The following is a 72,089-nucleotide window of genomic DNA, read 5'->3' on the forward strand; positions in this document are numbered from 1 at the left end:
TTTTATAACTCAATGAATACATTCAGTAACGGTAATATTGTCGTACTTCGATGTAACCCGTGTAAATAAACAAGAGTCAATTCATTTGCCCTCTTTACTTGCCGCTAATTTAAGATTACAACGCATATTCTTTTATCATTGTGTGGCCTTTAAAACAATTTCTCAATTATTGATACATATATGCCCGATTTGACAATCACAATCAATTATAGGCGAATGGGTCTTTATAAAATATTTTGATAATAACTAATTATTGTTATGGCGATGAAGACTTATTTTCTTTATTTAATTAATCTAATTGAGGAGTAAAGAACAGTTCTACAGTGAGATCAAAACTTATAAACTTGCATACAAATATTTTGTTATTAGTGGCTTTCAGGATTTAGTTCCTCCCAAAGTTATGTCACTGGCACATTAATTTTAAATTTCGAACATGATTTTATAAAAAAAATATTGCATTCTATTTTTTAATGTTTGACTATTATTTTAAAACAAAAAACAATCACTTTCCGTAATTTTTCACGATGGAGTGGACATTGAAAGAAAACCGAATAGTTGTTATTCCTTTGCGTGGGCACTCGCCGAGTACCATTTTCAAGATGCTTAAAAATTTTAATATTACGGTTTGTGTACTGTACTATTGATAGGTGCAATGAAGTCTTCAGTGTTGAGAACAAGAAAATCACTGGCCGGCCACGCTCCGCAAGAACACCAGCAGTATTCAAAGCTAACAAGGCGCGGTTAGCAAGAAATCCTGTCCGAAAACAGAAGTTGATGGCTTTGCAGATGGGTGTCAGTAGGAAAACAGTAAAAAGGTGTTAAATGAAGATCTTGGTCTACGAGCATACAAAAAAAGAGTGGGCACTTACTTAATGTTGTAATTTTTATAAATCAAATTGAAGCTAATTTTTTTCTAGTAACTACCATATATGGGTTGCTGGCTGGCTAAAGATGATAATATGTAAGGTAGAGGGAAAAAGAGTAAACGCGTAACATTATTTGCTTGACAATGATAGCGATTGCCGGCTGTGCAACGCTTTTAAGCAATTTCACATGCGTCGAATACTAGTGTTCTCAACGAATTTTAACATAAAAACCACTCTGTTTACCACATACATAAAAATTTGGTTTTTAGCAAATAACAGATGAATGCACCAATCCTGCAGCCGGATCTTAGACTACAAAAGCAATAATGCTTAAGAGATCGCGGTGTTGTTAAAGCGGTACGCGAAAAACTGACACGGTGATATCCTACGGACGATATTAAAGAGAAGTACAATAGAGAGTACGCTAGGAGTTCTGAAGAAGCGGGAAATAAAGTTCCGAGGGTGCAACATGGATAACATGGGAGCGTCCTATTACGAAAGGAGGTCAAAACTAGTGCAAAAGTGTACTAAGAGACGGTTTTGGAGTGGCTTGTCAAAGACCTGCTGAGCACGCTATTTGCGGGACACAAAGCCAAGACCAGTCAAGTCTGGTTTGAACGTCAAAATATCGACTTAATTTATCCTTTGGACTATAAAATTTGGCTGATCTTAGTGAGGAAGGTCTGTGATAAACCCTATAAAAATTTGGAAAGTCTGAAGTCATCTTCAAAAACAGCAGTCACTGAAATCGAGATGAATATGGTGCGTGCTGTATTAAAAATAAGGGACGTCATATCGAATAATTTAATTAATTAACGTACTATTAATTGATATATCACTCATTAAAAACTGATCAGTACTTTTGTTTTTATAATTATTTGAATTTATGACAGAACTTTGAGACCGACTACGTAATATTATTATCATTACATGAAAAGAAAACTTTTGTAACAGCATCATCTAGTGGCAGTATATCAAAGCTTTGCTTTGGCACTTCGCTTAGCTAAAGAATAGTTAGTCTATGACGACTACAGATGGCAGTAATATTCATTTGATATCATTATTAGTCTATTCTTTTTTCGGTAGATGTCGCTATAATTGGTAATAAAAAATAAAGCTTTTATTATTGAGAATTTTTTAATTACAAATAGACTTAATCATACCTTAAATGTAATATGTACATTATTGAGATTGCCCTAAGGATACATAAATCGTGTAATATTTCGTACTTTAAATGTCACGAAATCTATAAATAATAGATATTATTAGACAACAGTAGTCTAATCATACACATACAGATATATGTATATAAGTACGATTATTGTTTTAATTAGTGTACTAATTATTTAGTACTCTAATTAAATCATTTTAATTTTGAATTCAATTAATTATATAATAAGATATCTGCGGTGATGTACTTATTTTTCGCTAACATTAGGTAAGGCGAGGTCATGTAAGAAAGATGAGGTACGATTCCAGCTCGGAATAGAAGAATTACTTCGAATGAATTCAAATCGTATCAGGAATTAAATTATAAAAATGAATTGAATGGGAAACAATAAACTAATCTATTTGATTGAATTATATTCTCGTGTTGCCGTTCTCGGGTTGTTCTTCGACGGTCGCTTTGACTTCCGGTGGAGGTCGTCGAGGTCGTTTTTGTCCTGAATATTAAACCATTATTATAATTGTTTCCATTTACAGTTTAAATAATGTACAGTTTAAATAATGTCAGAAAGACACCTTACACTTGTGGTTCAACAACAAAAGACCTCTCGATAAACCGGAAACAGGGCAAAGTGTTTTTACCAATATTCGCGTTTATCGTTAATCGGTAATCGTTTGCTCATCGCAGGATATCATATACTCACCTCCGCCTAAAAGCAGTTTGGTCAAAGTGGAGAACGGCGAGTCGATCAGCACCGTCACCACGAACGCCGTCAGAGTGGTCAAAAACAAGTGGCCTAGGAAATCGAAGAGCTAAAAGGAGAAGAATGGAGAAACTCTAAATATGTATTTATAAAGTTTAAATGAAGTTGAAATGTGATAACCGATCGTGTCCTTACCGACTGAGCTACGGTGAAGTACAGAGGCCTAATCTGCACGCTGGCCGCAATAAACATGAAGGAGTAGTGGAAAAGGTACATGGCGTAGGAGATCCGGGCCGGGATCTTCCACATAGGCAGGCACAGCATCCAGTTGATGGGACCTTCGATATGAAGAATTATTTAATTTTATGAAGCTATTATCTTTTTCTCATCGAGTCGGCCGACGATGAGCACGGATGGTGCAATCTGCCCAAGAAGTTAATAATTTTGTGCCACAACGTTAACGAATCATACAAACTATCGATTTGACATCTCAATGATCTTATTGTGTTGTGTGGTTTGTTAACGTCATGTGCCAATTCCGTTATCAATTATTGTAAAGTTCATTATCACTTGCTGAAGGTCACACAAGCACATACCTCCGTAGCCGTGAATGCAAGCGAAGACGAGCCAGCACAGAGCTATAGCCCAAATCGGCCTGGCGAAGGAGTTGTACAAGTTGTCGGCGAGCTGGTTCCTCCATTCCAACTGCATCACCTCGTATGTCATATAGAAGACGGTAGAGAACATCGAGAGCGCGATTATCCAAGCCGCGAGCACGAAGCCCTGATATCAATATTCAAATCAGATTATTATATTTAGGAAACTTATTTCGATAACTATTTTAAAGACAGAAAAAGGAAAACTCCGTTTAAACTTTTTTAATTTCTTGCTTTTGTAAAGCCGCATATAAAGCTTTAAAATAGATAAAGTCTCACCAATGGCAATTTTATCTTCTTTCCCTTCGTGAGGACGAGCAGGTAACCCACAGCCATTCCGAAGAAAAATGGCGAACCTCTCGTCACCGTATTTTGATAGAATTTCTCCATGTAGTCCGCCTGCTCTCCTAAACGGCTAAAATAAAAACACGTTCCAATATTTATTACACTCTATCCTGTACGACGTCGGCACATTGAAACGCCACGAAGAATCCACTCACACGATACTCGCGTTGCTGGAGGGCAAGTCGAAGATGAAGTTGAAGACCGTGGAGGCCCCCAGAACGGCCAGGATGCCTCCCGAAAGTCCCGCCCACGCCAGTCTCCGTCTGCCGGAGTATACCCAGACCAGAATCAGCGGAGAGATGATGTGCAGCTGCATGTCGATCGCTAGGTACCAGGAATGCTGGATGCACTGAAAGTCATTTTGAATTATGACGTCCACAGTTTTAGTCAATTATTGAAACATTTAAAAGTTTAAACAGAAATGTAATAAGAGCGTGAATGAGTGCGACGAGACTAGCGAGTTCAAAAAAACCAACAGTTATGTATCGATGAGGAAAGTCAGCAAATCTCATCGTGTCCGTTTATCACGCATCTATAATCTATAATCACCAAAATAGTCGAGCGCCAGAAGTAAAATAGTAAAAACGATAACGAGTGATGGCCGAGCGCTATCTTAGCCCTATCTCGATTCGAACATATCCGAGATACGATAACGTTATATCGAAATGAACCTTAAAGCCCATTTTAGCCTCACGGAGTAATTCTCATTATTTTCAGGTGATCCTGCGACGAAACCCAATTTCGGTTTAGTTCATTTGTCGTCCTTTAACGGATTATGTCTCAAACACTAGCTACAAAAACTTAATGTTGAAGACGAGATAGCGAATGCGAGAGCATCGGTAGTAAGAGCAGCAATAATGAATTTTTTTTATAAGCATTTATTTTATTTAGTCTGATTCCCATGACAATTATTGCCGCTCGAGGTTCCGTCATCACCACTTGAGCATTTCATACTTTACTTTGGTCGTTGAGGCAATGTAAAGTTCTCAACGGAAGCCAAACAGAAAATTTAAAAACGTAATATATTAAAAGACACTTACGATATCATTAGGATTTACATAGTTTTGTACGTATAGAATGGTGCTCCACCACCAGTTCCTACATCTCTCGACGTTTCTGGCCACCGTCAACCAGTAGGGTCCATCGGCTATTCTATGAAAGACGGAAGCCTCCAGGAGCACAATGGCGCCCAACAGAGGGAACAGACGCATGATACGATTGATGTAGAATAAGTGAAGTGTTTTCAAAAGCGACTCTGAAAAGATTACGACATTATTTCATCACGATTACCGTCAGCGACTTCGGTCTGCCGATGAAAGCCGTTCACAATACTTACTCGTGGTCATCTTTCCGACGGATGTGTAGATCAGAAGAATTCCTGTCATCGTCAAAAAGGTGTCGACGGCGAAGACCCCGGACTGCACGAGAGTGGCCGGAGTCGAGACGAGGAACTGTAAACCGCGTGAGGTGTTTATCACGATCCGTGGACGTGCCACGATTTACGCTTACAGGAATTTATCTTCTATGTGTATGAGGTAATTTAAATAAGCCGTCACTCACGTCGATGACCTCCAGGAGATTCACAAACGTGTTGTACATGGAGAAGGTGTGGCCCAAGATGACCCACATCATCGAGATGGCCCGGATCCCGTCTAAGCAATCCAGGGTGTTGGCGTTCGAGGAGAACGTCGTTAGTCGACGCGTGTTCGTGTACACGGAGAAAGAGCTCAACAGTGGTCTGATTTGCTTCGTGTCTGGAATTACGCGAAATTAAGTGTGAATCATAATTCATTATATTTATTATCGAATCTCTCGCAGGAGTTTAGTTTGTTCTCCTCGGGAACTGGCAAAAAATCAACTACAAACAAACATTGAATGCGGCGAAACGGTAAACTAACTAGGAAATAATAATGTCGGCGCTTTGATAAAACAAAAATAGTCCCAACATCCAGACGTGCGATATCGCTTTGTAAAATTGTATCATCGGACGATTACTTGATACGTCGCCGATTAAAAGCAAATAATTACGATAATATTAAAATCCAAAATTGTCACGTATCAGCGTTGTTTACAAGACTTCAATCTGATCGAAGGAACTAGATTAATAGATTTCGATTTGAATAAACGAGTCGACTCCATATTATCGTTAGTGGATGTCGTAAACGATAAACTCTTGACTCCAAACAATGAGGACGTAGAAAAATTCGTATGAAACATAATTTTTGCACTGGGAAAAGTAACGACACCAAAAATATTATTCGTCCTTTGAGTCCTTTATTGACACGGATGACGTAATCTGGAGGCTTGGGCGTTATCGATTCTAGCTTAAAAAACAAGTACTTTGCGATCAACTTTGAGAACATTTTAAGTGTGTGTAGAAAGAATCCTTGCATTACGTCCTCTCACTATAAAACTGGCTTATTTACGGATGATGATGGGTTTAGACATATAAATCTACCTTTTTTAAGAGTGAAGGTGCAGTGGAGGTCGTAACAGGTACTCGCTACTGTTAAAGCGGCCAATGTTGAAAATATTGCTCTGAAAATGAAAGACCATTATTAGTATTGTGATACAAGTGAGTTGTGGATATACACAGACGGTACATAAAATATATACATTTTATATGTATATAATGATGTGTACATCATTACGAAGTCTGATTCATGATAATTTTAAGAGAGTTACGTATTCGGGAGGCAGAAACATCTTTAGAGAAAGCAGTTTTCAGGCGTTTTCAGACTGGTTATACACCCCTTTGGTGATAAAACTTTCCGATACCGGACTCAACGATCTAGAAACTCCGATGACAAGGACGGAATGATGCGATTCCCCTTCGGGTGAACTTGTAAATGTCAAAGCTTACATTGCCACGTAGTCGGCGGCCACCCAAGGCTTGTCGTCGGGCAGACGGCAAAACTCTTCTTCGTATTTGAAGCCAATGGCGCTGACGTTGGCGTATATTTCTGACACCCATTGATCCGTCGTACACGTCTGCGGCATACAAATGCCAAATCTGAACGTTAAGTCATCGAAAATTCCTCCAGTATTCCTGTTGAGAAGAAAAGCCATTCAAATAATATAATCAATGTGCAAAGGCAAGTAGCAAATGCATGGGGTAAAGCGTGGATTGAAAACTTAAATTTCGATCAGCGCTTAAGATCGATTTTTCAGAAGTTTTAGTGTCACTGCGTGTGTGAGAATATGTCCAGGTTTAAGGACTTTATTTCTCAAAAAAGACAAAAATGTCACTTAAATGAGATGATAATGATGATACTTTAGCTTAACATTACATAGTAGTCGTTCTTAAAATAATCATAATAAAACGATAGCCGTACATGCAATAAACTTAAAAGTAAAAGTAACTAGACTAAGACATATGAATAAAAATTAATTAAAAGAAATTAATTTAAAAGTAATTTTGTCGAACATATTCACTTAGCTTCGATTTAAATGAATGGAAAGGAGTAATATTTTTTATATTTCTGGGTAGTTTATTATACGGTTGTGCGCCTTCGTAGGTAAACATTTTTTTTGCCGTAGTTCGTACGTATTTTAGGTAATGCAATAACTTGCGCACGCATACTTCTATAAGACACACGTTGCGGTTTGGAGAAAGTTAGACTAGTATGGAAAGAACTTTTTATAATTTTTTTGACAAGAATACATGTCTTATAAATATATAATTGTTTTAAATTCATTACCGTCGACTTTTATGAATAGTGGAAATAATCCGTAAAAGAAAAAATAATGATCAATGAACAATATGACATGATTGCCTTGTCTTTTGTGACTTTTAAATTGCATTTTTATTATTTCTTAAATATTTAAGGATGGATTTAAAAACTATAAAGATTTTACTACAGTATGCTTATCTTTCGCCGCTTAGCGACGACGAAGAGATACTTACGAGTCGTCTGAACGTTGTTCTATCGCTTTAAACACCACTTCTGGATCCATTCCCTTCCTTCTTAATTGGTCAGACAAAAGATCTCGTCCGTTGACTTGGCCATCCAGAAACGGCAGTCGAAGGTCTTGATTCAAAGGCACCGTAACGGCGCAGTACTTTCCCTTGATCGGAGGATCTTGTGTATCTGCGTTTAGCTCTAGGCATTTGAAATAATCCCCGAAGTCATTCGTGTTCAAATTGTCCATAATACCCGTCGGCGCTCGAAAACCGACATCGAAAACTGTAAGAAAAGACTAAGCGTTATCGAAAAATCTATAAATTTAAGCCAAAAATACTCGTCAAATCGAAACGCTCCGTTTTTCGATAACGACGGAGGGATTTATAACTTAAGAATGAACACTCACATCTTAACAATAAAACTTGGTTTTCGAGCTTCATATGAGTTATTTGAGATCGACATAAATCGGAGTTTAGCACAGATTCGTACAAATCTTTGTCAAAAACATTGGGGATTCTGTCTGGGGCGGCCATTTGTGCTTTCGCGTTTCTCACTGAGCTTACAATTACTACGGCTGCTATACAATGTATGAAATTCATTTTGACACAATACTTTCTACTTAATTAATATTTTCACATTCGTGACACCACACCGATCTAAGTCGAATGCGGAAAGCCACTGAGATCCAATAAATATGATTAATTTACAATAATAATCTAATCACTAGACTGAACAATTATCGGAATTACTGACTAAATTAAAAAGGTTCTCCGAGCGCAGTCTAAATATTTCAGTATCCATTGATTACGTTGATAAAGGCAATTCCACTAATTTGCTAACACTGAGTCATTGTTAACCAAAAACCGATGTAGCTGTGACATTTAATATTTCATTATATAACAAGTCTCAGGAATGCCGACCTTTCAATAATGCGTGACTGGAATTGAGTTATTGAGATTATATAGGCTAAATATTGAATAAAAAAACAAAATTTGTTAAATATATTCGTAAAACAATTTAGGTTCCACTGATAGTTTAACATATAAACTGTCAGTACGTTTTCTGTGCTGTGCTCGGTTTGTGGACTTTAGGTGAAAAACATTCATAATATAGATAACATAATATATCCCTTAAGTTCGCTACAGCCTAGTTATATCTTATATAGATGTAGAATTTTAATTATATGGAAAACCGTCCAAATATATATTATTTAAATATTATTGAACAAAAGTTAAAATGGTAGGTAATAAGGTCGTAAATATTATACAAAAACTAGCCGAAACTTTAATATTCTTAATTAATTTATAATCTTCTGCATTAATCCAAATACAAGATAGCGCATATGCGTAAAACTGTGTATTACGTATAGTATTATTATCATTATCACACACAGTATTTTCTTTCAAATTTTATCTTCCCTTTTTCTTTTATATACAATTTCTTTATTTAAAAAAAAATTTAACATTTTGATGAACCTTGGATGAGACCAGATACCACCCACGTGACAGAGATGTCCTACTGTCGTTTGTATGATTACAAACTTTTGTACTTACACCTCAAAAGTAACCACTGGTTCTCAAACTTCATATAGTCAATTTCCTTCTGGCATTGTTCCTCGTCTATCACTGATTTGTACAGTCCCTGATCAAACGAGTCCCTCGGTATGGAAGCAGGACCATGTATTTGTGCACCAGTTTTCGTTACAAAACCATAAATAAATAACCACTTCAAATACATTCTCTCAACGTTCACATTAAAACAATTATAAAAATACAAAGCCCGTATATTCGAAGTGACCGTAAGCTACTGGGGCTTTTCATAAAAGTAGAGAAGTTAAACTGTTTTTTTTTATCTTATCGCTATATTTAAATCATCGGTTATAAACTAAAGATTTCCGCTATAATTGAACTTAGTACTTACTATAAAGCTTTATAACAGAGATTATCTTTGCCGTAGATAATAATAATAAAGAAAAATCTAATGCATACCAATGGCGCTACAACCAATAAGCTCTGGGCCTCAGATTTCTGAAATTGTTCCGTGATCATTTCTAATAGGCAAGTAGGTGATACGCCTTCAGTGCTATACACGTCGTCGTAGAGAAGACTCTAATGTGTGCCGGTTTCCCCACCATTTTATTCCTCCGTACGAGCGAGTTTAAAATGCCGGGAATCGAACCTATTAATTGAATATCGTTGAAATGGAAATTTTAATCGCTTAATAAATTGTTTTTGATTATATTTGAAGTAACGTTTACATCACAACCGGAATCAAGGATAACATTTTATCTAAATATTATTTAAGCCAGTATTAACTCTTAACGATAAAAATAATGAAGACATTTGAGAGATAGGAAAATTATTAATAATTTATCAAAATTTTGGTGGATTATGATACAATTTAAAATATAACACATTACAAAATAAAAACTTGGTCTACAGTATATCCTGGGATACTTAGGACTCTTCTAGCTCTGAGCAGTTATTTTTGTCCCGGCCAAATGTAGTTCATACTGTGGTTAGCAGATCACACCTACATCGTCTGACAAAAATATATCTCTTATTTTATATTGATTGTGGGTTGATAATATCAAAAGATAATTCGGCCATTAACAAAGTCAAAAATGACCCTAAACAATATTTATAAATAAAAACCGTGGAGCCGTACAATTTAATTGCAGATAGAACGGTCCAATGGGAACATATTTATTCGTTAGAAACAGAATATTGAAAAATTACTACTAAAATTTAATTTAAGTAATGCAATTGGAAATGTTATTCCTAAAGATCCTCACACTAAACTAAAGAAAATAAATATAGAAGAGAGACAGAGAAGCAGTGGGATCACTCATGTATCTTGCTATTGTGAGTAGACCGGATATTATGTTTTATCTTAGCTCACTGTCTAGTTTGTTTTGATAATACCCACTGGGCTGTTGCAAGGAAGATACTAAAGTAAGTAATTAAAAGAAACCAAAGAGATCGGAATCCTACATTCTTAATTGAAGAACAATATAGTAGAGGTCTATAGTGACTGATTATGCAGCTGACTGTAACACAAGATGTGCTATTGAGTATATTCTTTATACAGAATAGTGCATAGCATTGTCTACACAGACGAAGAACCGAAGCAGAATTCAAGGTCGCATGTTCTAAAAAACTACTACTTGATTAGTGCATGTAATCAGGCACTATCAGCTTAAATGTGGCCATTCAAAGTGCAATATTAATGATTAGAAATATGGATAATCTTATGAGGTAAGTACAAATTATTTCAAATATCAAGATTCAAGCGGAAGAAATGTACGTAATGTACCTATGTACTATACAACTGTGTGTATGCTATGTTAAATGTTTTATAACGAATTGAATAACATATCAGCATAATGTTTGATTTGTCAAAATTTGCATTAATTTGTATGTTAATAATGAGTCTGATTTCGTGAGTGTTGTAAATATAATTAAAATTTCCCGCCATTTTAATAGGATATCATTGTCAATGTTAACATTAGATGGCTCTCTCCGTCTCGGAGGCCTTACTTATTTTATTTATTTATACTTTGTAACCATAATATACATAATTATACAAATAAAAAAACAAAAAGTAAGTAGGTTACATAAGTTATTAGGCAACAGGCGGCCTTATCGCTAATAAGCGATTTCATCCAGGCAACCCTAATAAAATAAAAAAATGTTTATTTCGGAAAACATGGTTCCTTAACAATGTTGGTAATTACAGATTAATAACTTAAATCTAAGGGTTAGTGTTACATATTAGAACACGTAAAAATACAATAATTGGAGAAATTAAAAACATTAATACCGCTTAAATTGTTCAAACCCGAATCATTCCGCTTGAAATGGCGGAACTTTCTGACTTTGTCTGCCATCACGTGAACTTTAAGAGTGACATCCAATACGTTTCTTTCCATTTCTCTTTGACATGACGTACATAAATGACGACGTTTTTGTAAAGTGTTTGTTTTTAAACATTTCTTTCAGCGACCAAAATCTCCTAAATGAATCACATCTTAAATCAGTTGCCATCTAAAATTCGCAATATTAGCGTGTTTGACAGATTCAAGGGGGCATTAAAAATGTATGTCAGAGTGAATCTAGTGGACTAAAATTGGGACGTGTATCTCGCTCGTATATACATAATATTAAGTAATTTCTCATGTAAATAAAATATAATTTTGTTATGAGAAATAAAGTTCTTTAAACATTACTCTACTGGCAATCTCTATATCTATTTGATGTCAGAAAGATATTGATTATTTCATTCAATTCATTCTGTCAGATTACGGGACCATTTCTCCTTATTGCTTTGCTACATATTTACCAACATTCACATTCGTGCCATCGCACCCAATGGCAATTAAATGATCGATTGATATATTGGATATTGAAAAAAAGTGGAATATTTCTTGTTCCACACATTTTCCAGTGCCAGAAGCAGGTGAAATATAACCTATAAACTTCGACTCAGGTTTTTTTATCATAGAAATATGCCCTTCAAGTATACGCCGCCTATATTTTTTCCCATCTTTTTCATGTTGTACATGGTTTTTTTTCTAAGTTTGGTCTTTTCTTCCATCGAAGGATAAAAAAAGTATAGTAAAACATTTTGTTGAGAAGTGATACCGCCTCTTGTTTTTTTTCATTCTCGGTGCAGTTTGTTCTTGTTTATTACTTGAGAAGCTGATGCATGTAGAATTGCAGATATAGCAGCACCTGCACCAGCACCTATCGCACGTTTTTGATAACAGACCGTAATCAACTGCTATTGTAACTTTGCTCTTCGTTTCAGTATTTGGAGTTTTCATTTGAATTTGGGTGGGTTCTTCATTATCCGATTGGACGTATTTATATTCAGAGGTGCTGCGCAAGCCTTCCGTACAAGCATTGACATCTTTTATTGGTACCAATCACCATTTTTCTCGCAGATCTTTGATCTACTATGAAGCTGTGTTTTATTGCAGGTATCTATTTGTTTTTGGGACAAGTACATTTCAGGAAATCTCGACGCTTGCAAGCCAAAACCTTAGACAACACTTTACTTCTATGACGAAAATCTATCAATTTACTTCCACAGGGAGGATGACTCACTGGCCCATACCGCAAAAGAGAAGGCTGATTCTCTAGGCTGTCTCTGCGTCGAACTCGACCTTGGATGATCAAGGGAAGGAACCACTGACATAATGGTACTGTCCCGAAGTGCTAGAAGATCGCTTTGATACGTCCGATCCCTAAAAAAGGCGATCTCTCTGAACCGTCCAACTAACGCGAAATAGCTTTAACCTCTTTGTTCTCCAAAATAATGGAATCTATTATTAACGACCAGCTCCTGATGTATCTAGAGGGCCACCAGCTGATTAGCGATTCTCAACTTCATCGTGGTCGCCCAGCTGGTGACCTGCTCTCGAAGCTTCCAAGGCCTGTATGTTACCTATTGATATTAAATCGCATTGCCTTCTTTGCATTGAAATTACCACCTAGTATGAATTTGTATCCTAAGTTATGAAACAATTGAATGTATTGATTTCTTTTTATGGAAAGTCTTGCAAGACTATACATATGTATATGGCCGACCAAAGGATGTCGTTTGGTGTTTATTACATACATCTACTTCTTGGATTTCCAATTCTTCGTTGTTAAACCCTCTTCCTAGTGGATGTGCCACGCTGACACGCATACCTTCGGACTTTAGCCTAATGAGCAGGCACAACCGGGCAAGTACAGAGCCTTTTGTTCTCGAAAATCCAGTGGAAGAACTTCCGAGAGTTCTAGGGCCGTATTGTCTGATTTTAAAATTTTGGGCAATTATTTTATGATTTATTATTAGCTTTATCTTGGTCATATTTATCTTCAATGCGGGGTGGGCCCCGCTGCTACTGCAGCGTAGGGTATCGATGGCTCAATAGTATGTGGTACAGGCGATTTCGGGGTGAAGAACCTAATGGACCTTCACTACCTTATCCAACCTTTTGAAGATGTTAACTGCCCTCTTGGCTATCGCATTCACATGAAAATTATATATGAGCCTTTTGTCGAATTGTTTTTATTTAAAAAGAATAAAGTGCAGGTTCTTGTACGTAAATTATTCAAATTGTATTTATTATGAATATGTGGCCATAATGTTCAGATTAAATATACCAATTAGAATACTAAGACAAGTCACCATTATTCAAGACGGACAGCAAAACGACGAAGGTTTTGAAAACAGGGTTGAACTTTAAGATTAATTATTTATTGTATAAACATAATAATATTTTTTGCTACTGTTTATTTAATTTGTGTAATGTATTTTTGTTACCAAAACAAGTTTGTTCGAAGTTAGTACGAATACTTTATTATGTGAATTCCTGCTTCTTTTAAAATCATTAAGTATTATTTCTGAGCTAATGAGCAAATATGAACTAGATTTAAAGATTTAGATTGATTTCAAGGTTTTTGTGGGCTTTCACGAATACGTCTCTGGTAGTAATTATCGACGGTATGGCCGGTAAGTATAATGTCTCATTGTTAATTGTTAGCGGCCTATCTCTGCGGATCTCTTTGCCACTGTCCGCTTTATCGCTACGAGAACTCGTGGACTTCGTGATAAGGATCATTCATTATACAAATATTTATACGTTATTAATAAAGCATAACGTAACGGTTAAACGCTATTTTAGTACTCTCTATGAGTTTATTATGAGATGACGTCAGAGTTTTAGTATCTCAATTTTGGGCCCAACATAGCAGAAATCATTAATTCCTAGCGCATCTTTATTCACGTAGAAACATTATATGCTTATTATTTTATAAATAACAACTATCTTTTCTTATACGATACCCGAAAAAAAATTGTTTTATATTATGCATTATTTTTTATGTATTTTTTATCACAATGCAAAATGCATAAAACGAATTGTTTGTCTTTTAACATTCTGACCAATCTTTAATTGCTGTTTATGAATGGTCTTTAGATTGCGATAACTACAGGAAGACTGGGCTTTATGTATCTTATCAGGTGAGCGTGACTAACACTCACTACATCTACTTGTGATTGAAAGTCAAATTTTTAATTTGTTCAGTTTCTGCCAAGTAAAGATGGCGCTCGACACTTGATTGAAAGATGTATTGTGTTATGGTATAGATATACCTCGGTAGACCCCTATAAATTTATATCTCTTCAGAATACATTTTTACTGCAAAAATGTGAAAAGCGCTATGCCGCTATTACGATCAGTAAGTACAACTGTACACTAAGATACATTAAATGGTTTATTTACGTTTCCTATTACGTGTCTAATAAATTTCTATAATTTTAACCTAAGCGATAACATACATTTTAACAGAAAATTAATATAAAGTAATCGTACAGCTAACACAAATTAATATAATAAAAATCAAAAACTAACCTAGTTATTATATTTAACTAAATAATTTTATTTGTATATTAAATGTATGGAATTTTGCGGCTGGTGCTGGTGAACGCAATTATCTAACATAACAAAAAATCGATAACACAAAGATATTCAAATCCCTGTATTTATATCATTATCCACACTAATATTTATCAAATCGAACCCGACCGATTACAAAAGTAAAATGCCACTTTTGGAAATATTCGGTTAACAATTAGGAACACTTAATTTAAAGGGAGCGTTTAAGTTTAGCATACGAAACCTCCATTTGCCAATTTGGAATTCCGAAGCCAACAGTAGTCATCAACTTATTGTTAAATGGCCGTTTCTCATTCCGTTTCCGGAGGCGATTCTTTTTAGATTGCAGCCGATAATCGTTTTTTAGACACGCGAGTTTTTTACTGCTATTTGTTAACCGCTGATCTGAGTTTAACGGTGAACAGTTAAACTATTCTATAAGCTTTCATTTAATTCGCTGTTTCAATTTTAATTTCCCTATAAATAAATAATACCGAAAAAGAAGCGTCTAATTTAGTGATTATGATTTTCAATTGGTTTTTAATAAGTATATAATAATTTATGACGTCCTTATGTTCTCATAGGTACCTCCAAGTTTGCCAGAATTAGGAGTAAATGATTTGTCTTGTTATGTCTTATAATTAGCAACAGTTTCAACTTCTCAAAGGCGCATAAAAACGAAAATGGCTTTTATAAAAAACCATAACGATCGCTCTCAATGAGTAGCCGGGTTCCTCCTGCGGCGATGCATCCAGACTGATGACGGCGAGAAGGGATACAGCATTTATTTATAGTATAATTTTTATTTGTACGCTTTAGTTATAATAATGAAAATAAATAATTTAATTATTTTAATTATTAGTAACACATTAACATATTATTCAATATATAGGTATATGGTAATAATATTTTACATAAAAAAATTAAAAATCTATTTGAAGGCAATTTTGTGTCTACGTTGATGTCAGTTGCATTCAATGTAAATATGTTTCACTGTTATGTATCATAAAAAAAGTTAAATTATTTGTACTCACTCTTTGAACATTCAGTCAACGTCGCTTCCGCTTCGCTCGCCTACATGTTCTAACACTGGATATAATTGTCGATGGCCGCAGATTATAAATTAATTAAACACTGCCTCCGTCTGAACTGGAGATTTTTCATGCTAAGTGTTTGGCCCGTATTGTTGTTTCGTGTCGTAACTTATAATAATTTTATGACTTAAGTACAGTTGTCAGACGCAGTTTACATAATAATTCAAATGCTTATTATCTATATTGATGTACCTATATATTTCACTGCCTCGAAGATACTACTTCTTTTTTCGGTCGGAGCGGTACACCAAAGGTAACTGGAGGTTTTGCTGTGATTGATAATGGAACACATACTTTGAAATGACACAATATCATGAAGCAGTCAAAGTTAAAGTGAAAAATAATTATTCATGTGGGTAAGATAATGTTACCTACATTATTTTTACATTTAAGAACGTCAAAAAAATAAATATACATTAAATGCTTCTAAATTTACATTTACTGCTAGTTCTCAAATCAATGGCGTAGAACGGAAGATAATAACTGGCAATAAACTCTCCGCCACTCTTTTAATCGCCAAGTTTTTTAAATAAAATCGTTTGTAAGAAGCTGAAACCATTACACCATATTCCACATAACATCTTAAGTGATAAATAATAATAAAATAAATTAAAAACAAAGATTCGTCTCAGTTTGTCAAAGGTCCTCTATCAGCAGGAGGCATGGTGAAATAGGAGCACGCACACGCTTACATTCTCGTGGGAACAACACGACAATATATAGTCGAAATAACCATCACCGCATATACGAATACAAGTACGATCACCACAAGTAGTACCCGTTCACGAGAATCACGCATGGCCAACCCGACGCATGGACGCCGCCACAAGCAATGACATATAAGCGAGCATGACGATCGTTGAAATGTGAACTTGGCTACATAAGAAAATAATAATACTAATTATACTGAAATCATTTGATAACATTTGGATCACGGTTTGTTCCCACTTTACATTAAAACAGTCGTAAATGTTGACGAGCTCCCACTGTCTGGAAGTGTGGAAATGCAGCCGAGAGATTCAGTCGCGTAACCTACTGGAGCAATTTATATCCGAGCAATAGGATCGTTTAAATTTTCATTTGTAATATAATAGGCCAAGCAGCAGTAAAGTAAACTTTAACGTACGATTTAAATTTATTTATTGACTTGGAAAGAATTACTCGTTTTATGCAGCTTTGTTGTTGGTGCGCTAATTTTCTCTTTATTACGAGTACTATAATTATGGAAGCTACTATTCTTTTTAATGATGTCTATAATTATTCGCACATACAAAATATTCTCATAAATGTATTGACTTGCCAAAGTCAAAATATGTAATTCCTTAAACTTCCTTCGGAATGACTCCCATGGAGACAAACCACAGATCGTTCTTATAGCCCGCGTTTGCACTACAAATATTTATTAAATGTCAGCTGCATTTCCCCACTAAATAACACCATATGATGCTATGAAAATAGCTGAAATAAACAAGCTTTCCTGTATTCTCATCCGTAAGATCGCGTATCTTTTTTTCTGCCAACGCTGTAGAACTTAATCTATTCGAAATACCTTCTATGTGTAGGGCCCCACTGGAGTTTACTATCTAAAGTAAGTCCCAAGAACACCGCATTACCAACAAAGCCTTTTTCCTCATCTTTAATTATTATTTGAGAATTACTACTTTTTACTAGAAATAGTTACAAATTCATAAAATATATAATTTGTGTGTCATAATTTATAATAGGTTTGTCCTATATTTAAAGAATAATTTAATTCAAATAAAGAAGATATGCGTAATGTATGCCAAACTAAGTATTAAAAATCTAGAGCGTTTACACAAGTTAAGTTCTGTGGCGGTTGTTGTGGATATGTTAAAAATATAAATATTAGTGTAGACGACCTTTTGGACAATGTCGAGATGTCAACGAGAATGTTATATTACAATTTATGAGTGTGGGAGAAACTAAAGGGCTCGTTGTGGCTTCAAGTGTGCGATAATTGTAAACTTTGGTTTGGTCCAATTGACAACTAACTAACTAATTAACTAATGAACGGTTATATAATATACATCTCACCTCATTTTTTAACAAATTTATCAAAATAAGAAAAACAGTAGTATCTTCAACTTCTTTGCAAATTTGTATTATTAGTCGCGCTTGCGGTCGTTCTTAACTTATACATGAATTTATACATGAATATTTAAGCCCAAAGAAAATCTACTCTCGAATCTGACATTAATTCCGACCCAAACATTCAAAAGTGAACAATACTGACGACGGAAGACAGAGGATTTAGATCGTTCGCTCAAATTGACTTGAAATGAATTGATGATAATAGGCAGTTTATAAACGATCCAGAGTTGTATTAAATATAATCATGGCATTATTATTTCTTGAGAAAATAAAAATATTAAATCCTCATCTCATCAGTCTCATCCGATTGTTTTATAAGATTATCTTAACGTGACTTTGGGAGGCAGATTTAAAAATTAAGCAGAGTAATCCTATGCCAGCAACGTGAATAAACAAGCTAGCTAAGAATGTGAAAACCCAACATCTGCTTAGATTTCAAAGCGTTTTAAACGTTCGTAAAAGACACAGCTTGCTCAGTGTCGAGAATAAAATCCGATTACTCGTGCTTAGTGTCCATCTAGCGCGGGATATAACGCGTTAAAAGGGCTTACGATTTCTTTTTTGTACTTATATATGTTTTCCTGTGAACTACCAACTTCTACGACAGGTTAAACACGAACAAGCGAATCCCTCCATTGACCGAAAGCTTTCAGGCATTATGTTAAGGGAGTAACAATTCGCTTGTTGCTGTCTGGGCATTGGTCAGTAACCATTAGAGCTATGGAGAACAAGATTTTTGTACCTACTAGATATCTACTTACTAGAAGTAGAACAGTAGCTGCCATTAACTTTCTCCGCCTTCGGGTCTTTGAAGTGAAATATCGACACGTGTTTGTTCGTATTTTTGTCTCCATTCAAGGCCCTTCCGTGAACATATGACATGTTATGTTAATAAAATTACATGAAATTCATTATCGTGAATAAATTTATGAAAATATATCGCTAATTATTCACTTCCCTTGTAAAATAACATGACAATATTGTGATACGGATTGTTTTAACTAACTCACATCCGAACCTATTAGTCATGAGTTTGACAGTTTCAAAACATGAATCACATATAGATAGTCTTTGAACTCTGATATATATAAATAGATAACATACCAATATGCTTCACATCTTAATTCGGAATTGGAACAAAGCTCAACAATGCGCATGTCCAGCCAATCGCGAGTAAAACCTTCCAAACAATACAATCCGGTAATGCACAGTGCGCGCGAGCTGGGGCGGCCCTGCATTGACCACGCCCTGCCCAAACTCCGCCCATAAGCTCCTCGCGTGATTTATGAATACATTTTTAAATAACATACAATCATGTAAATCTGTCAATTGCTTATTTTGGACTGACATAAATCTGTCTCGAATGTTAACCGGAGAGTGCGCTGTAGCATTATTGTATGCGATCGTCATATGAATAGATATTAAATCGTATAATTCATGTAGTGCTTTTCATTGTAATGCCATATGTTTTATAACGCCTTACTTAAAGGACCTTTAAGTAGACTAGAGCAAATTTATTCTTTATAAATATGTATTTCGCAATAATTTCGTAAAGTAATAAAATTTAACAAAATGATGAAATAAGTTACATATAATAGTTGTACGTATTAACTGTTAATTTAAATAAAACTAATAAAAATAGGAATGGCAAATTAATCACGATATTATATAGAACACAATAAACTGAATTAATTAAACCTTAACTAAGATATGCTGTCCCGTACCCGAAGATTATCACGTTCAGTAGAAAATAGCCTGTAATGGTATGTGTTGAAGGTCCGTTATTGAATGAGGGCATGATAGGTGTATGATGCAGAATGTCGATGACCTAACACACCTGGCGCCTAACCGCAATCCGACAAGTACCTCCTGATGAATCAGTTTTAAGTAAGGCTAATAATTAATACGTGAGATTGTGATATTATTCATTGAGTTGAATTTCAATATGTACCTACCTACTATCTAGAGATGTCCGTTCGGTTAGCAATCCAAAGATATCATCTTTTTGTTCTACTTGATCCAGTCGTGTGGAATACGGTGTAACTGTCACTAATTGATTCTACCATTACAGGTTAACGGTCATGGTGATAGTTTATAGAAGTGTCTGCAGGGGATGTTTCGAATTAATTGGCAATACGGCAATGCGTTACGCTAAACGTTTTAAATTACTAATTTATTCTATAAAAAAATTATAATATGAAATTACACCTTTGGGGCGCAATATCTATTCCATCTATGTCATTAGTGAGTATCACAATTGAACATCCACAAAAATATACGAAGGACACAAATAGAACTTCTACACGTTATCAAAAATCATTAGGGCAGATGCGAAAATAAAAAAAACGGACAGGTAGCATTAAAAAATACGTTGGGATCAGGTGCGCGGAGCGAAGGCTCTGGCGCTGTGACGGGCGGCGCACGAGTCGGCAGGTGCCGCCTATGGAGGGGGCACCTCACTTGACGTCTTACAAACTCGATCAAACGCTCGAATAGCCCCTAACGCGAACGCCCAAGATCCCAATTGCCTCGAACCGCTCGCAGCGGCCTCTGTAGGGCCTTACTCCTCTCCTTTTTATCGAACAAAAAATGAACTGTAAACGCGATCACGGCCGTGCCTAAGGTCAATGTTAGCGCTTCCTTCAGTGCTCGTTCAGACAAGATCGCGCGCGCATCCTATCTCGCGACCGCCCCATCGGTATCGTGCAACGATATCGGAGTTGAACGAACCTTACCGAAATCAGTGTAGGGCTGTGTAATTTATCGCGACGTTTTAAAGGACGATCCATCAGCGCGACATCGATAAGGCCTCATCTTCCCAATAAATTATTTATGCTCATTAATTGTGATGAAGGCGAGCGGGCGCATTCCCGGTGATTATTCATTTGTGACACGGGCTTGAGGACTCGACCGATTTCGGGATATGTGCCAGTAAGATGGAGACTTTAGTACTGATCCCTCAAGAGCTGAGCTTGGCTTTGAGGCCGGGAGGGGCTAGAGGTCGGGAGGCTTCGGTTAGCGTTTGGACGTCCACGGAATTAGCCAGGGGTGCACTTTTGTATCCGTTTCAGGGGACGATAAGAATCGATAAGCTTCATGTCTACTCTTATGCGCCCGATCATGATGTGAGTACCTGAAAATAATACGAGTATGTGATGGGAAGTTATGTAAAATTATCTTCAACATCGATAAACTATAAAATGGCCCTAGTGCTAATTGACTCCTAATGTATTGACAGTATATTGAATATTTCAGTAGCTAAACTGTATAATTTTATATTGCTTTATCAAACTAAAGTGTGATAATATAGCACTTTGCATAGTTCGTAGTGACGAACTCATTTAAAAAAACACAAATATTCATATGCTTGTCCCATTTAGCACAACTAGATCTGGTAACTGATATTGAGGTAATAAGTGCTAAACAATCCCGATTATTATTTTTTATTAATAATGCTAATGTCGCGGTCTGGCTGATAAAGGTACCGAGATGCATTTATAGTGACCGTTTTCTAATACTATAGTTTTATAATATATCTTAATAGTAAGATCTCAAGTTACTATCACATATCTACTTAATTTTAAATAAATGATTTTTGTTGAATTACTGTATCCTCGTACACATATCCCATATTATATGTAAATATCATTTTAAAATATCACTTGTATAATTAACAATATCCGATTGATATAATCCGCGGCTTTATGTTTCTGCAAGTTTTCACGAAGGAAATGACTCACTCCGAATTGATTAAATAACGTCTATTGAGTCGAATGCTGGGGCGCACTGAAATTATTATCAAAATAAGTATCAGACTGACATCACTTATTAATTATGTTAATCGCTGGCTAAAAATGCTGCCGAGCGTGCGGTAAATAAACGTCAGTTTTTCATTTCAGTCCAGCTTCGTTGATACATCTAGGAAGGCATGAGCGTTGTTAGCTCGGTTTAAGACCTCCGTCTATGCACAAAGAAATATTTCAATAAGTATAAAAAATGTTTTTGACCGCAAGTGGTTCAGCCGACGAAGCTCACGTAGCGCCTCGGTTTGAGATGGTTTTTATCTCCAATCATAGAATTACACTGTTGGTATAACCGCATGATTGTTTCCAATACAGATTCGATTGTTTCAAATTGTTTGTTTATCGATATGCAACACTTTACTAGTAATATCGTAGAGCTATTTCAAATTGGTTCGTACAGTTCAAGTGTTAGGTGGTACATACCTTTATATATCTAATATCTATTGTAATCATAAGTTTTACAATTACAATTCAACTTTTTTCAAATTTAATTTCTTTTATTAAGGAGATATATTCGTTCTTTCGTTATACGTTTACGCTTAAGAAACTTTAACTAATTACAGCAACAATAAGTATAATTTTTCAAATTGTAAAAAGCCTACCGATGAGGTCTGTGAATGGAAATATCGAGATATGCATGACTTTCACCGAAATCAACTAATTCAAACTAAATCAGTTTAAGGAACGCCCGGTGTGCTCAGTGAGTAAAAGGTGTTAAAGCCTACCACTTACTTCGGTAAACAAAGAGAAAATTGCTCCATTATTATTCTATAACACCGGTGTGCTACGATGTCGCCGTTGTAAAGTCTGTCCTAGGAGAGAAAAATCGGTGGATTTGTTTTGACAAGAAACATACATACACATATTTAATTATGCAAAAAAAATATAGGTGATTATGATGGTGATATTAGGAAACAAAAACCTCGAATCTCGAAAAAATTTACTTTTTTTATACATCATCGTGTGATTCATCTATCCTGTTATCTGAAATAATAGTGAGATACAATAAAGTAATGATTACGATCGAAATTGCGACAATGTTTTACCCAAGCAATTGATAAAGTGTATAGAATAGTTTGGTTTCCTCTTCCGTATCAAATGCAATATTTATTTGCACAAATTACTATTCCTGTAATAAGTATGTCATAATATTTGTACGATAAGACAATTACAAGAACAATAATGTTTAGTTGATTGAATTGTATAATAATATGGTATTGGTGAAATTTGTGAGATTCAAGTGAGTTCCTAATTAAGACGGGTGCATTGTTCACACAAAGGCATATTTGTATTTGTAATACTGTTTTCGTAATTAATTTCAGTTCGTTAAGCTTTCATTGAGTGAGCCACTTCTCATTCGGTACAATTTACAAGTGTAAGCGATTTATTAAAAAGTTAAACGTTTAATAGAGGAGCAAAATATCAGTAATATCATATATATATTTCTATCAGTCTAAATATTTAGTTGTTGTCTACTGAGCTGTCAGATTTTTGGTTATATCTCGTATATAAAATGTTTGGTAATGATATATTTTTTTTAAATACGAAGCCTCGTTTCGGTTACACACTATAACAAAGAAAAATAATATATATAGTGGTAATGCTATAGATGATTCGAGTCCGTTACAATATACCTACATACATTTTATATAATCCAGCCTTTAAGTTAACCCGCTGAAACTTTTCGTAAGGAAGCACGCGCTGTGGCGGTCATTACGGCCCCAGCTTTGTTCCATACAAGAGGCTAATTACAATTGTCTGAGATGTTTTGACAACGGCTATTTATAATAATACCACAGAGCATTCAAACTCAGTAGATCGACTTCTAAGCCAGGTGGTTATTAACAATAATTCTGATTCTAGTTACTGTTTCGGTTATACCTACAACGTGTATATTTCTTGTGCTAGTTTTTAGATGTCACATCTTTTATTGTTACTACAGTTGTAGTGGCGGATTTATCGGTGCTCTGACGCCAGGACACTATTCAGTTTGTTCAAGTCTAGTCGGTCCCTTGAATAAGTAGAGTGTGATCACATACAGCTAGGAACTTGTCAATCAGTTTTCTTTTCTCAGTCATTCCACGTAACTATTTCTCTTTAAGTTTTAATAAATACTCGCGACGGAAGCAACTAAATTGGTCATTTTCTAAATGCTCTGAAACTTAAAAATAATAATGCAATAATTAAAACCCCGTTCGCCACACCTACGGTCAATAATTACAGTTCGTAAGTTGTAACTCTAATACATGAATCACGAACGCATAATGTTTATGAATAATTGTGAGAGTGTGGTTAGGAGAGATCCATCTATAACAGACACATTGATTTATTGCTTTTATTGGAATGAACTGTTTATATAGAACGAGAGAATAACTCACCTCTTAATCTAAACTTTATTGTAATAGTCCGCGATGTGGTACAAAGTTTGTAACTAAATTTGACCAAATTCGTATTTCTCTATTGCATTTGTTCTGTTGCTACCTAACATATAGATAGATATGTCATCGTACGATAATTACTTCATTTCGTGTGTAACTGAGCCCGAGATAATACCTCTCTAATGTGTTCACACGTTTTCTTCGCTTTGTCTCGTAAACAAAAGAATGTGCTATATATTTTCTAAAATTATTTCATTACTAAGATTATAACACAGCATTACAGCAACAATTCTAAACAATACTAAATATAATAATTTAAAGGGTTTCACTTTGGAGTTATTTTCGGATACTACGAACTTAGAAGTCCTTTTAAATATAATTCTAATTTTTAAACGTGTTGTGTATTACACGATGGAGCTTAAAAACAGAAGATTGTATTTAATATAGTCAATTTAATTCACTTATTTATTTATATACTATATTCAATAACGGGGTTGGACTGTAGGGACGCCTTAACCCAAATGTTGTTCAACTAAGCAGTAGACCGTGTTATCCGTAACATTATTGAGCTCGACATTGGTATAAGGCGTTATCATTGGTAGCACAAGGTTGATTGGTTGATGGTTACGGGGCCGGCCCAGATACCGCTGGAAGGACGCCACGGAGACGGGCTTACACGAACTTCAAGTGGCCGATTGGCAAACAGCAGCGCAAGATCGATGAAAGTGGCATTGTCTTGTGTCAGAGGCTAAGACTCACTTTGGGACGTTGCGCCAGCGGAGCGTGTAGTAAGTAAGTAAGTATGTTTAAAAATATACTTACTACTTTCTAAGACATATTGGTATATGCATTTCTTGAGAATAAATTTAAATTTTTACAAACTTTTAAAGAAGACTTTCGCATTGTCACTGGCCAGTAAGGTTTCCGGCTTGGCCAAAATGGAGCTAAACAATACGAAGTAAAAAGCGAATAAGTTACCACATTAGAGAGAACAGTGGTTCAACAAAAGCGAAAGTTCATTCATGAGATAATTGTGTTTCACTGGATTGCGTCACATCAGTTTTTCCTTGGCCGATGAACTTGCATGGAAAAGATTTTTTTATCGCCATATTGTCTAGTCTTTTGTAGGAAGTAAATGCGAGTAGCTTCTTCTAAGCCGTCGTTGGGTTGGTGGAAAGTGCCAGTAGTAAGTACTTGCATAAAATGTACTTTATGATTAACTATTTAGACTAATTTGAGATAAATTTGATTATCAAAGTTTTTGGCAAATCAAAAATCTGCTTTTATAAGTTTATTGTAATTGTAAATTTGTTGTATCTGACTTTATTTATATTTTATATTGGACAAAATATAAATATTTTTATTATTATTTAAACACAATGCTAACGTTAATATAATATACTAGGTGTATAAATAAGCATTAACGAAATTGTCCGTGCCTCATTAATGCCAAAAATCCTTAATCCTGTTTATCAAAGTAAACTTTGCCCATGAAGAGAATGATAATATGTTAACTCCATTAATAAAAAACACTCAAATATTACGCGGGTGTTGCTAACGCATTTCCAGGATGTTTATCTTTATGGTAGAAAAATAATCACATAAAGGCAAGCCGCCTTCGTAGCATATTTTATTTTTCATTTAAATTAATATAATATATATATAATAATATAATAATATATATATAATATAAACTTATAATAGCCGCTGAATGTTTTATCAAATTCGATAATAGTTTTGCAAGCGAAACATAATACGTAAGATAACGTTAAAGAGAAATAGACTTGTAGCTCTTTTGTTATTTCTCATTTAAAATTCAGTTCTCGTCAATATAATACAAAAAGTTTTAATTTTCAAAACATCAGTTTGGACTGTAATTGCTAAATGAATATGGCCATTGAAATCTTATATCGGTATCGTAAAAACTGTACTATAATCTGATGTGATAAGCGCATGCAAATCGTTAATAATATTCAAACTTATATTATTATCTAAGCCATAAATGAACAACAAATAGAAGGAGGCTTATCTACTCTTGAACCGTATTGAAAGAAATAAAATTTGATATGTAATGGTCACTTGCGGTATCTTTGATAAAGGCGATATTATTTTATGAAACCATCAGAATTTGATCGTTGCTAGTACTATTAGACTATTAATTAAATTATTGGTCATTAATTTAAGAGTAGCAATTACAGATGGAGCTAAATATTGTTTGTCTAAGCTTTCGAAAAGATTATGGAAACCGACCTTAATTCTAAGTGCACTTTTACGTTAGGAGCGGAAATCAGATGAATATGTTTCTTAAATGCGATGATAAGGATCAAAAGAGTTTTAGCAGGTATATTTTGATGATAAAGCAAAACTATTAATCTATCTTTTGTCCGATTACAACAATCGATTAATATCGAATTAATAAATGATAACAAAAGCGCTTAATACCATTAGGTGATCTCGATAGCACGTTAATTAATTGAAAACAGATGGTACCTTGTTAGTCGATTCAATCGAATTAATTGGTATCAGTATAATCGACCAAATACAATAACCTCCTGGAGTCTGCTTTCTGTCGTGATCACCTATTGTTCATAACTGTACAAAGAAAGCTAAGTTTTAAACAATAATAATTTGAAGTAAAAAATACTTCTGGTCTATCGTTTCAAACCGCAGCGTGAAAATGTAAATGATGAAGGCTCGCTTTCAATTCGTTATTTATTTAACTCTTGACAGAATCTCAGCCGGTAAGTCGTGGTGAGACTAGTTACTGTGAAAATTATAGTTACTTGACTGTTATCTGAACTAGAGGGCGAGGTAATAAAATATAATTATTTGTTGGAAACCAATTTGTTGGTTTGATTTGTTACAAGTTAGCAATGAAATAACTGGAGTACCAGGTCTATTTCATAAATACGTTGAGATATTCCTTTCGGTTAAGTTCGTAATATCGCAAACATGAAACATTCGTAACTTAGCTACTTTTAAGTGGAAATAATAAATTCTAATCGTGTCTGATATCAATTAATATTTAAAATAAGTAAACTGCTCTTTAATTACCTCTATTTTCCCGTTTTGCGCCTTTGCCATTTGGTTGATCGCGTATATTCATTGCTCGCAGAGGTTTTTAGATTTTGAGGACAAATACGCCTAAAATAATAATTAAACAACTATTAACTTCAGCAATAAGAAGGTCTGTTCTAAAAGACGCATACAACAAGGACCAATAAGTAACGGAACTGAAGACCGGAAACACTCCATCATATGCGTCATTAGTCAAATTGCGATAAACCGTAAAAAATACAATAAGACCGGTGCAAATTTGAAAAAGCCCATATTTTGTTACCTGACAAAATAATCATCAACAAATCATCAATGGCCAAGAGACTAGACATTTGGGTAAAAAAAACTATAACTAATGCTCGAAAATGGTTTCACTAATGCGATGTAATTTGATGAGAATGAGAATGTTTTCGTAGTTTTTTATTAGTGCTTATCTATTGATGACGTATTGGACAACGATAAAATAATGATAATATTAGTTGCTTTATGAGCACACTATTAGTTAACTTCTTCACTTTACTCGTCAAAAATAATAAAAAAGTTACAACAATAATTCTGTTATAATCATAACATTATCGTTGACCGCCGCTTCCATATTTTTTTACAAATAAAGGTTTAAATCAGGTTGTTTTTTTATGAAAGTGTGAAAGATTGTTTTAAATTGCTTGCTTATCAGCAAATATATTCCATGTTATAGATTCGGTTTAAAACTATTCGGAATCATTTTACTATAGAATATCAGTATTGAGTATCATGGGAAAAGAAAAGTCACAAGTTGACCGTGACGGCTTAAATTACGATCAGTTTGATATCAATTGTCAAATACCTATCGCTGTATGAGCATTGGTGCGTTAACATGAGAACATGATGGAGGAATGTTAGTTTTTGCGGCTTTAATTGATTAGGTAGCATGTACGTGTATGTCCTCAAGTAGATCAACTATTCTTTTAAAAGTAGCCACTCGACACGCATCAAATATAAAGTATGATAATAACCTCTGTTTGATATTGAACTTAATGTACGTGACTGATTATTGATTTATGGAGATTTGTTCAATCTATAAAAACCTAATGCGAACACATGACGTTCAATTGTGCTCCGTTCTCACAGTCGACTTCTGGTCGTTAACCTACAACTTCATTGATAATTCCACACTATTTTCACTTTCTTAATAAAGTAGGCAAATCAAATGCAGAACGAGATTAAATATTCGTATTGATTATGCAAATTTTTTTGAAAACGACAGGACGTCCGCTGCGAGCTGACGAAATTCTGGTTCCCAGACACTATGGAGGAAACGCGATCGAGCATCACGTTAGGCAAGCTTTATCAATGTTATCGGAAACAACATAATGAGATGCAATTTCATTCATATATTTAAATTCTTCCCACCTAAATTAGCTAGAATTAGCTTTTAATGTTTATATCAACCGTGTAACTTATTAAATTCGAATGGTAAATTAACAGTTCTGAATTATTATCGTTACACATTATCTTTTGTTATGTAAGTAAGATGATTTGTATTTCTGATATTGATGTAGAGTAATTCAAATAGGTGATTACTTCGCCACTTAACATCTGCCGCATCGCAGGTATTTATAAACGAATGCATTCACCACACTACTACTTCTTAATCAATCAATGGAACGAGTTCTTTGAATTGTACGACCACTGACGCTGAATTATTTGATCTTAAATATTCACCTTTCATTTTGATCCAGTAATGGAACAAGAATGAATTGATAGATAGACCTCAATGCTAATAAAAGTTCGTGACTGCCGAATGATTGGTAATGGAAATGCTTAGTGATTAGTTGTCGGATATTAAGAGCATAGTTCAAAAGTTAACACTTGTGGATAAGTTAGGGTCAAATGCATTAGCCACCTATCGGGCGGCAAAAAGTTCAAACACAACATAACATTAAGAGACATGTTGTACAGTGTGAGGTGCATAAACAATAACAAGTTCATCTTAAAATAAATTATTTATATGAAATAGCACTTAATAAAATGAATCATTAGAATATTAATAATGCAATTAAGGGTCAAGGCTTTCGACGCCATCTGAACACCGGAAGGGAAGTCGTTAATGAATGTGGGACTTTGTCAATTGACGCTCAAACCAAACCAGATAAAAATGTCTCTTATATCGTAACGGTTGTTTCTCCAATAAAATATTAGCAATTTTTAATTATATAAAATATCTAGTGCATGGCGGCTTTATTTCTATTTATTTGCTTTGCTAGCATTAAAGACAGTAAATACTTCAACTCGAAACATTAATTTCGTAATTTATTCGATTTCAATCAGTTCTGTCTGGTTCGATGATTAATAATTTTCTGGTATAATTACTTTACCGTAAATATGTCTTATTTAAATTTATTTGTATGTGAACTTAAGATCGGCGGCTAATAGAATAAACACGCACTGATTAAGTGGGCTGTTAAGGATTTTTATGAATTAATTAAAAATTAATCAGCGTTCATAAACGTTAATTACGAGCGTTCTTAAATTATAAAAAAAGAAAATTTAATTGAAATTAATTCCAATCAAGAAACCATGCTTTGATAACAGACAGTGATCTCAATAGTAATTTATATTTTTTATTAAACTCAAGATATTTAAATAATTTATTTATATAATACGAGGTTTATACTAAACAGGTTCTATCCGCAGTGTAACCTCAGTAAGAGCCACCGCAAATTACTCACTCATATTTCACCGCATTGCGACTTGACATCTAATATTTTATTAACTATTCATGTTCATTGTCAAGACACATAAATACCTAAATTATAAGTTTAACCAACTGTCAGAAATTATGATGATCAGGGGTTGAATGGCCGAGCAAAAAAGTATAATATACCCAAGTGGTTCTAACAGGGTCAATAGTAATTTGTATTAGGTAGGATTCGCTCCAAAAAATACCTTTCACGAAGCGTCGTAAAATGTAGTCTAAGAGAGTTTCTTCTTCTTTCTGTTGTCTGAGAGCATACATCGCGCTGATACTTGAACAGAGGACTTCGGATAAATTTCTTCAAAGTAATTCAGACCAAATCAGTGGCATAGAGTATAATATTATGATCAGCTCGTTATAATTTTAGTTAAAGGTTCGGGTAAATATGTTTTAACTACATATAAGAATATGTATAAGATTTTGTAAACGGTATTATTTGAACACAAATGGTCGTGCTAATTTTCGGTTTTCGTAAAGAGATGTATGTGGTGATACAATGTTAAATCTCTGTTAGCACAGCAGCTGCATATAAATAGCAAAAAGTCTCTGGAAGAATTGCATACATATCAATTGTAGCTGGTTTAGTGGGCTTTTAACAAATTATTGTATAATTCGTTATAAAGCCAAGCCTGAGGTAATTCTTTTTTTAACTGTTTTCAACACGCGTGAGTGAGTGCATGAATGAAATGTGAGACTACGTATTAGGTCTCAGAAGCATCTCCAACACTGCGTAAGGTGTACTCATAACCCACTCCTTTAATCGTATTTTTACATTGTAGACGGTGAGCGAGTAGATATTCAGCAGCCTATTTAATTTATTATAGACATAGTCTGCTTGTATATTGTGTCCGGCGAAGTCAGTCCTTACCGTCTGATCGACGCTCCCCTATCTCTTTTTAGGCACACCTTACTGGATCGCTCTGTGCTATTAAAATTACACTTAAGTTATACAGCTTCCTAACGGAAAGTAATTGGCTGAGATGGTAATGCTCTTTCGATGGGAATATCGGAATAGCATTACCTTTAAAACAGCCCCATGCTTTATTTCAAAAAAGAAATGTTTTACTGGCGCTCCCCATACGTTTATACAATATGTTAGAATGGACTGAGCGAGTGAAATGAAAATTCTTTTAAGTATTAAATTTCATGTAACGTGTAGCAAAATTTTAAAAATGTATGTCAATTTCCTTAATCTACCTGTCATGGACTCTATATGGGGATACCATGATAGTCGCTCGTCTATAAAATGCCTAAATATATGTTAGGGCTAACTTTTGTGATTGAAGTACACGACCAGTTATTGACTCTTTGCATATCGCAGTTATGTATTTTAATTTTAAAATCTTTCGGTGGTTTAGTTCGATTAGAGATTCTGAGACATATATAGGTCAGACATACTTACTTTCCTTTTTATTGAGAGACAAGACCATCAAGCTACTTAACAATAGTTGTCAGTCCAAGTTCCGTTGATTTTTTTACTTCTGTTCAGTTAAAACCAAATGGCGCTACAACCTTTTTAGGTCTGGGCCTCATATTTCTGTATCTGTTTCATGATCATTTGTTGATCGAATAGGCAAGTAGGTGAACAGACTTCTGTGCCTGACGCCCGCCGTTGTTTGTTGTTGTTTTCATCATCAGGTTTTACTTCACCTTCTGAGCTAATGTTAAATGCGCACATAGAAAGAAAATCCATTGGTGCACAGCCGAGAATCGAACCTACGACCTCTGGGATGAGACTCGCACGCTGCAGCCACTAGGCCAACACTGCTCTGTCCAGTAAAACCCTGTGAAAAGTACAGCTGTATCATCCGCATAGGAAAATATTTGCCCGTGATCAAGTTTTAGATTGTTTATCTTAATGCAATAAATGTTAAAAATTATATTTTCATTCTCTGTGTTCGGCTTGAAAGGTATATAAATAATATATGAGCATTAAAATTGTACATTTGATTTTCTAAATTATTGCTGGATAATTATGCGCGCAATGTTAAAGGCGCATTATTTTCAAGTTTTGGTATAAAGTAATTAATATCGAGACGAATGACATTTTTACGTTTCCTGTGATACTTGTTTTATCTATTTAAGTGATCGACATATAAAATACAGTGTTTTTATTAAAAAAGCTTAAAGTTAGGAGAGTTTAATTTAATTGGCTGGACCATTGTCATTAGCATCAGACCACGTTAAGTTATCAACAATGTTAAGCCGATTTAAATAAAACGATTTATTTGCTTTACATCTTTATCTCAAGTTAACAGTTATAAATAGTTACTATTAGAGTTATCTTACGACTTCTTCGATGTCATTTTTCCATTATATAATAACATAGTTTCACTGTGTCGTAATAAAATAAATAGAGTCTTGTGTTACTGTCAGAGTTGAATATTTTTATATTATAATACAAAAATATTCAACTCTGACAGTAACATGGCGATTAATTGTTATCTTGTATCACACGAGAGTGATAAGGACAAAAATTAATAACATATCTGCATCTATGGGTGAACATTTTTTTCTATGATATGACGATAGCTAAAATAATTGTTGATTTAGCTTTTGCTTATAAAAAGGCAACGCAATCCAGCCTTACCTAAACAAATTTCGTTTGCGTATTGCCCTTGTCAGTATTGATAAAATTTGTTGCACCTCATTAAAATCCCAACGAATATTACTGACTACTAAGATCAGTAGCTTAATCGTTCATTAATTTGTTAAACGTGAAAGCAAACGTACCGCTCGCATCGATTTATTACTTTTTTTCTCAGCTCGTTTATTGTATGCCTTATTTTTATAAAATACTGTTTGATTTCCACCGACATCATTCATTTTGTTGATAAAACACGTGATTGTGGTCTATCTGTAATCACATTAAACGTTTTTACAATTTTTCTTTACTAATCGGCAAGTGACTGGACTTAACAGATTAATAGAAATATATTTTTTGCGTCATTATAGGAATGTATGACCTATTGGACTTACGATACATTTTATATAAATGGTATAAAGTATATACTTCACAGGAGTAAGTAAGACTGATATAAAATATAACTTTTGCATGAATAATTATATGAAAGCAATATCCATAAAATATTTATATTGCATATAAATCGTACGATGCCTTTAATTGCAACGATAAGAGATACATATATCCTTTAAATCATGGAAATTAAACATGACTTCAGCCTCAGGTACTTTTAAAGTAGTAGTCTAGCAGATTTGCTTATTAATAAGTGCGGCAAAGAATTTGTATCGGCTAACGGTAAAGCCCGGAATGCTAATTCGTTTCTTAGCTGGCAATACTCATTTATCTCTTAAACACAGGTAACTAGTGCATAGTTTAATTCGATAGATTATCTTTATGTGCCTTCTTAATTATTACTGTCTCGATTTGAATTAAAATTGATTGCAAGTGATTTATTCGACGAGAAAATTGAGGTGCTTCAAAAATCGCTTCTGTGAATATAATTAACCAGTCGGTTTTCAATATGCAACATTTAGTAAAATATACTAAACCTAATTTGAAAGTCCGCTGCTGGTGTTATGCTGGATTTTTAATATCAAGTAATTTTATTAATTCTTACAACGCGTATCTATTTCGTTGCCAATGTAGAAATATGGCTTTCTTCTGTTATACCTTCTTCTTCACGGGCTAGAACTTAAATAACAACGCCACCGACACAACATCGAAAACCGGTAATGTATGTAAAACCGGATAATACAATCGTGTCGTACAGCATAATTGATCAGACATGGTGGATAAATTAAGTCTTTTTATGCCCCATCGCAACGAGATTGGAACATGTTTTTGTATTTACTCTCAATGTAATAAAACGCCTAATTGAATTCCATGGATATCTCGTGGTACCTTTTGGTCGTTATGCAATTTGTTAAATTCATTTAATGTTTTAATTTATCGAAATAACGAGCTATTGCCTTATCTACAGTAGTACTTGCTTTCTTACGTTATGTTATACGATGCATATTTTCTAGTTTATACGGGAACATGTATGTGTTTTCAAGGAAACCGAAAGATAAATTGTAAGAAAAAGGCAGAAGAGAAAAGGAGATAGCTTAGAAGGCTTACTCCCGCTTACCGAATTGCCTCTGTGTATCCCGAATGCTTTAACCCTGTTATTTAGACCAATTATTACGTCAGAAAGGCATTTAAGTAAAAAAGCGATAGAATGCGCCAAGTCCTTGATTAAAAATGTGACAGGTTGATTGTGGAAGTTTTCGTCTGCCCGGTTGAGTACTTTTTGCACGCCCTATCGTGTGGTACCATCCTCATATACTCGTAGTAGCAAACATTTTCACACTACTTTCGTAATATTTGAACATAATTCAAAGTAAACATAATCATTTTAATTACTAATGTTATTTACAGCAGCATTTACCTACGACTTTGCTGAAAACAACTAAAGCAGTTATATAATGTAAGATAATCACAATTACAACTAATTACATGTGCATTACCGTATCAATTTCAAAATAACAGGTGAATTGCTAATTAATTGAATAACAAACAAGTGTAATTTCACGCCTTTTGCGTGCAATATTGAGCGTGACGTCACGCTTCGGTATACCACGTGCAGTACTGGAGGGGGAGTGGCAGAGCATGACCATTGAGTTATCTTAAAGTTCCATCTGGAAAAATGTACAAAACTACTAAGAGTCTTAAAAAATGTGTTTATCAGCTTATTTAATAGATCATCAAGCGCCCAAATTCACGTTATGTACACATTTTTTACATATAATGTCTCATAACGCTTTTTAGTTGAAGGATCCCTTATTATGAGATGAAAATAGAAACCTCTCATTAAACAGTTTCCGGGTTGATATTTGCAAACTATTATTTTGTACACTCACATCGCAAAGGCTGTCAATTGGATCACAATCAACCGGTGGGCCGAAGATAAAATGAGATGCAATTTCGATCATGACTGTACGACTCCGGGCCGCAGACGCCTTTGAGACTTACGTGGTCCATGTGATAGGTAAATGAAAGTATGCTTATCGCGTATGAGAAATATTTCCAATTGTAATAATGAAGGATTATTCTTATTATAATTCTTATATCTTTCTAATCATATGCGCATTTTATAACATTTTATAATTCCTTTATATACATAGTTTCATATTTATTTTTTAAATTGGTTTAGACTTAAAATACGTAGCTGTAATAATGGAATGTTATATTAATTCGCATTACGGGACATTAAGGTGCAGAAGAACGCTCACCTGCCACTTGCACCATACAGTACACGGAGCGTAGCGCGTAATGTCGTATTATTATTGCGTACCTGCGGCCTTCACGACTCGCTTGAATTACTCTCTTGTTGGGCACGTGCTCTATCCGCAGACAAACTGATGTTTTCTATATATAAGATTAAAAAAAATGTATTACATGAATCATAAAAACAAATTCTAAAGCGGCAACATTTTCTCAAAGACATCAGATATCTTCAGGAGCAGGCTAGCAATGTTTCAAAACCTACTTCTCTCTAAACTCATCTTTGTAAAGGTCACAGCATTTCACCATTTTAATTCATACAAAAATATTATCTAAATAATATAAATGTATGACTTAGTTAAGTTAGTACTTTTTAATCTTTATTATTTTTAATGTAACCGACATAAAATACCTGTTTCCAATTTCTATCCATATTAGTTTACGGTCAATAGAAGTAACAAGTGTTCGACGTTCTTAAAAATATGCGCGTGCGCCGAGCAATTTGGTGGAAGTGCGGCAAATAATCGCCTCCGGCCGCAATCATGCCTGCACCGTTTTCATTGTCACGCGAAAATTATACCACGCTTGTTAAATTGCTTCGCCTTCATATTTTCAATAGAACCACTACTGTGCAAAAGTAATAAATAAATAAAAAATTAAAGACGAAAGGTGATCGTTCCTAATTTTATTTTATTACAAACAATTGTTTTATCAGCCGAGTATTTTCGCTGATATTGACAATTGCCAACGATAGTTGTACAGTTTGACAGATTTATAGATAAATTTCCCTCAACTGTTTCATTTCTAACACTCAATTGTAATTACCTTGCCTTTCGTATTAAGAGTAAAGAGAGTCGTGCCACGTCGTATATTGGAAACGAGCAAAGCCTACTCTGCGCATGCGACGTAAGTGCTGGGATGTCAGTAATGTTGGCCTGCGGCTCAGACGTTCATTTGGGCTTCTGTTTAAGAACGCAATCATTAAATTATAATATGATTTTTTTCATGTTGGATATTATAATACACGAAAATTAAGTCCTACACAATTGTTTCAAAGCGATTAAACCCCCTTTGGAAAAAAATCTAAAATTATAAATTGTGAATCTAAGTTATAGGCTTAAAAAAGTAAAAACAGCTTGGGATATATGAACTTTCTTGGTTTATTTTGAAGCGCTCACGACGTCAATTAAATTTGATTGAGACAATTTGTGAGATCGATTAAAAGTCGATATTGAATCGATAGTTGGGTCACGTTGCATAATCTTGAAGGGAATGTTTTATTCATTTTAAATTGAACTTGGGAGCTTCACTTGGATGGTTTAACAATTTTTAATTTCTGTTAGTAAGTATGAGTAGGTTATTATATTGACTTATTCTTATAGAAAGATATGCTGACTCAGCTTTAGCATATTATAGTGATATGTTACATGTTATATGTATGATATGTGATATGTTAAATACTAGTGTTGAACAACGAAATCATTAATCACGAACACAAGCAGCTAAAATTTCAAACACTGGTGTTAAAATTATGCAAATGTAATTTTTATTACCTGTTAACACCTAAGGAGACATTATTGATGAGTTTTTTGTAAAAAACGACAAAACCATATTTATTGAGGTGTCCTGAATGTTGTATTTATTGCACGTTTAGAACTAATTCTCACGATTACTAATTAAACTTAAGAATAAAAAATAAAATTGTTATTTTTTTTATGTTCTTACAAAATTAGACTTAATTACAGATAACAATAACTGTTAGCTTCACCACATGCCTAATAGGCAGATTTTGCTAACCTTTCAATATATAATAAAAACGTAGATGTGGACCTAGAAATTTAAGGATAAAATCTATATTACTTAAAAGATTCATCGTAATAAATATTAGGTATAATTCATCATTAACTAATTTATTAATATTGTTGTTTCACGACAGGCCACTTAGAAATAAAGCAATAAAAAACCTTAAAAATGTTAACATATTATCTTTATTGAAACCCTTCAGTCTGTGGTTAGATAAGAAAGTAAATGCAATTTGCATCTGTGATTTCTAGTTATTTTATGTGCATTGCTGTGCCATCTATGATAACGCACTATTTTTAATATTATATATATGCTAATCCTGTCCCTACGTGAACTAGATATGAGATTATCCTCATCGCAAACTTTAATCATATTTATTTTGTCAGATATAGTACTAATGAAGATTGTCCTTCTAATAATGATATTATCAGTTGATACGTGTTTAGTCAACATAGCATTTACGTATCAGTCAAATCAGCGAGATTATAGCGAGGGAATTGAAAATTATTGAATAAATTAAATGTCGGACGTTGTCTTCATTCTGGACACCCCTAACAAATATATATTATATATATTTGTATCATCTTTGTTTCAGATTCGTCATAGGTTTGGACTTTACGACGAAGTGTGCACCTCAGGGGGAGTTCAGGTCAGGCATTGCAATTGGGTTCGGTTCTTACGGGTCTCGGAAAATTATGGACCACAGGTTAGTACTATTTTATTAATGGTATCTATTAACATTTCACATAATGTAATCTCTGATAAAAATAAAAATAAAACAAACAAACTTTTACACATTTTTCACACATTCACAATAATGGATTTCCCTCAGGAGCCTAACGCCTATACATCAAAACATAAACCCCGACCATGTTTCTTGTTTACAGTGAAAATATAGCTTCCGAGGCCCGTCTATCAGTATTATTGTTCTCAGGTGAACCTTGTGTGCACAAAGGTGAAAGGTGAGCCAGTCTACGAGGCAGTGAAGCCTGTATCTCCTCATACGGAACTGGTGGTCTACTACTTGCCCGAAAGACCGGAAGAACTGTTCTTTGTCAGGATGAGGAATAATTTGTATCGACAGACGATGGATTCGATTTTAGAAGGTACGTCTAATGTAACAAGTTAAACAGATATAACTTAATTTACTAGTACGTAGTATTCCATTATAATTTTTCTAGTTAACTATTAAGGCCATTCAAGTAATATTAACATGTTATGAAAAAGCAAAGCAATTATTCACAGTAACTCAATGGCCAACATCAATTATACCCGTTAATTAGTAAATGAATGTTTGTGATTCAGTGAAACCGTTAATTCCATCTTCCGAGTCCATGCATAAAAGTAATGTCCGGCCATGTTTATCAATGTGTTCTATAAGTGGTTTACTCTGTATTAACAGGTGGTTGTTATGTTAGAATGTAGAGAAAGTAGAGTACATAAACCGTTTACGATCGACAAAGTAATTGGAAGGTATGGGCGATGCGTGAAAATGGTGGAAATTATACCTTTCATATTGGGTTACAAATAGCTATTAATGAATTAAGTGATTGGACTATAAAAATACCGTTTTTCTGATTTGCAATAATTTAAAGAATTTACTAGAAGCACTTCTAGCCTTCTAGCACTCCTATATAATGCAATATGAATGGTTTTATTGAAGGAGCATAATTAATTAACAAGTAACGTAACTACGGTTTGATTAAATATTTAAATTAAATAACTATTACCCAAAATAGACACTTAATATAAATAAAATCACGCCCTTTTGCATATAAATGAGAGTAAAAGGTGTTTATACATTGCGTATGAATAAAGTCTCAATTAATAACATCAACCTTCACATTTAACACATTACAAAATATTAACATTCCTCAATCTTTGCGTCTTGTACCGTTTATAGGTATCTCTCTTTAGGGCATGGAAGCAGGCATTAAACTAATTGTTCAGAAGGTCTTATTATATCAGTTTAATCATAATATATATTAAATGCAGAACATTTGCTAAAATTCGCCAGAATGTTTTGTCCCTAACGTTTGCTTCGCGTCGGCAGCTCAAAGGGTTGCTAAGTGGATGTATTCACACGATAGTACGAGTGTCTAGATTGAGACCGCGGTGTACACGCGACAGATAACGGGTAGCATTCTGCGGGATGAGTCTTGAATAGCCGACGGAATTATATCAAATTAATATTGAATTTATTGATAGAGGATCTCATTGAAATCTTCCGCGTTAGGTTAGTGTTTTCAATCTTATTATTGCAGGAGGCACCGGTTTCATTGAATACCTAAATGTACAAGGATTGTTCGCTACTGATGTGAATGTATTGATCACCGCCTATGAGCAATAATAAGTGATAAAATAAATATTTTTCCAATATACCGGGGGCGATCTTCCTTATTACATTTTTATCAGGTAGGAGGCGGAACCTCAAAGCAAATGCTCGACATCTCACAGGCCGGTAGTGAGTGTTTCGTGATTGCTTTTTTATCTTTGAAAAACCGATCGATGACACGAAGCAATAGAAGCTCAATTTATTAGTACATAATTATTCATAGCAATATGATTAAAAAATATATTCCTTGTTTCTTAAGTAGGTACTTTGATATGTCATGTTCGTATACATTAATATTAGGTAGGTGCAAATATATAATTCAAAATGTAAATAGTAAACATTAAATTCCATTACCTTCAATTGAGGAAACGAAAATTCTCAGAATATTTTAAAAGTTGATTGTGGTGATCAAACTGATAGTTATGTTCGAATAATTCACAAAATAACAAATCGATAATTTGAAATATAAAGAGCAAAGGGAATTCACTCTAAATTCCTCACTTAAGAGATGAATGAGAATCAGAAACAACTATAAACTTTATATTGGGATCGATAACGAATGCGGCACCGTTTGCATCAAAGGCAGATCCGATCGCTCTCGTATCGATTATTCGAATGCGGCAGCTGTCAACGGAAGCACTGTATCGGTACAGAAACATCGCGAAATAATTTCAGTCTTTACAAGAGAATTTCGCCTTTTTCAATTATATTGGGACATCATATTTAGATAGATAGACAATAAATCCATCAGTTTCCAACATCGTTAAGTTTCACTTAATACACCGTGTATTATATTAAGTGAAAATAAACTACGTCGACGTTAGTTCAAATCGATTGAAAAGTGCAATATATACTTAGAGATGTATATCTTTAAGTATTTATTGTAATACCATGTATAGTGTTCAACAAATCATGAAAAGGGGCAATACATTACATTTGCTATCTATTTTGAAATCGAAGATAATTAAAATATTAGTGCTTCCGACATTGCTACGATTAATAGTCCAATATCTTTTACATTAAACCTTCGAACAGTAATAAATATAAAATAGTTTACGTATTTACAGATTTTCACCAAATGAATTGTGATTGTGATAAGCGATAATGTGTACTTTAACACCGATAATCTAGAAATCTTATTAATGTTGTGATATGCAAGAGATAGCTCAAAAGCTTCAGCGAGTTTATTCGAGCTTGCAATAAAATCTCTAGACTTCAATACCCACATATTTACGGTTGTCAATTAAGTGGATCATTAATTTTTTCGAGTTGATTGGAGTTGAGTTTTAATGGGATGAATATAATGCTATAATACACCCATTGAGTCATTCGGTTAACACTTTTATGGCAACTGATTATGTTTTATGTAAGCAAGTTGAATCAAAAGGTTTATTGTAAAAAGGTTTTTGATTTTTAAATTGTATCAAAGAAACGATTGACATTTGTTGGTTTTATGACTTTTTCAATGTATATTTATTAAACAGACATAATATATCGATCGATCAACTAACTAACGAAATAATATAATATATTTATTTACAGATTCACCCTTAGATCTGTCCACGTCGCTCCTATCTCGAGTTCTATTGCCCATATCACCGCCATCAGGTGAAGATGAGCATAAATCAGTCTCCGGTGACTCAATGGCATCATCCTCGGCGGGATCATCGAACGAATTGTTGGACATGACTCCAAAAATTCAAAGAAGGCCAATGAAATCAGAAAGAGCTTTATTGCCGTGCGAAGTCTGTGGAAAAGCTTTTGACAGACCCTCATTGTTAAAAAGGCATATGAGAACGCATACCGGTTAGTTCTTATAAAATACAAAAGTTGTTCTTTATGTTTTTTTAAGAGGGCCGAATTCTGTCTTAAAATTTAAGTAATTAAAAAAAAACTCGTATATTATAAGTATGCTCTTTGGTACGAGTATTTATTACGACTTTATACCATATACTCTACATTATTCTCAAATATGCATTTTTCAAAATTTTAGGTGAGAAACCTCACGTTTGCATGGTCTGCAACAAAGGCTTTAGTACATCAAGTAGTTTAAATACCCATCGAAGAATACATTCGGGGGAAAAGCCACACCAATGTCAGCACTGCGGCAAGAGGTTCACAGCCAGCTCCAACCTTTATTACCATAGAATGACACATATAAAGGTTAGTAAAAATATTCGAATAATCAGGCGGATATTTGATCCACCTATTAAATGACCTTAATTTTCCACTGTAAAAGAAACAATGACCTAATGATATGACAGGCGGTTTATGCATGAGTTTTCCACATCAGTCTTCACGTCTACGCTAAAAGTATAGAAGTAGGTATATTACATCTTATCACGGAAACAGTCATTTTATAACATTTAATAAAAACTTGCTATCCTTGTGAAGACAATGGAAGCTATTACAGTTTTTCTGTTAATATCGCATCCTTTTGCGTTATTGTTAATTCAATTTTTTTCGCAATATGCATTGTTAAATCAGTAATAAATGCATAAGTGATGGTATGAATGTTTGAACAATAAATATTGAAGTGTTGTTTATGTAAAGTGGTGTATTGTTAGAGATGTAATTGCCTTTAACGCGGAAAATAGCTTAACATTGCATAACCGACGTTGACAATTTTATCAGCATTTTATCGTTTATTTAATAATTATACTCTTAAGCTGGCTATATATATAAGAAAAAAAAACAAATAATTTCAAACGATATATTAATTAGGTTCTCAGAGCCTTTGTTTTATCCGTAATTTTAATTATTACAAAATAAAGTATATTACAGATATTGCCCGTGAAGTTACCGTGCTCACTTCCCATAACGCCCCTTAAGTTTTTACTTTAACTATGACCTCATGTGTCCACGACTTAAGAAAATCACACAACCGTCACGCTTAATAATGTTAGGGTTGCTTCGCTTTTCTTAATATCCTATGCGCCACTTTGGATCATTAATGCTAGAACTTTTTTTTGAAGCCAAAGGTGATAAACACGTCAACGGAGAAATATATTTCATTCTAATATACAGATAAATGAAAATTACATAATATGCCTTCGTTTACACGGTCGCATCTTGAACCAATTTCATAAAATATTTGCAGCGGTTTGCTTAAAATGAATGATATAATGAAACAGTCGTAGCAGCCCTAATGTCTTAAAGTGCACCTGCGGTAAGGTAAGGGCTAATAAATTACCAGGTCAGGTCAAACGTGGGAAGCTCAGTGGGCAGGTAGTGTGACGATACAGCTATTGAACAATCGAGCTTATTGAGATTCAATATCTTCTGTTTTTTTATTTTTTATTAAACATTAAACTATTACTTTTGCCTTCAAATAATTGATACTGTTTTTAGGTAACTTTGAAAGTCATTTGAGATTTGTTAATTAAGATGCTTACTACTATTCGTTTATAAAAAAAATCTTTAAGAGTTAATAATGTACAAATTTTTATCCAAATTTATATTTGACAGTAGTGAGCTAACAAATTCTAAAGCACCGAACAGCCAAAACCATATTCCCACGAAAGCAAGGAACCGTATCGTACAAGACGATACCAAGACGTCGAGCGCAGCGAACCATATCTTTTCACACGGTCGACGATCGTATGTGAACTGAAGATGACCACTGTATGACTTCCATAATGTAACAGCAGGCCAACCATTACTAAATCTGAAATAAATAATGTTATGTTAATACAAGCAACGTGTGTATTAACGTAAGTCAATCACTTGCTCAGGTCACAACTTAATAAATCCGTCTCCATAATAAGCTTCACTGATCAAACGATGGATCAAACTTAGAAGGATCTTTCAACTGTCTGTCAACAGTACTGTTCAGTACTGACCTCTGTTGTCCATTGAGTGGTCTCATAATAAAGCATTGCACAATAGACTAGATAAAGTTGAAGCACAATACACGCCTCTGATTTATTAAGGAGCGAAAGCCCTTATTCATTGCTTGTAAGGAGCTGAATTTATGGTGAAAATGTATGGCGTAATGTATCATTTTAAGATCAATATAAGAAGTCATCGAGTCATCATAATAATAAATTTATTTACTCTACAATTTAAATTATGTTAATAATGTTAATAGTTATGATTAGACCCCGTCTCAGTTAAGTAAGTAAGCCTCTCCCATTTCCTTCCAATGTTCCCTGGTTTTGGTTTGGTGCTGCCACTTTCTGCCGGCCACATGCACAGGATCGTTACTTGTTTTGACCTTCTTTGGAATTTTAGAAAACTTCTCTTCCGGGTACTATGCTTTATCTTAATTCTCCCTTTAACTTTGTTGTTATTAAAGGCGTGGTGTCGAACATTAATTTCTGTAGTTTTAAATTATAGTCGTTAACAATTTTTCCGTTTGTTATTGGTTGATTAGTCAATCGAAGAAACTTCTTGATTGTTTGATTTCCTCAAGGACACTTGTTTACTCAAACAAATCAAGTATTACGATCACTTTTTTCGGAAAATTGTCGCACGATCCTTGGTTTTCAAGTCAGAAACAAAATTAAATATAATCCACAATTCTATTGTTATCTGGTGTTTGCATACGACCTCAATTTATCGTGACGGACGCAAGTTGACACGTCCCTCTCGTTAGGGTTTCATCTGTTTGGCGTCCCATCACTCTGGTCAGCGCTCGAACACGACCAGTCTCTTTATTGACAAGTTAACGGGTCTTTGTTGTTATCCATTGCCGTATTCAAAAGCATTAATGGGAAACACTGTATTATCATGCACGACATTTTTAACTAGGCTTTTCCACCAGATTCGAGAGTTTTGAAAGTTAAACTATGAGCCTTTCTTTAGCTTTGAACAAAAAGAGTAATAAATATATTTGTATAATCGATATTTTAATATGAATATATAATAATAAGCAATATGTTATGACACTAAGTAGATTACGAAGCAAATTAGTAAATCGTATTGCGGATAAAGAATTACCTATAAGTAACATAAATTACTCAAGCCCATTAAACTAGTCCAATAAGTTTCTCAATACATAAAGTAGCTTGTGTTTATTTACAAGTCATTCACAAGGCAATAAAATCTAAAATATATCCAATTTAGAAATGAATGTCGAGTCAATTCCACGCTGGTCTCTTAAAGTTTGGAAGCGAAATGTTAACATTGATTTTAAGTTTATATTACACCCAATCAAAGATAACGATGGATTATAACGTTTATTATAGTGTAAGAGCGCTTGGTACGAATTTGTGCTAAGCATTTATATTTCATTATTAATAAGATTTTTCGAGTAAAGTGAGACATCGTGAACTTATCGGGCAGCACGTGTGTTTCAGCAAAACTAAAGCTTGTATATAAATTATAATTAAATAATTATTTCCGAAAAGGTATTACAGTTGTAAAGAAACTATAAAACAAAGTTTGAGGAGGAAATAGATTCTCTTATTTATAAGCCATCTCTTTGAGCGACATGTCAAACTCTGAACTAATTACAGTTTAACAAGAATCTCGAAAGTTTACCCGACCAATAAATTTTAATTGACTTCCGGCTAAAGATATGTCCACTTCATTTGCTCAATTTCGGCGGAAATCTATTCATTTCACCGAACATTGATGTTCTTAAATAAATGTCGATAATTATAAGCCGTTAACGCTAATGAGATTCCTTGAAGCTAGTTCACTCGCTCACTCTGCTTCCTCTACGACATAATTTTTCTTGGCCACAACATACTACATACCTACTCAAGAAACTCCAACCGCTCCATGTCGTGACACTTATTTTAAATTTGCCAACCAATTGGCTGTATTTATACAACTGTAATTTTAAAAAACCTATTTAATGTATAATTTCGAAACTTTGAAGGGCGCGTACAACTAATGAAGCTACGTCTGTATGTTTTAAGTCTCCCAAAACGCAAGTATTCGTAACAATACAGGATTTATCTTTGCCTTCGAAGTAGAGTTGTTTACGGTTGAATGTAAAATGTTGAATTCGATTTATGAAACATGCACTTGCGCATGATTTGCTGTTTCCAACTCAGACATTCAATATTTCGCTACCTACTATATAAATTAGGGGTAATAATTAAAATATCTGCGTATGGGATAAAGTGGTGGGGCGCGGCAAGATGTATCTTAAAAAACTTTCTGTCGTGGAACGAATATTTTAATTTAACTGTTTTTACACGTGGTCAATTTATTACTACTAATATGGTAAATTCTCAAAAAATTTAATAAAGTGAAGAATCAGATGGAAGCAAAGTAAGTGATAGAATATAATATTACATAGTCCACACTCTCAGGCTGCCATCAATCATGCTGTATTAAGATAAGGATAAGACCACTGATTATTCAAATGAGCCATTGTAATTAAATGCAGAGAAATATTTTTATTATTCGTAGGGTACTCCTCCATGTTGTACCAAATATTATACAACAAAATCATAATAGTCTAATTTTAATATATCTTGTAACAGAATAGCATCTAAGCGACCAAATAATGCTACAATTTTAAGTAATTAATGTGAGAATAAGTTCCCGTTTATTAATAATTTATCATATCTTTTTATTTAAGAGCACTACTAAAGGCAGCTTTTGTTAGGCACTACAATGTCAAGTGAATATATGTAATTATTTGTTACTCATAATAATAAAATAAAACTGAAATATTTTTCATAATGTCTTGCAGAATAAAACAACATCCCATCTCAGTTAACGAAGATACCTACATCAAATAGGTTCTGCACGCACGTTACGGTTAGCAATTTATTTAACTTTGCCACAGAGTAGCTCCCGCTTTCCCCTTTGTTTGTACTTAGCCAAATTATTATAATAAACAAGTAGTAGACAAATACCGAATAGTACGTAAATACATTGAATTTTATAGTATCGCTCACATACCAAACACTAATATATATTGGATATATATAATTGAACGAAAATGTTTAATATTAAACTAATTCAATAGCAATCTACACAATAACAATAACTAAATAACAGTGAATTATGTATAGTAATACACATCCGTAGTGTTATAATAATTAAACTACTCTGTGTGTAAATTAAGCGAAATGGAAGCCATTTGCATTCGATTTCCATAACACGGCCCGTATCTTTTTCCCATACGTCACTGTTGGTAGATACGAACGGATCGTGACCGTAGACGCGGTTTAACATATCACCGTTGGAAGTATTGCTCGGTTTATATTATAAATATAATAAAAAAATAGTCATTGAGTAACTAAGACAACATGACCTCTTTAAATGGCTTATTTAGTTTTAAAATAAATCCTCTATTTTGATTCCTAAATTTAAGCTAATTGATAAAATCACGAGGCAAATATAAAACTTTTTCCTCGAAAAATGTAATTTTAAATTTGTGTTTCTTTTATCTTTTACATTCAATTCCTGTAGAGTCATCACTTTTCATTAAGCGATACTCAGACCTGTTTTTATCCCTGTGTGATTTATCCAACGGAAATTGTCAGACAACTAATGGCTCTTTGTATTGATATATTGCAATATTCGGTAGCGGAATGACACAGGATGATTACTTTTATAAATAATTTAAGGGAAACGGTAACATTTTTTAAACATATTCCAGCCACTGTTTTTATGGTGAATCGATAAATAAGTTTCCCAATTAAGGCATCTTTAATTTATTTTGTTAATTACATTTTTGTGGGTGTGATTTGGGCGGTGGAGCGAAAATTGAATGGGAGGTGCTAGAAATGTTTGAAAGTGTATAACTTGATTACATTTGAATTACACCGGAAATCAATCTGTGACCGTTAATTTCCTCAAACGGTAAAATAATTCCAATATGACACATGGCTAATTGCTTTATTATTGTTTTACTGTAATTACCTAAAAGCCTTAGCATAAGATCTAATTAATTTACTTCGAATACATCGGTAAATACAGAAAGGATAATCTGTGACGGTAAAGTCAAAAATGTTTTTAAATTATTAAAAGAACCTTTTCAAAGGTTTTATATGTACTGGTTTTCATTATTTGACTTATGTTTTTTTAAACGATGAAGTAACGCTCAGAGCTGTATGATTATTTTATGTAAAATATTCATACACGAGTACATGAAGCACGTTTTATTAAACAACACAACAACAGAATTGGCCGAATTTATTACAGGAGTTTTTGTATTTATCTCTAACTTTTGCTATTTTATAAACATTGCCAAGACCAACGGAGGCATGCATTATCAACGCTCGCTCCTGTAAAAGCGGTTCATTCAATTTGTACATCACGATGCCCACATTACTGCTTTCGTGTCATCAGTAGTCACAAGACGCGCTTTGTTACGTTTCATTAAAATACTTTAGTTTATGATTTCATATGTTTATTTCTGAATTGTACTTTTACTATCTTATTTTGACGTCGCGAAGAATAAACTACGGCGTGTTTGTCGATAGTTACGTTTAAATACTTGAATTAGAACATCTGAGCCTTATATCAATTAGGTTGATTTTGCCCGTATTATAAATTTGTTTATATATTATGAACATATTATTTTAAGTGAGACTAGTGACAACCCTAGACGCCTTTCATTATAAATTCATTTGCACTCGGTGAAGTGCGCCGTCATGACTGAGATTATATTGGAGATGATGATGATTATTAGCCATTTTATTGTCTTCCAACATTGATTTTGTTTTCTTGTTGTAGTAATTATTGTCTTGGTAGCCGCAAAAGAATGCCGTATACGTCTAAACAGTTATTTAAATCGTTACTCGTACTTTTGGCTGATGAGTTTAAGCTGCATTTTTATCTTATTCATTTCATAAATATATCCGACAGTTTTCATCTCATACACATTCTAGAGTTCTTCTTTTTCTTCACCAGGAAAAGCCACATAAATGCAGTCTATGCTCCAAGTCTTTTCCTACGCCGGGCGACCTCAAGTCTCATATGTACGTCCACAGCGGGTCCTGGCCGTACAAGTGTCATATCTGTTCCAGAGGTTTCTCCAAACATACGAACCTGAAAAACCACCTTTTCTTGCATACGGGTGAGTCTGTTTGTTTTTCACAAGTTCTTTTAGCCCACATTACTCAGTTTACTTCAATAAACAGTGGATGGACTGGGTTTTGCTTCTTTATATGTTATAAGCCCATGTTATAATGAAAAGTAATCAATTACGTTAATGTACAATAATTTTCAATACTGATATAAACATATATTTTGCATTGTTTAAGTCAGATAATAATTAATAAGGTAAATCTTTTGTTGCAGCTAAACATCAAAGGAACACGGCGAAAGATGCTACCTGAACGCTCTAATTATTAAGAATTGTAAATATATATTTGTATTTGTTTATTCGTATACATTATACCAAGTGTGATATTAGTTTAGTATTAGTGTAAGTTATAAATAAGAGTAATTTATTCCTTTCATAAGTAAATCTAACGAACAGATTCAAAATAGGTCTAAGGTGATCTTCTTCAATTGGAGTCTAGAATTTCTCATTTTTACAAAATTTAGAATTAGAAGTATTATATTGAAGTTACGATTAATGATAATATAAATTCTAAGGTTTTGTACATAGTACCTCGAGAGATACATATTATTATGTAACAAAAATGTATAAATATACTAACACTACGTTTGTATATTGTGATGATTGCGTCCGTCCAAATTATAATGAATTATTAAGTTATATAATATATTTCTATTTCTATTATAAGTTACTTTTGAGTAATAAATTGTTTATTTTTCGATTTAGTATTTCATTTACTTTTTTTTAAAATTGAGATAGAAAAAATATTCGAATAAAACTATTAAAAGCTGGGGAATTAGTTTTTTTGTTTCCATAAATATAATTTTCTTGTCCCATAAAAAACCTAGTATAAGGGCTCTAACAAAATCGAAACTGTTTGTAAAAATCTAATACAATAACTTCTTGTATATTTTTTTTTGTTATTCATTCATTGATAGTAGCAGAAACAGACAGCGACTTTCCCATATTATTCCTCTATTTGCAAGTAACATAATCATATATATTCCAATAAATCCAATTTATTGCTGCCCTCAACAAGTGGTGAATAAGGAAAGAGCCAAATGCTCCACACAAGGTCGATAAAGCCCGATCGTCTCCAGCGTAGATGAACCATTCGCTGCAATTTATTGCACCGTTTTAAGTATAAGCGTCTCGAACTGTAGGCGTGAACACGCAACGCGGCGCCTATTTGCATAAAACAACTTCACTTGAAAGTATTAAGTCTTAATTGTCTTACAGTGGCGTACTAAGATAGCACAAGACGTGCAGTAGGCATTTTTAACAAACGTAACTCGTTTGCAGCTCGCGGTCCAGTGCCGAGAGGCAACCGGAAGACTCTCCAGCAGTGTGTTTGATGAAATACATCCTTTAGTTCTTTCTTTAGATCGGGTGTTATAATAATATAGAAAAACATAGGAACACCAAAAACTACCACCAAAAACTTTTTTAACTACGATGAATTTGACATAATTTAGATATCTTATTAGTTCATTAATAAAAGTAAAGACAGTACAGCTAAAGTTCAATCTGCAAACTGTTCCACGTGTTCTGTGGAAAAGAGCTGTGGGACGTTGCAAGGGATGCGATAAATCGACACTTTTATCCTTTAAGGATGCGCGAATCGGTTCATTGAAATTCACTGGTTGTGTTACGAATCTCGGCAGTCATTTATTAGGTGCTGGAAATTGTTAATTTTAATCGATACGGGAACTTTATTAACGCTAGATTCTCATTTATCGTAGCCAGGACTTAAACAGAAAATTAAAACGATCTGTACATAAGTTGTACATCAGTTCGAAATACATAATTTCAAATTAATAATTTTTGATGAGGGTGATCCCAAATATTTTTTCTCGGCCGACCGTCACATTTCTTAGTTTAGTCATTGTTGAGATTTACTCGGGTTACCTTAGACACATTTTTATTTTGATATATACTTTTTGTTAATTATAATTGATAATATTTACGTCCACTATTTAGAATTTTATAGTGAGTGTTTAGTGAGTTCTAGTATAAGATTGTGTATCGACGGCCACCGAACCGTTGTTTGTGGTACAACATCACATTTCGAAGTGCAAAATTTGCGACTTTGAATTATTTGACGCTAATTATAATACGACAGGAGTCGAATTGTCTCCTTAAATATTAATTATTGAATTTTAAAAACACTTTATATCTATATTGAAAATTTCAAAAAAATAATTAATAATTATTATTACCATTATAAAATGTACATATACATGTAGTATATCTTTCCGTTAGGGTAGGTTGAGTAATTCATTGAATAATTTAAAATTACCGCATTTGCATGAGCTCAGGTAAAATAAAGAATTCCAATTGTCATTAATTACTAACAAATTTTATTCAGTAATTATCCTAGAAAACATCCAATATTACTACAACATTGTTGCATGGAAGTCCTGGAATGCCGTCTGTGGAATCGTTTTCCAGGATTTCTCTTTTTATGACGTTTGTTATCCTATTACGAATGCAATAAAATGAAGTTAAAAAAGTGTTTTAATAAATTCCGTCGTAAATATCTCTCAAACTAAACTCTCGAAGTAAACCCACTTTATACCTCCCGAGAAACTACAATTCTCATTAATATAATAAAAACCTTATGCAATTGATTCACATACAATGCAAATCAAACTAAGTGTGTGTGTAACAGTGTGTTTAGGTAAGACTGTTCCGTAGTGATCAGTTAAGGGTAACTGGGATTAACTACATACAGCTGGATAAGAAAAGCAAACGGTAGTGAGACAGTTAAACCGATAAGGAAAAACGCAATTTCTTTTTCAATTAGTATAAATACAAAGGAGCCTTCAAACGGAACTCTAAAAAACTGCTATTTACCCTTTTTCTCGTCGAGTAAGCACTACCCAATTATCTATGATACTTTTAGTAAAGACTGCTTCATAAAAATAAGTCACACCTTCGTTAAGTACCGTGAATATTTCTCGATCATAACTCCTAATACGGAAGCCTGCACGTAAGGCGTAGTACACGAGATCATAGTCGCTTCAAAGATTCGTCATCGCTTTTCTTATTGGTTTAAGAACATATGTCTAAAATATGTAGCAAGATTTAACATACCGATATTTAACGTTTGGATCGACTCCAAATTTGTACGGGAATTTATTTTATTCAAATGAATCCGACATGGGTAAATACATTTTTATGTATATTTAAGGCAGGCATAAAAGCTTTTTAAGGACTTTTTCAAATTTTATTCGATTCCTATTGAACATCTCGTGTAATATTTAGAGTGAGGAGTCTATAGTATACAAATTTTTGAGGAAGTGGACTAATCAACTACTTACATCATATTAAATTGTTTACAGAAATTATTGGAACATTACCTTTTCTTACGAATCAAATTTTTTAAAAGTAATAGGACAAAAATAAGATTTCTTTTTCTATTTCACATGTATATTTTTTGTCTGCTTCGATTGAGAAATTACATATTTAGTATGTAAAATATTAATCAAATTAAAAAGAGACTAGAGACTTTTGGGCCGTGGAATTCAAGTACACAGGCGCTTATTAAATATTAGGTCCTTACATATGAAATTGGCGTTTTGTATGGGAGGAACAAAAAGTCGAATATTTTTAAATATAATTTATTTAATTAATCAAAGTATGAACCATTGTTTTCTATGTACTTTTGCCATCTCATAGGTAGTTCATTGATTTAAATTAGTAAAGGGTACTAAAAAAACCAGTCGGACGGGAATCAATAAAATCTGTGAAGGCGATTTGGACTGCCCCATCAGAGTTAAATATTTTCCCTTGTAAGAAGTTGTCCAAATTTCAAAAAAAATGGTAATCTGTTGGAGCAAGGTCCGAAGAGTACGGAGGATGTCTTAGACATTCCAATTGAAGCTCGTCTAATTTGGTAGCCGTCTGTTGTGCAGTGTGTGGTCTGGCGTTGTTGTGAAGTAGCAGTGGCGTGGAGCGATTGACCAGCCTAGTTTGTTTAGCCGCTAGCTTTTCCACCATGGTTTGCAATTGCTGACAAATGACATCAGCCGTAATAGTCTGGCCAGATTTGAGAAAACTGCAATGAACAATACCGGTTAGTATAGTCCATCAAACGCTTAGAAGTAACTTATTGGGTTTAATTTTCGCTTGGGGCAGGATTTGGCTGGCTAGCCAGGATGCAACCATTGCGCTGAGCGCTTCCATTATCGTAAAGAATCCATTTTTCATCACAGGTAATGTGGCGGTTCAGTGATGTAACGCAGCAGTCGACGCGCGTTTGCCGGTTTGCTTCAGTCAATTCGTGAGGTCCTTCAAGCTTTTTAATCTTCCCAAATATTTGGTTCAAGTGAATTAAAACAGTTTTATCACTAACACCGCAGCCTGCAGCTAAGTCGGACGTGGTTTGCGATGGATCCGCAATAGCCTTCAATACTTCATTATCAACTTGGGTCTCATTCCGTCCTCGGGGCTTGTTCTGCAGGTCGAAATTTCCAGAACGAAAACGTTGGAACCAAAAACGAACTGTGTTTTCTTTTGCAACATGACCGCCATACACATCATTCACCCTTCGAGTCGTTTCCGCAGTACTAGTGCCACGGCGGAATACGTACTCGTACTCGTAAATAATGCGATACTTTAACTTTTCCATTTTGTAAAATGAGTGACGCAAACAGAAAAAAACAAATGAATGACGGTCATCGAAGCACAAATGCATGAGTTAATAGCTGTACAAATTTGAATTTGAAATTCCTAACCAAAGAGGAGGTATTTGAGGTCAAAGTGGCCAGTACGACTAAACGCCAATTTCATATGTAAGGACCTAAAATTTATGTCGGCGCCTGGTAGATAGGCTCTGGAATCATACCAGTGATTGGAGCTGGTGCTTTCCTCTGATGAATAAGTATCCCAATGCAGCGATGAAATGCTGCCAGCGTTAAAGATACACTGCTACAGGGACTAAACTTTTTAAATTTTCTCTTTAATTATTTTTATTATTAGTGTGTAATGTATATCAATTATAAAAATAAAATAAAACAAATAAATTTGTGCATTATTTATTATATTATAATAGGAATTCCAAAACAGAGTTTTAGCTTGCGGCTGCATTGTAATAAACTTATCAATTTGGACATCCCACTCAGCTAGTTGCCTCAAAGGTAATTGTTAACGAAACCTTTCACCACAAACTGATGATATTAATCAATTACGTTATATCGTCCACATGTATTTCACATGTGTGATTAATGTAATTCACAAATAATTATAAATAATATACATAGGGCTGGCTCTAGTTTATATTTATAGTTCAGCGTCAATCGCGGACATAATAAATGTTTATAGGAACAATTATATGAGGGCAAGTTGGGTGGTCCGATATAAGCCAATAAATGTACCATTTTTTAAATGGTCTAAGGACAAAGACCTATGATATAATTAAGGCTATTTTGATGATGTTATGATAAATGTTACTAAATGTCACGTTTTAAACCTTAAGTGTAAGTCAATGATCAGCAATTCAAAAATTACCCAGGGCCACAGTTCGTAGCACGGGAGCCCTGTTATAATAAAATCGCAAAAATATTAATACCATTACTAGCAAGAGGTATTTGAGTAGGCTAACAGGAGTTATTAAACACGATTGAGCTAGATCTCTTCATGCTACGTTGTCCTCTAACAATAGTGTTCCAAATTTAAATCGTGCCACCTCATAGGCAACTCTTTCGACACAACTCATTTAACACTAGGCAACAAAAAATCCAATTCGGCCAACAAAATAGACGAGATGTTTGGATCAATATGGAGTGTTCAAAGTGCTTTGTCATAGGGTGTAATCGAGGTGGCGCCTTTGTCCGATGTCGGCGTTTTTTGTATCGATATCTGATGAGTATTGCTCCCATTTCGCCGTAAAAAAAACTTTGATAGCACTGACGGACTCGGTGGGTGTGGCCTTTACATTTTTATTGATTGATTTTAAGTACATATAATATTTAGAATACTTGATAAAAATCTGATTACAAATAATTAAGTAATTTAATACCCGGAAAAGAAAACGATAAGATAGCAAACCCAGATCAATATCGGTTATATTGGGAATTCTCATGTTTTCACGAAAAAGATTATTTTATGAAACTCAAAAATAAACTCCATGTAGTACAATCACTCACACACTTCTCCGGCTAAAAGGTTATTTGTCAGGCTTGTATTTTATTATAATATAATGTGTACCTACTTTTTTATTTATACCAGTTAAGTTTTAGAAGCAGGCTACTGCTTCTGCGGCTTCATAGGATAAAACTGTTTACCAGTGCCTCATACATTATAGTCTTCATCGTGCTATTGCGATCTTTGAAGGGCCCGAGTCACGACAGATTAAGACAATAATATTTTTAAGCTGAAACTGATCCACTAATAACTTATTACAAGATCGCCTACCGATCCGTGAAGTGACTATCATAAACAGGGATTGTGAATCGAGTTATGTACCCGAGACACGCCATCCAGGTATTATACCCAACGATAAATTAGTTCTTCGCACCCCGATCTCACTCCGTAAATCGAACAGCGATGATTTATGCACAATTATCGATTAATTCAAGCAGCGGTCGTTTTTAATCGATATTAGGATTCGATTGAGCGAATTCGGATTATTATTTTTGGCGTGATTGAGAGAAATTATTGTTTTACTTAAAGCTATATAAACTTATAAGTGCGTTTTGGTTACTTGATATCACTTATCATATAAATTAAAGTCTTTCTAAAGTACGAAATTAAAGCGATATACTCGTACATAGATTCAATTGTTAATGTTAAATTTTCTGACATCAAATTGTTCGCATAATTTAATATTAAAGTGTTAATTTTTCCATTTTGTGTTGACAAGTCGTTATGAATACTGAATTACTTTGTACCAAATATAATAGAAAGCATCGACTAGGGTACCTATTTCTGATTTTTATGAGAAATTTAAGTAGTAACTTATTATCGTATAGATCTGAAATCAAACCATAAACAAATAGCAGAGTGTAATTCTATCCGTGATGCAAAACCTCGCCGATCGATCAGAAACGCCTTAACGTAGTTATTTTATTATGTTGTATGCAGGGCTGTACATGATGAGACCATTCCAATTTGTTGAAAGTTTTAAACAAAGAGAAAATTATGTAATTTCATTATTGATTGGTTTTTTAACAACGATCTGATAAAGCATGAAATCAGCATAAAGTTTGGCATTCGTTTTTAGCAATGGTATAAAATTGGGGTAAAAACAGGTTGAACTTATGTTACTATACACCGTAAACTATGTTTTAATGTTCTAGTTCTAGACAAAACACCTGTCTACTACATTCCTTTCTTGAAAAAAATTAAGTATGTTAATTAAACGAGTGCACAACAATCGTGTCCAAAATATTTAAGATAATCGCGGAATATATAAGATTATTTATGTTCAAGTAACAATATAATGATTGTGGTTTTAAAATAAATCAATTTAATCAAATTGTTGTTTTAGAAACCCTATTCAATTCTAGCTACAAGCACGTTTCATCATTTTCCCAATAAATGTAGTCCATTTTATTCCACATTACAATCACTTTTATTACAAGGATGTTACAGTTTATATTATATCAGCAAAGTGTGGTTATCAGTAGATAAGTCTCACGTTCGAAATCATTTGTTTTCATAGTTTATCTCATATACGTAATTGTTTTCTTAGTATTTTATACGATTGAAATATTTTGAATAATATTATACAGTTTGCGTTTGAAATGCAAAATATCGTTGTATTTTGAACAGATACGATAAACGACAAATTGTACAAATTGTAATGAAACTACTAACTAAAAATCTAAACCTTAAATCTTTACAATAAAACAACTCATGTTTAAACTTGCCACTTGAACTACTTTACTTATGTTTATGCTCACTCACTCCACTGGCTCGGTGACCCAAAAACTGTCATGCCTCCGAAACGAGAAACTTCCGGCGTCCTTTGCCATCTCATGCCAATCGCTGCCAGGAGATGGATGCCTGCCAATCGATGGAGGCTGATCCAGCTGCATCAGCTCCTCTACTCTGACGATGCAGCGGTACCTATGTATTCTAAATAACACTATTTATTTTTTACTTTTAAAGTTTAAACAATTATTTATATATATATTATTATTATGATGTACAGCTTTTTTAATTTTATGTGAGTGAGCAAAATAAACCCCTATAATTGACTTGACCATAAAAAAAAATTCATGTGACTTTGAACAAACAATTATCTATTCAGCATATCTTCTTACATTACAATAATATATAAAACAACAATGTAGCACAAGTAACTGGAAAAAATTATGACCTAAATGAAGAATAGATGGACATGGTACCTAATGATAAGAACTATGCACAGTTTTCACGCTCCTTTAAAATTGTCTAAGGAGAAAACGTTTTCCAGCAAAGTTTGTCGATTGCCACTCTGGTCAAGCTCAAATGTTCAGCCTGAAGTATTTACTGGAAGGTACCTCTGTGAGGTCGCTAGACGACCGCGTGCTGTTGTTGAAAGACCTGTACCCTTACTGTAATGTTATAATTATTTCAATTAATATTTAACCGATTTTACCAATGATATATCTATTAATACAATAGAACTTTACGTCAGCATATTAAGTAAATTATTCAACGTTATCTTTTAAAGAATTTGTGATTCTGTCATCGTCCATGTCAGTAAGGAACCTGCTCGAAAGTTACATAAAAATAAATTCATTGATTGAATCATACACATTACCGAATTAACGGTTGCCATTCGCAACAGGTGCAGCCGCACCTGCCTCAACGGTCAATTTCTTTGTCCCGTCTGGATAGAGCCTTCGAACTTTAAAGGTGTTTCCAACAGTATCCTTTTCCGGGACATATTGGGACCATTGTGAACCAATCAAAGGTCAGCTGCATTATAATTAATATTATTACACAATAAGAAAAGAGTACGTTATCGGATATGTAATCATTAATAAACCTGTAAATCGCAGATTAATAAGTTGCCTTTCACAGAGAGCTTATTTTATTTAAAGCAAGCTTATTTTTATTTAAAATAAGCCCTAAGCTTGAACCTAAACTTTGTTTTCGGTTGGTGCAAAACGGGCATCAATATATAACTCTTACTTTGCCCATGGACTCGTGAGGTGACCAATTTTAATTACTCTTTGCAATAAAAGTCCTATTTCAAAATGGTAAAAGGCAAGTGCAATTGAACACTAACCACACGTCGTGCGGGTCGCGGGACAGGTGCGGTGCGCACGCGTCGACCGTTAGCGGTAGAAAGCTCGCGACCGCTCAAACACGCGACTGGGGTGACTACACTTACAATTAATTAGCATACTGATGAGCTATTGTTATTGCTTCATATAAATAAATAAATAAAAACTTAATTAAACCTGATTCTATTATTGCATAATTTTACAGATGCTGGTGCTCTCACTAGGACAATCCTGTCTTGTGCTGCTCACCAACAAACACTTTCCCGAATTTACCTCAAACCACTTGGTTTCCATGGGATGTCCATGGGCCCATTATGATATTTTTGGTTAAAATTCGGAATATTTTTCGAAATGATTTCGTATAGATCTAAAAGTATGTGACCATACTTCTAGCAGAGTTACCCTATAATCTTGAACATACTGAAGAGAGTAATGTCTAAGAAAATTGGGCTTCTGTTGTTTTACAAGGTACTTAACTGCAGGCCTTCTTTTTGTTAACGTTATCAACGTAACCAGAACTGTGGTAAGTCGGTAAATTAATATTTTTGATATTAAGGTGGACAAAGATTATTTCATCCACTAAAAGAATAAACTTATAATACTCACTCAATACTAAGTTAAAAGCAAGCAAAGCATTTATTACTCAAAACTTTTAAAGCTATTTATTGAAGTTAACGAACACCTTTTATAACAAGTTAGGGTAGGGTTAGGTTTATTGAGACAAAATCAACAAAAAAGTTATACGCCTTCGAGAGTAGATTTAACTTTCTTCTATTCTCTTGTAGCCTCACATGTCGTCTCCACGACTACATTTTATAGTCTTTGACCTCCCATGTTACTTATAAGAGAATTAAATCGTAATTTTAGCGTCATTATCGTGTACGGCACAAATCTATCTCTCCGATAAGTAGAGTGATTACAACAGCTCTTATGGACGTTTAACACTCCAGTTAAATATAAATCAAAATTATTCCGCGATTATAAAGCAATTTTAACGAATATGAAAAGCGTTTAATAATAGTTACAGTTGCCGTTAATAACAATGAACAGTTCATTCAAATAATTCAGGCGGGAACGAAATCCACTTAAGTACTTAGAATTTGTTAACTTAGAATATAATTAATTAACTTTGTTTGACAATTAAAAAGTAATCTAAACTTAAATTTATACTTAGATTTTGTCAAAACCATATTTTATATGTCATAAAAAGCTGGAACAGATAATTATTAGAAAAGAGGAAAGGAAAGGTGACAAGACATTGGTATTGTACAAAAAAGCTAACGGTTAAACAGTTCTACACATTTGAAAACTAGATAACCTTATTAGAGACAGTCTAATTGATCTGACATTTGAAGCACGGGGCATTTGTTTCACCTGTTCTAGCAAGGCACGTCGCCACCCTCATAACCTTGTTTAGTCGGATCTTTTTGATGACATGCGTTGCATTATATAATATACCCATGCCTAAATTAGAATCGTTAAATTTAAATATGTATTACAAATAATGATTACATTGACTGTAATTTAACCACTAAATTTATTTTTACGTTAGACATGGAATAGTAAGGCAAATACGAAAGGTTTCCACTTATTATTAATTTCGAAGATACACACTCCAATACACAATCCAATCTCATAGCAGCATGTTCCGTCAGATAATGGTGGGTGTCTTTCTGAGAATATTTAAATTACACGTTGAAAATAAAATTAAAAGTTAGGCACGACTCGTGGAGCGTTACGTGGGGTTTTGGACAATAAGCTCGTGCCCAAACTATGAAATCACAGTTAGTCATCGTTGACTAGGTGATTTACTTTTGGGTTCAAGAATGCTGTTACCTTGAACGAGATAAAAACATGGCGCAATTGCGCTTTTGATACGATTTGGTTTGCTTACAATTAGGAAATTTATCTTTTTCCGTTCCTCGTGCTGTCGTATCGTGTGTGTCAAAAGCTTGTCTTAGATGAACAGTAAATACACAATATACAAAATGAGTACTTACGAAAGTAAATTACTTTCGTTACGTGCGTTAATTGGAAACTATTGAGTTATAATTGTTGATAGTAAAAGTAAAACATTTCATAAAAAAGTAATTTTAAAAATTTCCATCCAAATAGTTGTAAAATATGGAGAGTTGAAACACAGAACCCTCTAATGCCACTTTTGTACAAAAAATAGCGCAAGGTGCGGTGGACCGTAGTGAATCAGACCACGCGACACCGTGACGATTGGTGCGCGCACGCTTCCAAAATGAAACTACTAAGCATGACAATAGTGATAAAATAGCGGACGCATTTCACTGCGAGTATTGCCCATCGACTGCTTAACTTTGCAGTTGAAATCCAGCATTGTATTGTGTGAATGATAAAGTATCGACTCGATCAACAATTCAAATTCGATATAGTGATGGAGGCAAGATGGGACGTATCGCAAAAAAGAGATCGTTAGCTATAGCAGAGATTGGAATGAGTAAAGAATAAAGCACGATCGTGCCCATCCGGCCGTGTTAGTACCGGCCAGTCAAGTGGTAAATTGAAGGACGTAATGATAACATAAGTATAGGCAAACCCTTTTTGTAATAATCATTCTTTATTTTTACATTACTGGCCCCGACAACTCGGCGACTCTTTTGTAAATATTATTTTTCTTTTCAATTCTGTCACTTCAATGAATAAGGAACCAGATTTTTTAAATATGTGATATCTAGTTTTTGATGTAATTAATCAATTAAGTAAACGACATGCATAATGCCCTCCGTAAATAAGCAGTAAATAGGGAGAAAACTAATTGCGATACAAAGGCAATCTAAACACATTTTGCCACAAAAGAGCATCCTTGTCAGATAATAAGGCATGTCAGCGGATACACTAGAATATATTAATTGATGTAAAAAACGACGTTTCCGATTTTATCGTAAAAATAACATTCAATAAGTATTAGTTGCCGTATGGTTCATTGGCCATGTGTCGCGCATATGTTCTCGCCATAATGATACATTCATACATATTCATAACAATCCTACAATTTCACCTTATATAGCACCTTTTGTTGTTTCACCCCCTTACGCCAGAGGTTCAATGGTAGCGCAACACGCCAATTAAGAAGTAAGGGGTTGATTATGATTGATTTCGGGGAACTGTTCTCTGTGTTTGCTGTGTTATGCTTTCCTTTATATTATTATATTTTATAGATTTAATTGTGACTCTTTCCGCTTACAGAATTAATAAATACTCTTAAGTATGCGCTGCTCCAATATTCAACAACGTTAAATTCATTACAAGGGACACCATACAAAGAGTACACAAGAGAAAGCTATTTCAGCAGACTCTATCCCCAAACAATCTATTCACGAATAACAAGTTTCATAAATTATACCGTGCGAAGTACCACACCCACTCATGATATAGTTCCAGCAATCAGTAGTTAATTATTTTATTAATTTGAAACACTTTACACAGAAACTACTCGAATATTACCATAGCAATTCAAGTTTTACTTCATTTAACAGAGTTGGGGGTAATTAATGATTTAATTACCTCAAACTAGACTAGATTCGGTTTGTTTTATAACATGATAAGTAACCGCATTTTATGGCTCGAATTAAAGACCATCTCCCTTGCGTAATGTAAACATCTTTAATTCGAGCCATAAAATACGCATGTTTAAGCTGCACAGCACACACGAGCTTTCGATGAGCCTAGTGTATATAGCTTTATTAATCAATGGTAAAAGAAGCTAGTTGCGTCTTATAATAAAAGCCATCAAGCACCCATCTGCGTATTTGCCCTTTCTCTGATGATACAAAAACAACACGATGTTTGTAATCAATAGGAATAGGGAGAGCCACCGTAATATAAGTTTCTCCCAATTTAGGGTTCCCTCTTCTAAAGAACATTCTATATGCTTTATTCCCATTAGTAGTGACTCGATAAATGAATGAACATTAGTTTCATTGGAATTTGGCTTATCTTATTTAAGGTACAAAGTGTTACTATTTTGAGTCGATAATATGTGTCACCAAAAGGCTTTTGTGGGTGATTGGTTTAGAGGGTTAGCCTAATTAGCGATTATATCTACATATAAACTATAAATTTGTTTGAGCAGTCATACGCTGGTTGGCTTCAGCATGTGACTGTCTTCTGACTTTATTTCCATGTCTATACATATCTAACAATCGCTCGTACGCTGAAGGACACATCGTGAGGGAACAATGAACATGCCTAGGAACCAAAAAGTAGACGGCGTGTGTCCGACACAAGAAGCTGATCAGCTTGCCTTTTAGATTGTCAAATGATCATTAAATAAATAAAGAAATCTGAGGGCTGGGCCTAAATAAGACGTAGCGCCACTGTTTTATTATTTTAATAAATACATTTAAGTTCAAATAAATACAAAAGTAATTTTGAATAAAAAATCCTTAATGAAGAAGCATTACGGAACACAATACCCTTAAAGCTGATCGTACTTAGTGAACTTAATATTAACAGATCTTAATCTGGCCCAACTGATGCGCAAGGCAATAAATCATTATCGATGATAACTAGCGTGAATATTTTTAAAAAGTCGCCTACGCGCAACTCTTCTCGTAATTACATTACGATATTACTCTTTTACGGATCAACAAGAACTATTTTACCTAATAGTCGTGATTGTTTTAAAATTAGGAATGTCGAACCCATTTATTGGAACATCTACATCGTACGATAATTAGTTTGAAATAGTTTCTTTTAATTTTAGTCGTTAATTCTATGATATTATAGAAAGATACTTTAACAGAAATATATAATATGTATTAGGGTGAAGGGATGTAGATATGTAGAATTAAACCAATTGAAGAAAATATATATAACCTTTCTCTTATCCCATCAACATATCGTAGCTGTCAAATGTCATCAAAATTTGTATTTTGTTATTGAATATTAAGACTTGTTGATTAGATCTATTACACTAAAATCACATAATTATAAGAATATTTTCGTGTAAAGTATCCCGATAGATCAATTAATATTTCCGACATGAATATGGAAACTTACCTCACTTATAAAGTTTTCTGCGCGTCTAGACAACTGACATTAATTACCGACGAAAATAGACAAAGTCGTAATTCATGTTTATTGCACGCTAGTGGGAATTGATTAAGAAGAGTTACCTCTGCTAGCTGTTTGAAACGTTTGCTAATTAATGTTTCGATATCAAAGAAGCCGATTGTCGATCTGAGCCGAAGATGGATCTCGATAAGGCGTATACGCGTAGCACTCTCTATCGAAACTTAAACATTTGAGAATATTATTGTTTAACCAATTTTATTTAGGGTTTCTTGCTATCAAATTCAAGCACTTCGCGATAACGCACGCAACTGTAATCTTGAACGTGTAGAAATTATGCGAAATAGTATGTTAAATGACGGCTGGAACATTATTAAAAGGCTTTCTACTAATCGCGGATATGAAAAAACGATTAAAGCCAATCAGTTGACAGTGGTTACGAGCGCACAATGTCGTAATTTCAGTAGACTTAAATAATATATTTCATATTGATGGGAGTGGTGGCCACAATAACGTACCACCTCACCTGCCTTTATATTGACAACTCCATGTGGTATACGTAGTAGGGTTTGGCGAGAATATTTACCGCACTGTACTGCACTGTTTCGCAGTGTAACTCTGCGTTCATCTATAAATGTTTGTTGAACGCAGGGTAGCGTGAACCAGGTGTGCGGACCAGACTCCTTCAACTACTACCCAAGTATAGCTGCCCACAGGCCGGACACTATCGACCTGGTGGTACACAACCGGCCTAGCCTCTACCTGGTGCAGGTCCTGATGGACGAGTACCAGTCGGACCACCAGCCAGTGCTGTGCCTCATTGCTGGGGCACCATCCCCGCCCGCACGCACATGGAAGGTCTCCGACAGGAACGCCTCAAATCCATACTGGAGGGCATCCCTGTGCCTCTGGCGGAAGCAAAGACGAAGGTCATACGCCCGGACCTCGCTTCCTACGTTCAAAGGCCTACTCGACTCTACCAATCACTGCTACCACCACCCTTACGCTATTACCTACCGCCTCGTGAGGGAGGGTGCAGCAAGAGTGGTAGCGAACGCGAAAAATTCAAATTTAATTTAGAAATTTAGCAAGCAGCTATTAATAGCTGCTTGCTAAATTTCATCTTAGCACGTCAACCGGTTTTTGATATTTTGTGAGAAATATAATATCATTATATAATATTATTATATTTTTATATTTACCTTTACCTATATTTATCCTAAGAATATGTTTATAATGGATAATAGGTGACAATGAATAATTTGTTAGATATTATATTAAATGAATGCGAATCGCTTATGTTTTGGACCACTAAGGGAACCCGCAGGCAAGTGCCCTCAGCAGATGAATTGCTATAACGTTACAAACCAAATTGTTAGTTGCAATCTTTTAGCTTGAATCTCTTGATTCGTGTTGAGTATTAAAATAGTTGTTCTAAGCTGTGGTATCGCCTACTGCTAATTAATTAACCCGTTTTCGTTTGGGAACAATTTCTAAGCTTAGGTATAAACCTATTAGAGCATATAAATGCTCTAAAGGTAATTTATTAAGATTATGAAAGACATAGCAGTTTAATCTATTTTAAAAGTTAAAAATAAAATGTTGTATATTCATCTACGGCCCCTGTCGTTACAATCAATAGAAAACTTTGACCTTAGTAAGAGCCTAAAGCGACTACGGTAACGAATGTAATATGTTATTATTTTTTTATTATCTTCAATGAATAGTTAGAAACGAGTATGATGCGCACGCGCCGGGAGCGTCTGCCATTATTTCGGTACCTCAGATCTTATCAAGAATAGTTCATTCAATCGTTTGCGTAACTGTTTATTCGAGGATGGCTCTTGCAAAAGATTTTTATTATGAATATTAAGTGTTACGTTTCTTTCAATTGTCCATGTTTTGCTCCAAAAAGAAAAATAATATATTAATTTATATATCTTGGTAATAAGAGCTTAATGAAACTTTAAATAAGTTAAATAACATGTTACATTTACACATATCATAGGGTTATTGTACCGTTAGTATTGCGCAGGATTTTATAAATAGGTTATTAAAAAAACGAAGAGATTGAGATTCTTGCCTGATGGGAAATATTCTCTTGTTAACTGAGTATTTTGAATACTCTATCGTGTTACTGCCTACAGCTTAATAATAGTTCGTGTTCTAAATACATATCAATCATTAACTTTGATTAATCACTTCAAAACATTACAACTCAATCGAATCATAACTCAAATGCCAAAAATGAAGACTTCACTTCTTCGTGAAACTAGCATTGCTTATTTTGATTCGGTAACTTTGCTTTAAAATATAAAATTACCGCCTATGGCTATTAATTGACCGGATATATTACACATATCTTGTGTTCAAGCAACTATAACCTTTAGTACGGGATGATAGCGAACTTCTCAACATCAAAACTTCATTCAGTAAAATTAAGGCACTTTCCGATAGTAACAATAATAGTAGCCTGAAGCTAGCAATAACGTATTTACTGGTCGTAAGTTCTAACTATATTTCACTTTTATTGGTAAGCATTTTAATTGATTAAATCGATGCTATGTTTGAGCGAATTTTCATATATTTTATAATATGTACGCGTAGAAAGTAGATTAGTATGCTAAAAAAAATTCTTACATTTCTATTTAGTTCCATCGTAGATCGAGACTCACTTTGCAGAAAGGATCTCTTGTTTCATTATATGCGTTTGATGTAAATAGATTTGGTTTTAAAAGAAAGAACAATCTGTCCGGTATTTAAGAGTCAAACATCACGTGTCTACTACAATTAAATTAATATCTAAACTTATTACAATTAAGATTATGAAAATGTCAAATTATACCATAAATAGATGTATTATCTCCACAGTAAAGTACATAAAGTATATATTTTAAGATGCATCGTGGTTAAAGTCTCACAATAAGTCAATTTAAGTGTCTTAATTAAAATTCCTTTAAAATCACTAAAATAGCGGCATTTACCAAAACACGACACTTTTGAGTTATCTAAAAAGCTCTTAGTTTTATGGTTTCTCATCATAGCCGCCGGCTACCGTTCGTCATTCGTCAATAATTATAGTTTATGTTCAATTATGCGCCGTTGTTGTCTATGGGTTCCCATAAACTTAGCATATTCGTAGATTCGGTCCGCGCGCGTTTTACTGCTCTCTTTCATAAAAACGGGGCCACGAAAAGTAGACAGGAGGAGTATGTTTTAATTTAAATAAAATAATAATATGTGATAACTGAAAATAATTATAATCCTGTAGCTTACCACTCGGCATTCTCTAAACGTTTCGAAATAGCCCTATTTGTCTACCATTTGTCTTCCCGTAACAAAATCCAGGGCTTGACATCAGATTGTTAGATAAGAATAAATCGTAACACATCACCAACATGAGCAATGTAAACACGAGTATTTGGGGGCCACAAGCGAGAAGAGCATAAGACAGACAAGCGCCTGTGTTTATTGAGTTAATTGGTAGTAAATCGAAAGAAGATTGTTGAAAACGGCCAACTACGATTTTGTGTAGTAAAACTCATAAACCTCCCTACGTGTTCGTTGTCGGTTAATGGTGTATGATAAGCCATTTATGGTCTAATTGGGGTTTCAAATCTCTTTCTTGGAACGTTTTTGTCTAATTTAAACGCCAATTAGTAGACCTTTTGCTTTTATTTTGTCACCATATTTGGAGTGATTATGTAATTCGGACTTGCTGATATAAACATAATAACTTATTTATGGGATAAAATATAGGAATATATTTTATAAAAAAATATCCTAAGTTTGTGAAAAATGTTCAATACTTATTAAAAATACATTACTTCGCAGTAAAAAGTTTCTTGTCTCATCCAGTGATGTGCACTGGATGTTTTAGTTTTTTTGTTGAAAATGCAATTTTGGATTCGATGAGGTTTAACAAAAACTCTATTGAATTTTTACATCATTACCATAATGCACGAGAGTTTTGGGAACATATTAGTGAATAATACGACCATTTGTATGGATGAGCCGTTTTTCGATCGGAGTACTAAGCATTAGCGAAACACGAATTAATAGGTAAAGTTTTATATATAATAATTTTACACTGAAATTTTTATGTCTAATTACAAAATTTATAAATTTAATTAAATAATATTCATCACTGGAATTTAAATAGAAAAATTATTAAAATAACATTCATGGATAACTTATTGATTTTTTTTTATAACTTGCAATACTGACACGGATAGTTCCAAGTTTTAGGTCGTGTCGTAGCGAACGCATCGGTAACGAAACAAAGGCACCAGGTAATAGGCACCCTGACAATTTTTGACTGACCTTTCTGTGTCGTTAATAGCCGCAGGAGCCGACATGTCTTCGTAATTTGAAGATGTATGATGACTGTTGTAGGATTTAGATATTTAAATACTTCTGGACGCTATTATTCCTCTAGGTAGGTACATTAGAAGTGTATATGTTTCGCTATTACGTAGTAGTCTTTTTTTGTCCTCATGGTATCAAGTTTTTCGCTATAGCTTGCGTGACTACCTTTTCTCTTCCACAAGTTCTTCAAAATAATGGTGAATTACCGTCGCAAATTCGTTTTCGGTTTTAAATGGTAGGAATGTGGTGATTGTGGAAGTGTGGAACCCTCCTCATGAATCGCTGGTGCACTAGATGTTTCCTCACCAATAGATAGTGTGATCAGTGTCAGATCGGCAATGGCCACTTTTAGTTGCATTTTGGAGCTGTTTGTCGAAAGTTCATTTCCTGAAAGTGTTTATATATAATATATTTTAAGGCGTGATCAGGTGGAGAGTATTTAGCGCTTTTCGTTCATTGATATTTCATAACATTAGTTACTTGTATTTCTTCAGTTCTATAATATGATTCAGTTCTTTGTTATTATTATTGCTGAGCTTCCATACGAACTTCCATGCATTGTGTGATAAAATAAACAGTAGGTTATATTGATAAAGTTTTAATCAGCATATCTACCGATATAAGAAGTATATATCATTACTATTTTATTATATTTTGCACATCACTGCCGAAGCCTTATGTTACAAAGTACATTGACAAGGTTGACTCATTCTTATATTTCGAGCACTATTTTGAGTGAGTAGTTTTACCTCCATCTAATATTATCTGTGATTTAAAATAATTATATTCTTTGAAACGTCTAACTATAAAATATTACTAACAAAAACCTTAATTTAAATTTTGTTAACTTTTGGAAGAAAAATCAAGAGTAAAAGCTTACAGTTATAAAAATCTCTCTAATTTATATAATAATAAATCCTATATAAAAAATATAATTTCACCGTATATAATTTAAACAAACTATCTTCATTACAAGCTAAAATTATGATGAGCAATTATTTCAATTTGTCGCGATCCAGTTTAGTAAAAATAATTGCGTGGCATTTATGATATAATTACATGTAGGTAATAATAGGTGAAGGTGGCGTGCGAACAATGGTTTTTGTGTTCTATTTTCATATCATTAAGTATACAGACGAGCGAGATTAACATTTTTTAATACAGTTCTAAATCTCATAAAGAGGACATATGTAGCCAGACGAGACTTTGGAAAGAGCATTTCTGTTATAATTAAGAGTATACATATAATGTTTCTAGGGTCATATGGCACGAGAGTTTTTTTTTTTCAGTCTGGCATTTTTAGAATTTCAAAGGGAAAAATTACCGTCATACATCATTTTTGCGTAACTTACAACCATTTAGCCTCGCAACGTAGCTGACGTTACTTAAAAGGGAATATTTTCCTGTTTTATGAACCCAATGTGCTGTTGCATAGCTTATTCACGATAGGTGAACTAACAAAAAAAGAAGATTGTTTAAATTGAAACTAGTAGTTTTTGAGATTAGCACGAAATACGAATTGTATTAAAATAAAAATGGAAAAGATATCTCTTTACAGTGGCAATAAATGTTAGTGAATGACCTTTACCATGATAAGGTATAGTGTACATATCTATTCTTGTTTTACAGACATAGACATACATACTATTTAAATTTTGCGTATAACAAAAAAATGCGTTAACAAGTTCATCTGACCAGTAATTACAACGTGAAGCTGAACAGGAAAGGTGATAGAAAACAATTATCATATCTCCACATATAACTACTATGTTCACGTGACATTTATTATAACAGTTTAAATAATTGTTTGACATTAATTAGTCCACCATTGCAACGGTCGATTTTCTTATTTTTATAAAAGAACATTGTTGCCAATAACTAACTTTTTTAGTATAACAACTGTGTTCAAATCAAAAATATTAAATGTACAGGTTAATTACACTATTTTAGTTTATTTCACTATTTACTGTATGATAGTTAGATGTGCTTTATTAGATCTAAAAATGCCTAACTTCGTAAGATAAATGTATATTATATTTGACATAACTTTAAAGGGGCTTAAAGCACTTTATATTTCTATTGTTAATATAAGTTTTGATGACTGAAGTAGTTTATCGCTAAATTAGTTACTTAATAGTTACAGTAGCGTGTGTATTGGAAATAGAATTGCGCATGAGTCGCAGGGACCCTAAACACGCACCGGAGAGACATGATTACCATAATTTCATCGCACCACGTGTCTTCAGAGCAACAGCAGCAAAAACTGGTAATAATGACAGTACATGCATTGCTGTACAGTCGGTGAGAAAATTTCCATCGCGCTTCAGTTATGAAGTACGAGAATATTTAAATTTCAATAAATAATAATATTTATTTATTACAAATACCAAAAATAATGTTTGTCAATGAAATCTGAGTAAGATAATAGATGTTATTATTGTTTGGTCTAGTTGTTGCGGGTGTAGCGCAAGAGACGCCTCCAGGTCTTGGCAAAGTTCAACTTGTATTGTTTGTACATGTATAGAATCAGTTTGGTATTAAAAAATGTTTATTGAAATAAACTAAAAACGTGTTTTTAAAAAGTACCTAAGCATTTTGTGCTCGGTTGTACTATCTGCGTCACAGGGCCGCTGGCGGCGGCAGGCGCGGGCTACTGTATCGTATAATAGCTTTTTTCTCTCAGCATCAGCTTGAAATCGCCTGTCATATTTCGTTGCTCATACATGCCACTTTTCTTCGATACTGTACTGCTCTTTTTGTTTGCTCGAGGCAAAAGATATGATTGTTGTTTCAACTGATTTCTTTGTGCACACGCAAAGTATCATTCATACAGGTGTTTTGTCCCGAGACTTGAATCTATCATTGTGTGTTCAAATTACTGTGTAATGAATGGTACATTTTTAGAAGATTATAGTACACTGGTATACGATTTCATTTCTTTTAGAGCAACTAACTTGTGACGGCAAAATATTTCTTGCATATATTAAATGCGTGATAACGGCTGCTTTTCTTTTATTGTCGTTATTAAACCTTTTATTTAGAGATCAGCTATACGTATAAAAATGATTTTTTTACTATGAATAAAAACTAATTATAAATACATAGTACAGTATTTGAATCTGCAATGCGCAGTGAAGTGAGCAAACTGCATAACCCTTGCAGCATGGAATCTTGTGACATTATGATTACTCATAATAATGAAGAATAACGCGTTTGATACTTATCTGAGAAGTTTAAAGGAATATGATCATAATATCGGGGTCACTGGAGGCATTTTGGCGTGAAGTGGGAGACTTTGATGGCTACTGATACGGAGGCTGCCTTAGGCACGTCATTAGCGCTCCTTCAATACTTGCCCTCGGTCATTACTGGTACCCTGTACAATCGGTTTTTCTGGCTTTTTTAGTTATTTATTTAAATACATGTTCATAGACAATATAGTTTTTATATTGAATTTGATCCGACAGGGTTAGAGTGCGCTAAATACAAGCAATTTCTAGACATAGTTATCTAGGGATCTAAATAAATAACTATACACTGTATTACATTTTTTTTTAATAAATAGGTAGTTAGTATATAGGAACTTAACATAATCCTTTTTTCTACTACGAAAGAAATACGTAACAGTGTTTTAAAGTTTGAGATTTATCCGTGAAAGTACTACCGTGTCCTCACTCTACAAGAACATGATACAAAGTCAAGAAAAAGTTCTTCCTTTGATTACTACAACAGGAGTGGACGATATTGTGATGCATTCGGCATCTTCGAAATTCGTGGTTCCTGGTTTTAAGATTGCATTTTTCTTCATTTTGCGTGGCACGTTTAATATCAGACAGACATAATCAAATTAATCATGTTTTTATTACTAACTTAAAATAATAACTACACGTACTACATATCAGTTAATAGATCAATTTAAATAACTCAAATCTACGATAAGTCTAGATTCCATATTGTCGATATGGGTGACAACATAATAAACCTATTAGAATCATTTCAAGTAATTCCTAATTCCACATGAGTCATATCCGAATTACGTTTAATTAATATGGTGAAATTGTGATATGATGGCACTGTTAAACCTAAACCAATGTTAAAGACCCGACAAGGTCCTAGATCCCATTAAATTTTATCAAAATCGCCGAAATTGTATAGTCAATATTAGGACGATGGGAATCTCATTTACAAAGCTCGTATAGAGATTGGCAGAGCTGGCACCGGCTAGCGCCGTTACATTCGAATTCAATTTAGCCCTTGATTGCACAATTGGGTAATTCAACAATCTTGTCACGAACCAAATATATGTAACGCGCTCACATTTGACCAAATTAAAAATTAAAATTAAAAAGCGACCGAAGTGAGTTGTAAATTAGATGGTAAGACAGGAAATGAGTTCTTATCCCGTCAGTTCGTGATTAGCGATCAATGATCACGGCTCTATCGCTAGCGATCGGTGTCTGAGTGCTGTACGTAAAAAGCCTCGTCAAAGACTATGTGCGATGCTGGGGTTTTATACCCAACACTCTAAAGCTTCTAAGAGAACGTTTTAACGTCATTATGGAGATCAACAATACAAAAAATTCTACAATATTAGAACATTAAAGCTGAATAAAATTTAAAGCCCAGTGAGCATCGCCCTTATGATTATTGCTTTGAACGATGTTTGCACTTGAAAATAAAAACTTTGAACTTGAATCTTTCTCTCTTGAGGTTCTGCAGGGCTACAATACAAAACTCTTGGTATTTCTGTGTGTCACCGACATTGTTTGGTATTTAAATCCCTATTTGTAATATATTAATCTATTTTATATAATTTGTCACATTATAAACAATCTATAATGAAAACAACAAAACTAAAA

At 34.0% G+C, this 72,089-nt stretch overlaps 2 protein-coding genes across 3 annotated transcripts; one reads left to right on the top strand and one right to left on the bottom strand.

Moving 5' to 3' along the window:
- Positions 1 to 2,415: 2,415 nt before the first annotated feature.
- LOC123708017 (nose resistant to fluoxetine protein 6-like) lies at positions 2,416 to 9,441 on the bottom strand. 2 transcript variants are annotated; one of them, XM_045658447.1, is made up of 13 exons: positions 9,197 to 9,441; positions 7,646 to 7,925; positions 6,602 to 6,787; positions 6,197 to 6,276; positions 5,299 to 5,492; positions 5,075 to 5,189; positions 4,779 to 4,993; positions 3,894 to 4,087; positions 3,673 to 3,808; positions 3,334 to 3,520; positions 2,933 to 3,075; positions 2,738 to 2,846; positions 2,416 to 2,530 (listed from the first exon to the last, which is right to left on the bottom strand). In XM_045658447.1, the coding sequence occupies exons 1-13, from the start codon at positions 9,378 to 9,380 to the stop codon at positions 2,448 to 2,450; spliced, it is 2,106 nt and encodes a 701-aa protein (XP_045514403.1). In that variant the 5' UTR covers positions 9,381 to 9,441; the 3' UTR covers positions 2,416 to 2,447. The 2 variants fall into 2 exon arrangements, with proteins under 2 accessions (XP_045514403.1, XP_045514402.1); XM_045658446.1 differs by lacking the exon at positions 9,197 to 9,441 and adding an exon at positions 8,050 to 8,330.
- Positions 9,442 to 20,945: 11,504 nt separating this feature from the next.
- Positions 20,946 to 49,225, top strand: LOC123708469 (zinc finger protein 177-like). Its single transcript, XM_045659188.1, has 7 exons — positions 20,946 to 21,403; positions 37,882 to 37,992; positions 38,221 to 38,392; positions 41,164 to 41,427; positions 41,615 to 41,784; positions 48,445 to 48,610; positions 48,835 to 49,225. The coding sequence occupies exons 1-7, from the start codon at positions 21,215 to 21,217 to the stop codon at positions 48,870 to 48,872; spliced, it is 1,110 nt and encodes a 369-aa protein (XP_045515144.1). The 5' UTR covers positions 20,946 to 21,214; the 3' UTR covers positions 48,873 to 49,225.
- Positions 49,226 to 72,089: the final 22,864 nt, after the last annotated feature.

The sequence above is a fragment of the Pieris brassicae genome, chromosome 4 (assembly GCF_905147105.1).
Source record: "Pieris brassicae chromosome 4, ilPieBrab1.1, whole genome shotgun sequence".
Classification (NCBI taxonomy): Eukaryota; Metazoa; Arthropoda; class Insecta; order Lepidoptera; family Pieridae; genus Pieris; species Pieris brassicae.

What these genes read in the sequence shown, in the direction of transcription:
- LOC123708017 (XM_045658446.1), bottom strand. Translation starts at nt 8,242, where the DNA reads ATGAATTTCATACATTGTATAGCAGCCGTAGTAATTGTAAGCTCAGTG. An exon ending in ACTTCACCGTAGCTCAGTCG is followed by an intron (nt 2,847 to 2,932) that starts GTAAGGACACGA and finishes TTCTCCTTTTAG; the next exon opens with CTCTTCGATTTCCTAGGCCA. An exon ending in CAAACTGCTTTTAGGCGGAG is followed by an intron (nt 2,531 to 2,737) that starts GTGAGTATATGA and finishes TTTAATATTCAG; the next exon opens with GACAAAAACGACCTCGACGA.
- LOC123708469 (XM_045659188.1), top strand. Translation starts at nt 21,215, where the DNA reads ATGGAGACTTTAGTACTGATCCCTCAAGAGCTGAGCTTGGCTTTGAGG. An exon ending in CTTATGCGCCCGATCATGAT is followed by an intron (nt 21,404 to 37,881) that starts GTGAGTACCTGA and finishes TCTTTGTTTCAG; the next exon opens with ATTCGTCATAGGTTTGGACT. An exon ending in CCACCTTTTCTTGCATACGG is followed by an intron (nt 48,611 to 48,834) that starts GTGAGTCTGTTT and finishes CTTTTGTTGCAG; the next exon opens with CTAAACATCAAAGGAACACG.